This window comes from Salmo salar, chromosome 06, assembly GCF_965601325.2.
Source record: "Salmo salar chromosome 06, fSalSal1, whole genome shotgun sequence".
Classification (NCBI taxonomy): Eukaryota; Metazoa; Chordata; class Actinopteri; order Salmoniformes; family Salmonidae; genus Salmo; species Salmo salar.
This window is the reverse complement of record NC_138296.1, coordinates 85,020,849-85,092,937: the sequence shown is the minus strand read 5'-3', so window position 1 is coordinate 85,092,937 and position 72,089 is coordinate 85,020,849. Positions and strand designations below refer to the sequence as shown.

Sequence of the window (72,089 nt, the reverse complement as noted above, 5' to 3'; positions counted from 1 at the left end):
ATGGGGTAGAGAAGGGGAGAGGAGCTAGATGGGGTAGGGAAGAGTGAGGGAAGGGGAGAGGAGATGGATGGGGTAGGGGAGGGGAGGAGATGGATGGGGTAGGGAAGAGTGAGGGAAGGGGAGAGGAGCTGGATGGGGTAGGGAAGGAGGGAGATGGATGGGGTAGGGAAGAGTGAGGGAAGGGGAGAGGGGATGGATGGGGTAGGGGAGAGGAGATGGATGGGGTAGGGGAGAGGAGATGGATGGGGTAGGGGAGAGGAGATGGATGGGGTAGGGGAGAGGAGATGGATGGGGTAGGGAAGGGGAGGAGATGGATGGGGTAGGGAAGGGGAGGAGATGGATGGGGTAGGGAAGGGGAGGAGATGGATGGGGTAGGGAAGGGGAGGAGATGGATGGGGTAGGGAAGGGGAGGAGATGGATGGGGTAGGGAAGGCGAGAGGAGATGGTTGGGGTAGAGAAGAGTGTGGGAAGGCGAGAGGAGATGGATGGGCTGGGGAAGAGTGAGGGAAGGGGAGAGGAGATGGATGGATGGGGTAGGGAAGAGTGAGGGAAGGGGAGAGGAGATGGATGGATGGGGTAGGGAAGAGTGAGGGAAGGGAAGGGGAGAGGAGATGGATGGGGTAGGGAAGAGTGAGGGAAGGGGAGAGGAGATGGATGGGGTAGGGAAGAGTGAGGGAAGGGGAGAGGAGATGGATGGGGTAGGGAAGAGTGAGGGAAGGGGAGAGGAGATGGATGGGGTAGGGAAGAGTGAGGGAAGGGGAGAGGAGATGGATGGGGTAGGGAAGAGTGAGGGAAGGGGAGAGGAGATGGATGGGGTAGGGAAGAGTGAGGGAAGGGGAGAGGAGATGGATGGGGTAGGGAAGAGTGAGGGAAGGGGAGAAGGGCTAAATTAGATGTCTACTATCCACTGTAAAGACAGATGAAAGAGGATTGGTTTTCCTCCTCTGTTGCTGCAGATTACCAGGAAACCACTTTATTATGAATCACAACCTCAGTGCAATTCACAAAACTAAATGACTATGCCACAAAATCTGAGACACACAACCGCTGAACGATAACCATAATGCACTGCACCTCAAGCATACAGTACTCCCACTACCCAAAGTAACCCCCTCTAAGCCATCTCCTTTTTGACAACAGTCCTTCTCCTCCCCCTATGCATCCTGGGTAACGACGGTGTGCACTTCCAGGTGTCAGCAGAATGCACCGTGGGTTGTCACAGCGGATATTGTCATGGCGTGACGCAATGGCCGCCTCGACTGACCTCCAAACTCCTGTGTCAGCATGACGACCGGGGAACATGTCACACCGTGTGACATGTCCAGTGCCAAGACGAGGAGGACAGTGCTGGCCCAGCAAAGTTTTCCCGGAGCAAAACAGACGATAATAAACAGCACTTCGTCTTATGAAAAGTGTTTTGGGTTTGTGCTTTTGTTGTTTGTCCAACTTTAAGTTAAATTGTGTGAAACCTTGTCAAAACAGATCCTATCTGTGATAGGAAACCGTTAAGAGCCGTCAGCGAATCTTAGCACCGTGGTGGCGCGTTACTAGCGCTGACACAGCGTGTTTATGTATGCTGTGTTGTTTCCCTATGTGAAACAGTTTGCCTTAGTGCAATGGAGGTGGTTGGGATCCACACTCGAGTGATGATGAGTAACCTTGCCTGTGACCTGAAAACTTGCGTTAGCTCCCAAAGCGAATGCCTAGGCTTTAGCTCCTTGGGCTAACACAGTATTACAGCATGCAGGAGACCTGGGTTTCAAACCAGTAGTCTGTCACATTTTGAGCTTGTGACGTTCATTCTAACACCTGACCCAGGCCAGAACAGTATGAAGAGATCTCAGAGACACGGGAAAGCATCCTCCCTTCTCCCTCTAAGGTCCCTAGTGGTCTCTGATAGAGAGGGGGTCGAAAGATTTACCACCAGCCCGGTGGCGATCCAGGGCCCTTGACACGCCGATGTCCCAGCGGCCATCCGTCAGAGCAGGGACAGGGGACCGGTGACGGGCTGACTGGGTCGCTGGGCTGGCTCTGCCTCTACCGAGACTCATTGGCAGTGATGGATCACTGGCTGGCTGGGGCATTAAACTTTCCCTCCCTCCTTCCCTGTCTCCTTCGCTCTCTCTGCCAGCTGATCCAGTACTCATCTTCCACCCCCACTTCCTCCTCCACAGGGCCAGCCGCTCTGCACACCAAGCAATCCCCACAGATGCCTCCACAGACTTGGATTATTTCATCAGCTGCCTGGTCCCCTCCCCACATCTCCACAGCCACATAATCAGCAGCATTATATACGGATGTGGATGAGCTGGTGCGACAACCAGCCTGTTTGTCATGTGTGGCAAGCAGCTAGAGAGGGATGCTGAAATGCCAGGCAGGGGAACTTCATCAGTGGTTTTATGGTGTTGGATTGTAACAGTACTGTACTACATGTGGTCTTCAGGAACATGTAAAATATGTACTGTGTGGATTCTTCATATTTGTAGAATTTTTTTATCTGTTTTGTTCTTGTTTATTAAGCAGTATGAATGTAATATATTTCGGTCTTTTAGTGGTAAGCACTTACGTTACTGTCCAGGGTTAAATGAAACGAGCCAGGTCAAGAGAGCCCTGATGTCACACTTGTACTTGACAGGAGTTACGGTGCCTCAATAAATTCAGACCCTTCCCGCTGTTTCGTTCGCTATTATCTTATTGATTGCACATTCTTGTCAGGACCTCATGTGAAGGGGACCCTGGAAATCACCCATAAATTTGTCCAAGTGACCTCTAGGTAATAAGTCAATGCCTGGACAGGACCTCACCCCCTCCAGCCAAGCAGCTCCTACCCAGACTTCGGTTTTGGCAGAAAGCAGATAAAAGCAGCAGTACACACAACTCCACTCAAAACTCCTTCTGATTGCTTAGAATTTAGATGAAAGAATCTAATCGAATAACTTTATTGTCCACCCAAGGATGCGACAATGTTCCTTTGGCAAGGAAGCAAATCATTGAAATTGTTCATCGTTATAGTGCAATAGTCTATTTGAGTTTGTCCAATAAAGAAGCTTACTTTCAGTTTTAAGCCTTTCCAGGGTTTTAAGGGGAAAGTAGGGACAGATCACTGCAGGGGAGGGAGCAGGGACAGATCACTGCAGGGGAGGGAGCAAGGACAGATCACTGCAGGGAAAGGTAGGAATAGATCACTATAGGGGAGGGAGCAAGGACAGATCACTGCAGGGAAAGGTTGGAACAGATCACTGCAGGGGAGGTAGGGACAGATCACTATAGGGGAGGGAGCAAGGACAGATCACTGCAGGGGAGGGAGCAAGGACAGATCACTGCAGGGGAGGGAGCAAGGACCGATCACTGCAGGGGAGGTAGGGACAGATCACTGCAGGGGAGGGAGCAGGGACAGATCACTGCAGGGGAGGGAGCAGACGCAGATTACTGCAGGGGAAGGTAGACAGATCACTACAGGAGAAGGTAGACACAGATCACTACAGGAGAAGGTAGACAGATCACTGCAGGGGAGGTAGGGACAGATCACTACAGGAGAAGGTAGACAGATCACTGCAGGGGAGGTAGGGACAGATCACTACAGGAGAAGGTAGACAGATCACTGCAGGGGAAGGTAGACAGATCACTACAGGAGAAGGTAGACACATCACTGCAGGGGAGGTAGGGACAGATCACTACAGGAGAAGGTAGACACATCACTACAGGAGAAGGTAGACACATCACTGCAGGGGAGGTAGGGACAGATCACTACAGGAGAAGGTAGACAGATCACTGCAGGGGAGGTAGGGACAGATCACTGCAGGGGGGGTAAGGGCAGATCACTACAGGAGAAGGTAGACAGATCACTACACGAGAAGGTAGACAGATCACTGCAGGGGAGGTAGGGACAGATCACTACAGGAGAAGGTAGACAGATCACTACAGGAGAAGGTAGACAGATCACTGCAGGGGAGGTAGGGACAGATCACTACAGGAGAAGGTAGACTGATCACTACAGGAGAAGGTAGACAGATCACTGCAGGGGAAGGTAGACAGATCACTACAGGAGAAGGTAGACAGATCACTACAGGAGAAGGTAGACAGATCACTGCAGGGGAAGGTAGGGACAGATCACTACAGGAGAAGGTAGACAGATCACTGCAGGGGAAGGTAGACAGATCACTACAGGAGAAGGTAGACAGATCACTACAGGAGAAGGTAGACAGATCACTACAGGAGAAGGTAGACAGATCACTGCAGGGGAAGGTAGACAGATCACTACAGGAGAAGGTAGACAGATCACTGCAGGGGAAGGTAGACCGATTACTGCAGGGGAGGTAGGGACAGATCACTACAGGAGAAGGTAGACATATCACTGCAGGGGAAGGTAGACAGATCACTACAGGAGAAGGTAGACAGATCACTGCAGGGGAAGGTAGACAGATCACTACAGGAGAAGGTAGACAGATCACTGCAGGGGAAGGTAGACAGATCACTACAGGAGAAGGTAGACCGATTACTGCAGGGGAAGGTAGGGACAGATCACTATAGGGGAAGGTAGACACAGATCACTACAGGGGAGGTAAAGACAGATCACTGCAGGGGAGATAGGGACAGATCACTGCAGGGGAGATAGGGACAGATCACTACAGGGGAGATAGGGACAGATCACTACAGGGGAGGTAGGGACAGATCACTACAGGGGAGGTAGGGACAGATCACTACAGGGGAGGTAGACACAGATCACTGCAGGGGAGATAGGGACAGATCACTACAGGAGAAGGTAGACCGATTACTGCAGGGGAGGTAGGGACAGATCACTGCAGGGGAAGGTAGACAGATCACTACAGGGGAGGTAAAGACAGATCACTGCAGGGGAGATAGGGACAGATCACTACAGGAGAAGGTAGACCGATTACTGCAGGGGAGGTAGGGACAGATCACTATAGGGGAAGGTAGACACAGATCACTACAGGGGAGGTAAAGACAGATCACTGCAGGGGAGATAGGGACAGATCACTACAGGGGAGGTAAAGACAGATCACTGCAGGGGAGATAGGGACAGATCACTACAGGAGAAGGTAGACCGATTACTGCAGGGGAGGTAGGGACAGATCACTATAGGGGAGGTAGACAGATCACTACAGGGGAGGTAAAGACAGATCACTGCAGGGGAGATAGGGACAGATCACTACAGGGGAGGTAAAGACAGATCACTGCAGGGGAGATAGGGACAGATCACTACAGGGGAGGTAGACACAGATCACTACATGGGAGGTAAAGACAGATCACTGCAGGGGAGATAGGGACAGATCACTATAGGGGAAGGTAGACACAGATTACTGCAGGGGAGGTAGGGACAGATCACTATAGGGGAGGTAGACAGATCACTACAGGGGAGCAGTAAGTAATCAGACTTCAGCAAAGCATTCTGTAATATGATCAGGGTTATAATTCATAATGAGTCGTGTGCCTTTGATCTCTCTCCATCTGTCACACACACACACACACACACGGATTAGAGTGTTGGAGGAGCAGTGAGTGAATGCCTGCTCACACAAGAGTGGCAGTTGACATCCAGAGTTAAATCCAGAGTGACAGTTGACATCCAGAGTGACAGTTGACATCCGGAGTGAAATCCAGAGTGACAGTTGACATCCAGAGGGACAGTTGACATCCGGAGTGAAATCCAGAGTGACAGTTGACATCCGGAGTGAAATCCAGAGTGACAGTTGACATCCGGAGTGAAATCCAGAGTGACAGTTGACATCCAGAGTGACAGTTGACATCCAGAGTGACAGTTGACATCCGGAGTGAAATCCAGAGTGACAGTTGACGTCCAGAGTGACAGTTGACATCCAGAGTGACAGTTGACATCCAGAGTGACAGTTGACATCCGGAGTGACAGTTGACATCCAGAGGGACAGTTGACATCCAGAGTGACAGTTGACATCCAGAGTGACGTCCAGAGGGACAGTTGACATCCAGTATGACAGTTGACATTCAGAGGGACAGTTGACATCCAGAGTGACGTCCAGAGTGACAGTTGACATCCAGTGTGACGTCCAGTGTGACAGTTGACATCCAGTGTGACAGTTGACATCCAGTGTGACAGTTGACATCCAGTGTGACAGTTGACATCCGGAGTGATAGTTGACATCAAGTGACAGTTGACATCCAGAGGGACAGTTGACATCCAGAGGGACAGTTGACATCCAGAGGGACAGTTGACATCAAGTGACAGTTGACATCCAGAGGGACAGTTGACATCCAGAGGGACAGTTGACATCCAGAGTGACGTCCAGTGTGACAGTTGACATCCAGTGTGACAGTTGATATCCAGAGTGACGTCCAGAGTGACAGTTGACATCCAGTGTGACAGTTGACATCCAGTGTGGCAGTTGACATCCAGAGTGACGTCCAGTTTGACAGTTGACATCCAGTGTGACAGTTGACATCCAGTGTGACAGTTGATATCCAGAGGGACAGTTGACATCCGGAGTGACAGTTGACATCCAGAGTGACGTCCAGAGTGACAGTTGACATCCAGAGGGACAGTTGACATCCAGAGTGACATCCAGATTGACAGTTGACATCCAGTGTGACAGTTGACATCCAGAGGGACAGTTGACATCCAGAGGGACAGTTGACATCCAGAGTGATGTCCAGAGTGACAGTTGACATCCAGAGGGACAGTTGACATCCAGAGTGATGTCCAGAGTGACAGTTGACATCCAGTGTGACAGTTGACATCCAGAGTGATGTCCAGAGTGACAGTTGACATCCAGAGGGACAGTTGACATCCAGAGTGACGTCCAGAGTGAGAGTTGACATCCAGAGTGACGTCCAGAGTGAGAGTTGACATCCAGAGTGACGTCCAGAGTGAGAGTTGACATCCAGAGTGACGTCCAGAGTGAGAGTTGACATCCAGAGGGACAGTTGACATCCAGAGTGACGTCCAGAGTGACAGTTGACATCTAGTGTGACAGTTGACATCCAGTGGGACAGTTGACATCCAGGGTGATGTCCAGAGGGACAGTTGACATCCAGAGGGACAGTTGACATCCAGAGTGACGTCCAGAGGGACAGTTGACATCCAGAGGGACAGTTGACATCCAGAGTGACGTCCAGAGGGACAGTTGACATCCAGAGGGACAGTTGACATCCAGAGGGACAGTTGACATCCAGGGTGATGTCCAGAGGGACAGTTGACATCCAGAGGGACAGTTGACATCCAGAGGGACAGTTGACATCCAGAGTGATGTCCAGAGTGACAGTTGACATCCAGAGGGACAGTTGACATCCAGAGTGACGTCCAGAGTGACAGTTGACATCCAGAGGGACAGTTGACATCCAGAGGGACAGTTGACATCCAGAGGGACAGTTGACATCCAGAGGGACAGTTGACATCCAGAGTGGCAGTTGACATCCAGAGTGACTGGATCTTGTGTGTGTGTGCATGTATGAGAGTACAATATCATGAGGATCTTTAAATAGCCATCAGATTAAAAATAGAGCACCACTTCCTATAATTCCCCCAAAGTTCCACAGTACACAGGACGCAGTAGGGATCACACGGTCAGATCAGAGCTTTGAGGTCACAGAAGCACCAGTAACCAGACACCAGTGTGCATTCCCAGTGACTCTGTGGATACCGGACACCATCTTTGGATCTAGAGGACATGGCATGGAGGCCATCCTAACAGTGTATAGACTTTACTCTTCAGGCACGTACTGTAGATGTCCATTGTTTATCACTAGGGCCTGGAGTTCACCTGGTCAGGTCTTGTGGTTGACAAAATCTCCTGGTATTATCAAATACCCGCTGGATGGTACAGTATATGCAGCGGATTTCCAATCAAATGAACCAGTGATCGTATTCTTGAATGGACTCCACCCGTTCACCTCTGGAGTCTACCACCCGTGGGTCCTCTAATCTAAGATCATAGAAATCAGTGTAAAATCACAATGATTCATCTCAACTTCCGAATGGAAAAGGGTCATGTTATTTGGTGCATTATGCTGGTGTGTGTGGGGGGTTATGGGAAGGAAACCAATGTAAACTAGGGGACAAATGTGAACAGATGATATAAGGGGGAGGAAGGGGCCACCCGTTTTGGGACCTATCCTTCTCGCCAAAAACATAATAAAGATGAAATGACCTGTGTTTAATATCAAGGATGAGTATGATGATGAAATAGTGTCAGCATTTGGAGTTGTCGAGATAATGACCAAGCTAAAACTATCTCCAGAATAATCTCACTCCTCTACTGATTTTATGGAAACAGATACGCTAAGAAGTAGAAAAATGGATTTGCGACATTTGGTGGCAGCGGTGGGATACAGATTATATTGACAGTAGTCTAATGAATTTATTTTCAAGTGGGAAAGTTACAAAGTATCTATGCTAGGAGCCAGAGTGCAGATTGACTCCTACAGGCTCAGGTTGGCTCAGAGTGCAGATTGACTCCTACAGGCTCAGGTTGGCTCAGAGTGCAGATTGACTCCTACAGGCTCAGGTTGGCTCAGAGTGCAGATTGACTCCTACTGGCCCAGGTTGGCTCAGAGTGCAGATTGACTCCTACAGGCTCAGGTTGGCTCAGAGTGCAGATTGACTCCTACTGGCTCAGGTTGGCTCAGAGTGCAGATTGACTCCTACAGGCTCAGGTTGGCTCAGAGTGCAGATTGACTCCTACAGGCTCAGGTTGGCTCAGAGTGCAGATTGACTCCTACATGCTCAGGTTGGCTCAGAGTGCTGATTGACTCCTATAGGCTGTGTTGCATGCTGGGTGGTGCAGTAGATAAACTCAGCAAAAAAAGAAATGTCCTCTCACTGTCAACTGCGTTTATTTTCAGAAAACTTAAAATGTGTAAATATTTGTATGAACATAACAAGATTCAACAACTGAGACATGAACTGAACAAGTTCCACAGACATGTGACCAACAGAAATTGAATAATGTGTCCCTGAACAAAGGGGGGGTCAAAATCAAAAGTAACAGTCAGTATTTGGTGTGGCCACCAGCTGCATTAAGTACTGCAGTGAGTGCATCTCCTCCTTATGGACTGCACCAGATTTGCCAGTTCTTGCTGTGAGATGTTACCCCACTCTTCCACCAAGGCACCTGCAAGTTCCCGGACATTTCTGGGGGAGAATGGCTCTAGCCCTCACCCTCCGATCCAACAGGTCCCAGATGTGCTCAATGGGATTGAGATCCGGGCTCTTCGCTGGCCATGGCAGAACACAGACACACCTGTCTTGCAGGAAATCACGCACAGAACAAGCAGTATGGCTGGTGGCATTGTCATGCTGGAGGGTCATGTCAGGATGAGCCTGCAGGAGGGGTACCACATGAGGGAGGAGGATGTCTTCCCTGTAATGCACAGCGTTGAGATTGCCTGCAATGACAACAAGCTCAGTCCAATGATGCTGTGACACACCGCCCCAGACCATGACGGACCCTCCACCTCCAAATCGATCCCGCTCCAGAGTACAGGTCTCGGTGTAACGCTCATTCCTTCGACGATAAATGCAAATCCGACCATCACCCCTGGTGAGACAAATCCGTGATTCGTCAGAGAAGAGCACTTTTTGCCAGTCCTGTCTGGTCCAGCGATGGTGGGTTTGTGACCATAGGCGACGTTGTTGCCGGTGATGTCTGGTGAGGACATGCCTTACAACAGGCCTACAAGCCCACAGTCCAGCCTCTCACCAGCCTAAGGCACGTTCACGCAGATGAGCAGGGACCCTTCGCATCTTTCTTTTGGTGTTTTTCAGAGTCAGTAGAAAGGCCTCTTTAGTGTCCTAAGTTTTCATAACTGTGACCTTAATTGCCTACTGTCTGTAAGCTGTTAGTGTCTTAACGACTGTTCCACAGGTGCATGTTCATTAATTGTTCATGAGAAACAGTGTTTAACTTCTTTACAATGAAGATCTGTGAAGTTATTAGAATTTTTACGAATTATCTTTGAAAGACAGGGTCCTGAAAAAGGGACGTTTCTTTTTTTGCTGAGATTATATAGCAGCACTGATTTCTGCTCTATGAAAAATCTACCCTTGTGTTCATTAGCAACTCTTGGCCTGCTAAAATCACACCTGTTCATTTTCTCACCTGCGGTGGCGTGGCAACGCCTGACTATACAGCTTTAAAATGCTATAACTGCTCTGCAGAGCTAGCGAAATTGTGTGAGAAATGGTATTGTTTATTCAGTGTTTGATAAAGAGCTCTGAAGATAACTCTAGTGATAGTAATCGGGTTAGCTCTGTCAATCAGTGATGAGGTTCTACTGTAGCCGTGATTATCTAACCTCTCTTCCACTGTTTATCTTGCTGGTTTTAAATAATGAACTCATTTGATACAATAATCTCAGACTGGGAGTATCGATGTTGAAGTAGAGGTCCTCTTGTTGAGGTAATATCTCATCGATGTTGAAGTAGAGTTCCTCTTGTTGAGGTAATGTCTTATCGATGTTGGAATTAGAGGTCCTCTTGTTGAGGTAATGTCTTATCGATGTTGGAATTAGAGGTCCTCTTGTTGAAGTAATGTCTTATCGATGTTGGAATTAGAGGTCCTCTTGTTGAGGTAATGTCTTATCGATGTTGGAATTAGAGGTCCTCTTGTTGAGGTAATGTCTTATCGATGTTGGAATTAGAGGTCCTCTTGTTGAAGTAATGTCTATCGATGTTGGAATTAGAGGTCCTCTTGTTGAGGTAATGTCTTATCGATGTTGGAATTAGAGGTCCTCTTGTTGAGGTAATGTCTAATCGATGTTGAAGTAAAGGTCCTCTTGTTGAGGTAACGTTTTGCCAGCCCTTCCCCCACACACTGTCTCCATGGGAACTGTGAACCACACTAGGTTTCTTAGTCTCATTAGAAATCCATCATTACCATAAGGTTGACACCTCCACAGACACCTTAACACCCGACATACCAAGTACAGTACAGAACACACCTGACATTATTTCATTGCCACAACAAAACATGCACTGGGCACATATTCATAAAGCACCTTGGAGTAGGAGTGCTGATCTAGGATCAGTTTTGCCTGTTGGATAGTAATTAATAAGAGGGGGGACCTGATCCTAGATCCTCACTCCTACTATGAGATGCTTTATGAATACGGGCCCTTTACATCAATATTTCCCATCTCATATATTTTTGAAAGATGGTCTTAGAGGGGGAGCGATATTTAAGGAGAGAAAGAAAAACACTGCCTGAACAACAACCATCAAAGAGAATAGGAATAGCTGATTTTGGCAGCATTCCTCACAATTCCCATGGGGTGCTTCAGCTGTGACACGAAGGTCATCCTTGTGATTTATAATACAGAGGGAGAGGTCATGTGCTTGTAAATCTTCTCTTTGAGGATACTACTGTAGAAGCCCCCCCCCCCCCCCCCCACTGGCAATCAGAGAGTGAGGAGAGGAGATAGGAGGGAGCCCATGGAGGAGGCCACAGCTGGGAGACTCTAGTCCTTTCTGCCTGGCTGGCCTGGTAGTCTGTTGGGGTGGGTGTTGCCGGGCAGATCTGGCTGCCTTTGAAACCTCTCCATAACTCATGAAATCAGAAACGGATCCAAGTGATCCATTGCAATGGCTTTAGTGTTTTATGAGAAACTAACGCGTCGTGTTCTCTTTGACAATGTTTGGCATGAATACTGGTAAACAATCTAACAGAGGGAGCTTTGGTAATTCCTTAACTTTATTGCCATCACAGCATGTGCAGTACTGAGCTGGCCATCATAAAGCACTGAGCTGTCCATCGTAAAGCACTGAGCTGTCCATCATGTCATGTGATGTCTTCTTCTTGAGTGACACTAATGCCACAACACAGGACTCTAAAATGTATCTGACTGAAGTGAAAATGTTGACAACACAGAAATACCTATCTCTGCTTTGACAGCACTTCCTGTGGACGTAAAGGAAGTTAATGTCAGATTCCGATGAGCTGGCTGCTTATTCAAACAACTGAGCACTGCTAAAACTGTACACACACACAGTCTTGTACAGCTAACCTTGTGGGGACACACAATTCAGTCCCATTAAAAATCATGTTTTCCTTAACCCTAACCGGTACTCTTACCCTAACCTTAACCCTAACCCAAAAACCTAACCTTAACCCTAAACCTAACCCTAGCTCCTAGCCCTTACCCTAAACCTAACCCTAGCTCTTAACCCTTACCCTAAAACTAACCCTAGCTCCTAACCCTAAACCTAATTCTAACCCTAACACTAATTCTAACCTTAACCCTAAACCCTGTAGAAATAGCATTTGACCCGTTGGTCAAATTTTTGTTTGTTTATTATTCTTGTGGGGACTTCTGGTCCCCACAAGAATAGTTAAACATGTCCACACAAACACACACACACACTCTCTGCTAACACCCACTTGACTGTATTTGAAGTGTGGCCCCGCTGCCAGCCAGCCAGCCTAGGTGGTAGTGACGTGTTGGGTGGGCCGAGGTGACAGCATGACATTGCATTATCATTATTGTCTTTGCTGCTCCGCCTCGTTTGGGCTCTAACTCCGTCAACCCCTATGACCTCATAAATCCTTAATGTCCTGGGCACCGTGCCCAGGGCCGCGGTGATGACTCCAGTGGGCACCCTGCCCACACAGGGAGCTCCACGTCCTGGCAGCACCAGCAGAACCTCGCTCTCCTTTCTTCCCACTCCTTCCCTCTCCTTCCCTCTTACCTGGCCATCATCACCCCATGTTAGGTGTTCATTGATGTATATACTGATGAGCTGTCTGAGATGGACCTGCTTACTTCAAAAGAGTGTGTAAATTCACTCTAGATGTGGAAACAAATGCAGAAAGACAACCACTCTCTTTCAAGTCTTTGTGTTATTAGGAATTACACTCTAAACGTATACTGAAGCAGCTCTCTGTAGGAAATATAGTTACAAAATAAACAGAAGACCTTATGAATATGAAGTAAGAGCTGTTGTTCTCCTTTAGTGTTTATATTAGAGGAATAGCCCCTATTAGACAGTGAGGTGGAGTGCAGAAGTGAAACACACACACACACACACACACTCACACTCACTCACTCACTCACTCACTCACTCACTCACTCACTCACTCACTCACTCACTCACTCACTCACTCACTCACTCACTCACTCACACACACACACACACACACACACACACACACACACACACACACACACACACACACACACACACACACACACACACACACACACACACACACACACACACACACACACACACACACACCGTATTTATGCGTGTGACCAGCCTCAGGCACTTCAACATCAGATCTGTCTTCTATTCCCATGGTTGCTTTGATGTCTTAATTTGCTCCAAACCAGAGACAGACCCTCTCAGTGTTGGACATAGTGGCAGGTAGAATACTAGACACATGGAACACTCTTAGAGAGGAGGATCCATGTAGAATACTAGACACATGGAACACTCTTAGAGAGGAGGATCCATGTAGAATACTAGACACATGGAACACTCTTAGAGAGGAGGATCCATGTAGAATACTAGACACATGGAACACTCTTAGAGAGGAGGATCCATGTAGAATACTATACATATGGAACACTCTGAGAGACGAGAATCCATGTAGAATACTAGACACATGGAACACTCTTAGAGAGGAGGATCCATGTAGAATACTAGACACGTGGAACACTCTTAGAGAGGAGGATCCATGTACTATCTTTGATGTTTCTACTTACTCTTGGGGAAAAAGTGTTCCAAATGGGTTCTTCGGCTGTCCCTATTGGAGAACCCTTTTTGGTTCCAGGCAGAACCTTTTTTGGTTCCAGGTAGAACCCTCTGTAGAAAGGGTTCTACATGGACCGAAAAACAATTCTACCTGGAACCAAAAAGGTTTCTTCAAAGGGTTCACCTATTGAGACAGCCAAGAACCCTTTTAGGTTCTAGAGGGCACTTTTTTTTTCTAAGAGTGTAGGCAGCTTGGCTGGTTTTCTCATCTTGGAAGCTCTGAAGATGAGTGATGATTGTGTATGATCATAACACATATTGTCATGATTAAAAACTATTTTCAGAAATGACATAGTGATTTTTTACGGTTGTTGATGGTCAAAGGTTTATTTCGGAAGAATGACCTGATCAGATGATGATGCCTTTATTAAATATTTATTAGTCGCATTAATGTGATATTAACATACATCCTCACTATGCCTCTAGATAAACAGTTGGAAGCATAACATGAATCACCAAAATTAATGTTTATTGATTTTCCTTTTGTATTTGTCATGCATATCTGAATGAAAAGTGCACTGTTTAGAGTGTAAACAGGGGATATCTTTTTAGATATGTATGAAAAACATTAACACATTCCTATAAAGGCTGTAGATTGGAGATTCATATTTGCTGGATAGACAATCAGAAAATACAAGGACATCATGCAGTCAGTGTGTGATCAGACTGAGGTTCAGTGTAGCTATATTTAGCCGTAGCTAAGTACTTCCTGTTACCAGTCGGAGCCTGTCCTGTGTTCTCAGATAGCCTTTCATGAAGGTTACAAAGGGAAATGTTAGAAACCACTAATCCAATACACCAAGTGCTAAGCTGCATCTGTCTGACTGACAGACAGGCAGACAGACAGGAAGCAGGAATGGCCATTAGCCAGCCGATCCAACCGATCAGAGCTTGTTTCGTGTTGGAGAGTTGGTGGAGCATCTAAAGTCGCTGCTGAATTTGATATTGATCTGTCAGGGCCTTGGTGCTTCCATTTCTGCTCCTCAGAGTTGCCGAGTCATCTTGGCAGCCATACCTGTCCACCAACACTCCAGCCCCTCCCCATTCTTTCACCCCGCATCATGATTCGTTAGCTGGGGAGACTCCGACTCTCTGGGGAAACGGGTTTCAGTGTTCAGCACTTCTCTCCGTGACCTTGTGGGAGTGCAGAAGGCGACTTTTCGGCTTCCGACAGAGCTGAACCCGCTCATTCGCTACGGCAGATGTCCCCAACTGGCAGCCCGCGGGCGATTAGGCCTGGCTTGCATTCGGCATTCCAAAGGTGTTCGATGGGGTTGAGGTCAGGGTTCTGTGCAGGCTAGTTAAGTTCTGTCACATCGATCTTGACAAACATTTCTGTATGGATCTCTCTTTGTGCACGGGGGCATTGTCATGCTGAAACAGGAAAGGGCCTTCCCTAAGATGTTGCCACGAAGTTGGAAGCACAGAAGTGTCTAGAATATCATTGTATGCTGTAGCGTTAAGATTTCCCTTCACTGGATCTAAGGGGCCTAGCCCGAACCATGAAAAACAGCCCCAGACCATTATTCCTCCTTCACCAAACTTTACTGTTGGCACAATGCATTGGGGCAGGTAGAATTCTCCTGGCATCCACCAAACCCAGATTCATCAGACTGTGAAATGTGATTCCTCACTCCAGAGTCTAATGGTGGTGAACTTTACACCACTCCAACCGATGCTTGTCATCGTCCTTGTTGATCTTAGGCTTGTGTGCGGTTGCTCGGCCATGGACACCCATTTCTTGAAGCTCCCGACGAATAGTTATTGTGCTGACGTTGCTTCCAGAGGCAATTTGGATCTCTGTAGTGAGTGTTGCAACTGAGGACAGACGATTTTTATGCGCTATGTGCTTCAGCGCTCGGCGGTCTCGTTCTGTGAGCTTGTGTGACTTACCACTTCGTGGCTGAGCCGTTGTTGCTCCTAGATGTTTCCCCTTCACGATAACAGCACTTGCAGTTGACTGGGGCAGCTCTAGCAAGGTAGAAATTTGACGAACTGACTTGTTGGAACGGTTGCATCCTATGACCGTGCCACGTTGAAAGTTACTGAGCTTTTCAGAACGGGCCATTTTACTGTCAATGTTTGGCTATGGAGATTGCATGACTGTGTGCTCGATTTTATACACCTGTTTGCTACGGGTGTGGCTGAAATAGCCGAATCCACTAATTTGAAGGGGTGTCCACAAACTTTTTGCCATGTAGTGTACATTGATACTTTAAATCATTGCTTTGGAAAATGGTAGCATCAGGGGCCAACATCTATTGCCCTTTGTAATTGATTCCAACTTACTGTAGATGTGTGGTCTATTTGACTAATTGCTCATCAATACTTTTTGAATATGCAAAGGTTGTTTATTTTTGTATGTTGCAAATGAAACCAGAGATAATAATATAGTAGCATACCATTTACATAGAAACCACAGTGATTCAAATCAAAGATGACAACGGCCTTTACTGGAATTAAAGCTTTCACGATGAAGGGAAAACTTTATAGATATGGTCATGTTTATATTTATGTACATATATGGCACTTGATGACATGAAAATCAATTTCCCCACAAATAAAAGGAATGGGCGCTTGGGTGTAAATAAAAAGTAAAGAAAAAAGTCAGCATTTGCAGCACATTCCCCAATGGAGTGATCACATAGGTTAAGGTCAATGGTGCAAACTCAGGCAACCAAAACAACTTATAGTGCTGTCATTGATCTATCTGACAAATATGTGAAATGAGTGATCTAGCCCACTAGAAGAATGAATATGCATTTGTGTACATTTGACCCTAAAACTGCCAAACAATGTGTGTGTTTCGTGCCTATAATGGTATGTGGAGTTTAAAACCGGTAGAATGTCATTAAAAGACTTCACAGCACAAATCGGATATATTTTGCCTTATTATTCATATTTAGTGCAAGTATTTGCTCCATGTTCAACCGCTGAAGTGAACGACAGAGTGAATATGTGAAAACAAATTAAATGCTTTTAAGAAGCACTTTACAAAATATAGGATAAACCATAGTAAAAAGTTGCATCAGTGCCTTCTCGTATGTGTGTATATATATGACAAGCAAACGTTTTGGTCCGTTTGTTTTTTTACCTATCCATAAAATACAAATAAAATCCATATACCCGACCTACTTCGCAAACGAAGTCGGTGAGATAAAATATCTACCACATTATTATTAAATATATGTCAATTCTTTGTAGGCTACAATTGTTCCATTCAGTTGTATTGAAATAGACAGCTACACATAGGCAGAGTCACTTGATTGAGTGCGGCCGAAATTTGGCATGCTCATTCTAGGCAAGTCTTTGTTACGGATCTCGTAGATGGACTTCCTCCTGGCCTGCACGCCTTTGACAGCTACTTTGATCTTCTTCCATCCAAGATGATTGAGTTCAGCCAGGTTCAGGAGCACACAGACGCCACTGACCGCAAACATGAAGACCAGAAACACTGTCTTTTCCGTGGGCCTTGAAACGTAGCATTCTACATCTTTGATGCAGGGGTATCGATCACACTCATATACCGCGGGGACATTGAATCCATAGAGGAAATATTGACCCACCAGGAACCCTATCTCTAGAGCGTTTCGGAAAACCACTTGGATGATGTAGAATCTTGAGATTCCCTCCTGCCTCCTCATTTTAGACTTTCCACTAGTTCTCATGGCCGAATTTGGGATGTCCTTCACCTCCAAGCAGTCGGGCTCGGCTTCTTTGGTGGAGTTCTCCGTGTTCTGAAGTACTCCATTTACAATGGTGTTTTTGATCTTTTTGCTGTCGTCTCTTTTGATGGAATCGTGGCGCTTGTCCAAGGAGAGGAACACGGTGGAGTACCCCCGCTCCAAACGCTCCTTCTGCTTGGCGGACTGGTGTACGGAGTATGTGATGAAACAGAGACTGGGGGTGCACACCAGAATAATCTGAAACACCCAATATCTGATATGGGAAATGGGGAACGCCTTGTCGTAGCAGGCCTGGTTACAGCCGGGCTGCAGGGTGTTGCAAACAAACATGGACTGCTCGTCATCATAGACCGTCTCTCCAACGATCGCAACGATTAGAATCCGGAAGATCACCACCACAGTTAGGAGGATCCTACAAAACAAACAAGCACGAAAACAAACATGTCTCAGTTCAGATGTGCAGAGATGATAGGATTGATTGTTAAACAAACAAGATATAGAGACAATTAGCGATTGCAAAGTAAAGCTGGCTCTAGTGTAGGCTACTAAGCAGACGCTAAATGGGAGCTATCCAGTGCTGAAAGCCACCAGCCAGTTTTGTTATCGAAGGAAAGCGCCACAGTTTTTCATCTCAAGTGACAGCTCTGTTATCAAATGATTCCCTATTGGTTCACGTTTTTTGCATATTGTCATGAATCTTTGTTGGGTTTTTAGCGTTTTTTTTTTTGTACAGTTCTTTATACCCAATCACTTTCAGCACTTGATCAAACACACACTCCTGCTAACACTTTTACAAAGTATCCTCACTTTCCTTCTTACCTTCCGATCATAGTCGAGTGCTGTTGGACAGCCGCCTCCAAGAGACGCTCTAATATTGTCCACTCCCCCATGGTCATTCATTCGGAGACGATAGCACACCGTGCACTATGCAAAATTCCCGTGGAATCTATTGTTTCCCGTGTTTTACTCCGGATGCTCCAATATCTGGAGAATGCATTGGTAACCCACCGCTTCTGCGTTCGCTCATGCCTTCTACCTTCTGCGCCTCTGCTAAAAGCTCACTCCACAACCCAAGCACTTTTGCTCGCGCGAGCCTGAGTGCTGATTAGTAGAAAGCCCTCCTATTTTCGATCGTGCGCGCCGGACGGTATGTCGCGCGGTGCTTGAATGGAGGGCAGTTGAGTTTAATGTTGGTAGAGAGCTAATCCTGCTTTAAGTATACTCCCCTTGCGTCACGCGCGGACAGGTTGGTGGAGATAGGCAGAAAGAGACACCATGTTTTTGACTTTCATTGTTCTCCAAGTATAAGGCGGGAATGTAGCATATTAATATGTAATAAAAATGATTGGTCATAAGCTCAAATCACGAGGGATGTCTGTCGCCTGTAAGACCACATGACAGTGACAGAACGAGTAGTGGCCTAGAGAGAGACTATTGTCCTGGTCTGTATTCTCTGTAGGCCTATTCTGTATTCTGACTATGATTGTTGTCATGATGGAGGCTACAACGTCTAATCTGCTTGTCTGGAGAAACTATATTGAAACATGCCTGCATCAGTGCAGATCTACCATGACCTCCTACACTAGTGTCTGTATAAAAACAGATGTTACAGTCTGTCAAGCAAAGTAACAATATATTACCTTATAGTAGCCTAAGCATTTGTTTGTATTCAAAGCCGCAATAATTCCTTAGCCTATACAGTCCCAGCCAAGGTGATCTATCTGGGTTGAGTAATGGCTTTAAAGGGTTGCTTCAGAGGGTCTAAAGAAACAACTTAGTGGGCAGCCTCTAGTAGTTATTTTAACATAACACATTGTACTGTACTGTGTGCGTGACTGGACTTAACATGTAGAGTACTAATCTCACTAGCAGGAATTAGTTCAACCTGTATTGTGAATGGATAGCCTATGAGTAAACAGATACAGTATGTCATTTTCCTGAATTATAATACAACAAATACCAATATGCAGATGACTGACGAGATGACAAAGTGCGGTATTACACAAGATCCCAGTCTTTTTATAAAGCAAATAAATATCTACATATTGCACTTGGGTGTAAACAAACTGTACATCATTGACAAAACATAAAACAGAGGCCTGCCTGGATTTGTAACTTGCATATGGGTCATAAACAACATATCCATAGGCGGAGGTAATGTAAACAGATTTTTCATCCGTGGTCATCTGACTGTCTCTGGGGGGAGCGATGGGCAAGTGGGGAGCTTAGAAGCACTTCCTGTGGACGATGGAGGGGCCTGCCTCGTCGTACTCCTGCTTACTGATCCACATCTGCTGGAAGGTGGAGAGAGAGGCCAGGATGGAGCCGCCGATCCAGACCGAGTACTTACGCTCGGGGGGAGCGATGATCTAGAGAAGGGGGAAGAGGAAAACTGATAAGCAAAAGTCCTCTCAATATGTACTGCTTTATAATGCACCATACAGTTCATCATTTGTTCAAATTAGCATATAATGCATTATAAGGAGAATATAGGTGTTACTGTGATTAGTCATTAGTAGGCTGATTGGTCATTGGCAGGCTGATTAGTCATTGGCAGGCTGTGATTGGGATTGGTCATTGGCAGGCTGTGATTGGGATTGGTCATTGGCAGGCTGTGATTGTGATTGGTCATTGGCAGGCTGTGATTGTGATTGGTCATTGGCAGGCTGTGATTGGTCATTAGTAGGCTGTGATTGGTCATTAGTAGACTGATTGGTCATTAGTAGGCTGTGATTGGTCATTAGTAGACTGATTGGTCATTAGTAGACTGTGATTGGTCATTAGTAGACTGATTGGTCATTGGTCATTAGTAGACTGTGATTGGTCATTAGAAGATTGGGATTGGTCATTAGAAGGCTGTGATTGGTCATTAGAAGGCTGTGATTGGTCATTAGTAGGCTGTGATTGGTCATTAGAAGGCTGTGATTGGTCATTAGAAGGCTGTGATTGGTCATTAGTAGGCTCACACAGAGATTGTGGTCAGGTTGGTCTTAGATGTTGAGTTTGTGGACTTCAGTGAGAATAATATTGACCTTGATCTTCATAGTGCTGGGGGCCAGGGCGGTGATCTCCTTCTGCATACGGTCAGCAATACCAGGGTACATGGTGGTACCTCCTGACAGGACGTTGTTGGCGTACAGGTCCTTACGGATGTCAATGTCACACTTCATGATGCTGTTGTAGGTGGTCTCATGGATACCAGCGGACTCCATGCCTGGTGAGATAGAAGAGAACAAGTTGTAAGCGAATGCTCTGGATGAGAAGTCACCCGTGTAGGCCTAACTGGTGCTGAAATGGACAACTCCCTCATTGCTTCAATATAAACATACAGTATGTTTGGCAGTAGTTAGTATAATGGCTTATGTTGCTGTTATGAAGGCTATATAAGATCACACAGGGACTCTTTTCTTGTCTCTTAAAGAGGTAAAAAAAAATGGGTTTGATTGGACAGTGAGCTGCACAATGCTTCTAAGATACCTACCGATGAAGGAAGGCTGGAAGAGGGTCTCTGGGCAGCGGAAACGCTCGTTGCCGATGGTGATGACCTGACCGTCGGGCAGCTCGTAGCTCTTCTCCAGAGAGGAGGAGGAGGCAGCGGTGGCCATCTCATTCTCAAAGTCCAGGGCCACGTAGCACAGCTTCTCCTTGATGTCACGCACGATCTCACGCTCAGCTGTTAGAATAGAAGATTCAAAGTTTGGTTGAGAAGGTGGATAATGAATTATGACCGTACCATTCAATATCAAACATAGCAAATACGTTTATTCTCAGGAATGATGGTCTCACCAGTGGTAACGAAGGAGTAGCCACGCTCTGTCAGGATCTTCATCAGGTAGTCAGTGAGGTCGCGACCCGCCAGATCCAGACGCATGATGGCGTGGGGCAGAGCATAACCCTCATAGATGGGCACGTTGTGGGTCACACCATCACCAGAGTCCAGAACAATACCTAGAACATGAGGCAGAATACTATGTAAACCATGGAAATAGAATAGAACAGCTTTATGTTTATCTTAATGGTGTAAACTACGATTCATGTAATGAAAGGTTGCATGAGACTCAATAATGCACTGGATCTGAATTGTATGTTAATGTATGCAGCCTTTCTCCTCTGCTCGTTTCTCACCAGTGGTACGACCGGAGGCGTACAGGGACAGCACGGCCTGGATGGCCACGTACATGGCGGGGACGTTGAAGGTCTCGAACATGATCTGGGTCATCTTCTCCCTGTTGGCCTTGGGGTTGAGGGGGGCCTCAGTGAGCAGGGTGGGGTGCTCCTCAGGGGCCACACGCAGCTCGTTGTAGAAGGTGTGGTGCCAGATCTTCTCCATGTCGTCCCAGTTGGTGATGATGCCGTGCTCGATGGGGTACTTCAGGGTCAGGATACCTCTCTTGCTCTGGGCCTCGTCTCCCACGTAGGAGTCCTTCTGTCCCATGCCCACCATCACACCCTGCAGGGGAAGAAAGGAAACAAACTTAGTCAAAACACAATTCCTCAAACTCAAACACAGGGCCAGATAGTTGTAAGCTACAATAGCACAGGACATTCATTCATTCATTTATACATTCATTATTTTTCTTCCTTTGTGTCTTTCTTTCTCTCACAATTCAATGGTCTAGTGCCCTCAAACAGAACTCTGGACCTTGAAGCATGTTCCACTGTCTTTTTTCATTGTTCCCCTCTAATCAGGGAATGATTTAGACCTGGGACACCAGGTGGGTGCAATTCATTATCAGGTAGAACAGAAATCCGGACCTCTTAGGGTAAGAGTTGAATACCCCTGGTTAGGTAAAATAAAGTTGTGAGCAGATAATCAAGGGTAATGCATAATGTATAGACAATTAAGTCTGGAAAAACGCCCAGTTTGATGGATGTTTGATGTATCCTCATAAATGTTTCATTGATTTTCATGCTGTGAAGTTTACCTGGTGACGGGGGCGACCAACGATGGAGGGGAACACAGCGCGAGGTGCGTCATCTCCGGCAAATCCAGCCTTCACCAGACCCGACCCGTTATCGCACACAAGGGCGGTAGTCTCGTCGTCGTCACACATGATGTCAGCTGGGTTTCTGTTGTGATAAAACGCACATTAGGCTAAGAAGTATAGGCTACAGGTCATATACAACAGCGTTTCCCAACTCCGGTCCTCGAATAGCCCCAACAGTAGCCTACATATTTTTGTTGTGGCCCCGGGAAACACTGGCAGGCTAACGTTGTACAGTATAGGCTACAACACACAGGCCACACAAGTCTAACAAACTTGTTTTGAGTAATGATTTATCTCTTTGAAAACCCTATAGCGAGCACCGCAATGTCAAATAATGTATTATTAATCTAATAATAATAATGAACTGCAGATTAATATTCCATATGATTCATCATCAATTTCGCTGTTTCGTCTGAACCTGGTGGAAAACAGACTAGTAAATAGAACTCTCTGTTTCAGTTGTCAGATACTCACCAGATAAGTACCGAGTATCCTGTTCCTCTGAATGAGCAGCGGTGGTGTGGTGAGGGCAGAACCCAATTTATAGGTCTACTCTACAAGCACCACTACGCCCGGCGACCTCTTTCTCCTTATTTGGATGCCAGGCCCTATTATGAGTGGAGTGGAAGGGCGCTGAGGCTCGCGCGTTGACTCCTGAACGCCCATGTATGGAAGGGGACCCGCGCGGACAGACAGCTGCGAAGTATGAGGGTGTGAAGATGTCTGGAGGTATCCCCTCTATTTTATACACGGCACAGTGAGTAGACATGAAGAATAATGTTATTTGCTGGCTAAGGTTTCAGCAGCAGACGTCATTCCCTCTTATAGACTTGAGCATGCCACGGATTTTAACAGGCCTTACAGGGTCTATATTTTCAGGGGTTATGTGATGTGAGAGTTAACGTTTTAGCTCTTAGCAATGCCTTCTATTAAGAACAATGACTTTAGTGTTCAGTAAATGTAAGACTCCATCCCTTCTGATGTGTGTGTGTGTGTGTGTGTGTGTGTGTTTGTCACTACTGTATTATTGATTGTATGTTTGTTTATTCCATGTGTAACTCTGTGTTGTTGTTTGTGTCGAATTGCTTTGCTTTATCTTGGCCAGGTCGCAGTTGCAAATGAGAACTTGTTCTCAACTAGCCTACCTGGTTAAATAAAGGTTAAATAAATCAAATAAAAAAACATACGCTAACATTCCAAAGTTTGGGATCACTTAGAAATGTCCTTGTTTTCCATGAAAACATACATGACATGAGTTGCAAAATGAATAGGAAATATAGTCAAGACATTGACCGGGTTATAAATAATTATTTTCAATTGAAATAATAATTGTTTCCTTCAAACTTTGCTTTCATCAAAGAATCCTCAATTTGCAGCAATTACAGCCTTGCATACCTTTGGCATTCTAGTTGTCAATTTGTTGAGCTAATCTGAAGAGATTTCACCCCATGCTTCCTGAAGCACCTCCCACAAATTGGATTGGCTTGATGGGCACTTCTTACATACCATACAGTCAAGCTGCTCCCACAACAGCTCAATAGGGTTGAGATCCAGTGACTCTGCTGGCCACTCCATTGTAGACAGAATACCAGCTGACTGCTTCTTCCGTAAATAGTTCTTGCATAGTTTGGAGCTGTGCTTTGGGTCATCGTCCTGTTGTAGGAGGAAATTGGCTCCAATTAAGCGCCGTCCACAGGGTATGGCATGGCATTGCAAAATTAAGTGATAGCCTTCCTTCTTCAAGATCCCTTTAACCCTGTACAAATCTCCCACTTTACCACCACCAAAGCACCCCCAGATCATCACATTGCCTCCACCATGCTTGACAGATGGCGTCAAGCACTCCTCCAGCATCTTTTCATTTTTTCTGCGTCTCACGAATGTTCTTCTTTGTGATCCGAACTCCTCAAGATTTGTCTGTCCATAACACTTTTTTCCAATCTTCCTCTGTCCAGTGTCTGTGTTCTTTTGCCCGTCTTAATCTTTTCTTTTTATTGGCCAGTCTGAGATGAGGCTTTTTCTTTGCAACTCTGCGTAGAAGGCCAGCATCCCGGAGTCGCCACTTCATTGTTGACGTTGAGACTGGTGTTTTGCAGGTACTATTTAATAAAGCTGCCAGTTGAGTACTTGTGAGGCGTCTGTTTCTCAAACTAGACACTCTAATGTACTTGTCCTCTCACTCCTCTTTCTATTCTGGTTAGAGCCAGTTTGCGCTGTTCTGTGAAGGGAGTAGTACACAGCGTTGTATTAGATTTTCAGTTTCTTGGCAATTTCTTGCATGGAATAGCCATTTCTCAGAACAATAATAGACTGACGAGTTTCAGAAGAAGGTTCTTTGTTTCTGGCCATTTTGAGCCTGTAATGGAAACCACAAATGCTGATGCTCCAGATACTTAACTAGTCAAGTTTTATTTCTTCGTTAAATCAGGATAACAGTTTTCAGCTGTGCTAACATAATTGCAAAATTGTTTTCTAATGATCAATTAGTCTTTTTAAAATGATAAACTTGAATTTGCTAACAGAACGTGCCATTGTAACACAGGAGTCACGGTTGCTGATAATGTAGAGGAGTGATGGTTGCCTATGTAGATATTCCATAAAAAATCTGCCGTTTCCAGCTACAATAGTCATTTACAACATTAACAATGTCTACACTGTATTTCTGATCAATTTGATGTTTTTTTAATGGACCAAAAATGTGCTTTTCTTTCAAAAACAAAGACATTTCTATGTGACCCCAAACTTTTGAACGGTAGTGTAAGTATTCAGACCCTTTACTCAGTACCTTGTTGAAGCACCTTTTGCAGCAATTACAGCCTCAAGTCTTCTTGGGTATGACACTATAAGCTTGGCACACCTGTATTTGGGGAGTTTCTCACATTCTTCTCTGCAGATCCTCTTAAGCTCTGTCATGTTGGATGGGAAGCGTCGCTGCACAGCTATTCTCAGGTCTCTCCAGAAATCTTCGATCGGGTTCAAGGTTGGGCTCTGGCTGGACCACTCAAGGACATTCAGAGACTTGTCCCGAAGCCACTCCTGTGTTGTCTTGGCTGTGTGCTTAGGGTCATTGTCCTGTTGGAAGGTGAACCTCCGCCCCAGGAGCAGGTTTTCATCAAAGATCTCTCTGTAATTTGCTCCGTTCATCTTTCCCTCTATCCTGACTAGTCTCCTTGTCCCTGCCACTGAAAAACATCCCCACAGCATGCTGCTGCCACCACCATACTTCACCGTAGGGATGGTGCCAGGTTTCCTCCAGATGTGACGCTTGGCATTCAGGCCAAAGAGTTCAATCTTGCTTTCATCAGACCAGAGAATCTTGTTTCTCATGATCTGAGAATCTTTAACTGCCTTTTGCAAACTCCAAGTGGGCTGTCATGTACCTTTTACTGAGGCGTGGCCTCCGTCTGGCCACTCCACTTAAAAGGCCTGATTGGTAGAGTGCTGCAGAGAGGGTTGTCCTTCTGGAAGATTCTCCCATCTCCACAGAGGAACTCTGGAGCCATGTCAGAGTGACCATGGGGTTCTTGGTCACCTCCCTGACCAAGGCCCTTCTCCCCCGATTGCTCAGTTTGGCCAGGCGGCCAGCTCTACGAAGGGTCTTGGTGATTCCAAACTTATTCCATTTAAGAACAATGGAGGCCACTGTGTTCTTGGGGACCTTCAGTGCTATAGACATTTTTTGGTACCCTTCCCCAGATCTGTGCCTCAACACAATCCTGTCTCAGAGCTCTAAGGACAATTCCTTCGACCTCATGGCTTGGTTTTTGCTCTGACATGCACTGTCAATGGTGTGACCTAATATAGACAGGTGTGTACCTTTTCATAATCATGTCCAATCAATTTAATTTACCACAGGTGAACTCCAATCAAGTTGTAGGAACATCTCAAGGATGATCAATGGAAACAGGATGCACCTGAGCTCAATTTCGAGTCTCGTAGCAAAAAAAGCCTGTTTTCAGTTTGTCATTGTCATAGAATAGTTCTGAAGGAAGGGGTGAAGTCAGGCGCAGGAGACTCAGGTACGTGAAACACGTAGTAATTTAATGAAGGGAAAAATCAGTCCAAAAATATCAAGCCGAAAAGGCAGGGCAAATACCAAATAAGGAAGACTAACACAGTCTTCTAAAATAATTTGGGACGCAGCCCAGCAACCCTAACGCCTAAACGCTAAGACATAAAATGGACAGAAAAATACATTTCCCCAACTTACAACAGCAGACACGAAACAATCCCGCACAACCCCAAACAAGAAACTGACTAACTAAATACCCTCCCACTAATTACAAACAAGAAACAGGTGCGCACAAAACAAACATAACTAACAAACACATGAAACATGGATCGATGGCAGCTAGTAGGCCGGCGACGACGACCGCCGCCCGATCGGGGAGTGGCGCCACCTTCTGTGAACGTTGTGACAGTCATTATGGGGTATTGTGTGTAGATTGATGAGGGGGTAAATGATTTAATACATTTTAGAACAAGGCTATAATGTAACAAAATGTGGAAAAAGTCTGAATACTTTCCAAATGCACTGTAATGTCCTGTAATGTCACATATGTGCATACATGTCATTGTAAAGTAAAATTTACTTGAATTTCCATTATATGAAATTATTTTGATCTGTATTGGTTGTCCTTCATTTGTTTTGAGTTCAAAATGCTTTTTTCTGTAGAAAAAATGTAGAAATGATTTGACAAATTGGGGACAGTGGGGTAAGTTTATCCATTTTTGATATTCAGCATCACTCCATCAAGGGAAATATAGTATACTTCTAGCAAAGATATCTACATATAAAATTGAAGGACCCTGTCCTTCAAAGATAATTCATAAATATCCAAATAACTTCACCGATCTTCATTGTAAAGGGTTTATACACTGTTTCCCATGCTTGTTCAATGAACCATAAACAATTAATGAACATGCACCTGTGGAACGGTTGTTAAGACACTAACAGCTTACAGACGGTAGGCAATTAAGGTCACAGTTATGAAAACTTAGGACACTAAAGAGGCCTTTCTACTGACTCTGAAAAACACCAAAAGAAAGATGCCCAGGGTCCCTGCTCTTCTGCGTGAATGTGGCTTAGGCGTGCTGCAAGGACGCATGAGGACTGCAGATGTGGCCAGGGCAATAAATTGCAATGTCCGTACTGTGAGATGCCTAAGACAGCGCTATAGGGAGACAGGACAAACAGCTGATCTTCCTTGCAGTCGCAGACCACGTGTAACAACACCTGCACAGGATCGGTACATCTGAACATCACACCTGCGGGACAGGTACAAGATGGCAACAACAACTGCCCGAGTTACACCAGGAATGCACAATCCCTCCATCAGTGATCAGACTGTCCGCAATAGGCTGAGAGAGGCTGGACTGAGGACTTGTAGGCCTGTTGTAAGGCAGGTCCTCACCAGACATCACCGGCAACAACGTTGCCTATGGGCACAAACCCACCATCGCTGGACCAGATAGGACTGGCAAAAAGTGCTCTTCACTGACGAGTCGCGGTTTTGACTCACCAGCGGTGATTGTTGGATTCGTGTTTATCATTGAAGGAATGCGCGTTACACCGAGGCCTGTACTCTGGAGCGGGATCGATTTGTAGGTGGAGGGTCCGTCATGGTTTAGGGTGGTGTGTCCCAGCATCATCGGACTGAGCTTGTTGTCATTGCAGGCAATCTCAACACTATGCGTTACAGGGAAGACATCCTCCTCCCTCATGTTGTACCCTTCCTGCAGGCTCATCCTGACATGACCCTCCAGCATGACAATGCCATCAGCCATACTGCTTGTTCTGTGCGTGATTTCCTACAAGACAGGAATGTCAGTGTTCTGCCATGGCCAGCGAAGAGCCCGGATCTCAATCCCATTGAGCACATCTGGGACCTGTTGAATCGGAGGGTGAGGGCTAGGGCCATTCCCCCCAATAATGTCCGGGAATTTGTAGGTTCCTTGGTGGAATAGTGGAGTAACATCTCACAGCAAGAACTGGCAAATCTGGTGCAGTTCATGAGGAGGAGATGCACTGCAGAACTTAATGCAGCTGGTGGCCACACCAGATACTGACTGTTACTTTTGATTTTGACCCCCCCTTTGTTCACATGACCCCCCCTTTGACCCCCCCTTTGTCACATGTCTTTGGAACTTGTTCAGTTTATGTCTCAGTCGTTGAATCTTGTTATGTTCATACAAATATTTACACATGTTAAGTTTGCTGAAAATAAACGAAGTTGACAGTGAGAGGACGTTTCTTTTTTTGCTGAGTTTATAAATAAAAATGGAATTAGGAAATCCTAAACGTGGACGATTTATGATGCTGTTGTGACATCCAATTTAAATGTACACTGCTCAAAAAAATAAAGGGAACACTTAAACAACACAATGTAACTCCAAGTCAATCACACTTCTGTGAAATCAAACTGTCCACTTAGGAAGCAACACTGATTGACAATACATTTCACATGCTGTTGTGCAAATGGAATAGACAACAGGTGGAAATTATAGGCTATTAGCAAGACACCCCCAATAAAGGAGTGGTTCGGCAGGTGGTGACCACAGACCACTTCTCAGTTCTTATGCTTCCTGGCTGATGTTTTGGTCACTTTTGAATGCTGGCGGTGCTTTCACTCTAGTGGTAGCATGAGACGGAGTCTACAACCCACACAAGTGGCTCAGGTAGTGCAGCTCATCCAGGATGGCACATCAATGCGAGCTGTGGCAAGAAGGTTTGCTGTGTCTGTCAGCGTAGTGTCCAGAGCATGGAGGCGCTACCAGGAGACAGGCCAGTACATCAGGAGATGTGGAGGAGGCCGTAGGAGGGCAACAACCCAGCAGCAGGACCGCTACCTCCGCCTTTGTGCAAGGAGGAGCAGGAGGAGCACTGCCAGAGCCCTGCAAAATGACCTCCAGCAGGCCGCAAATGTGCATGTGTCTGCTCAAACGGTCAGAAACAGACTCCGTGAGGGTGGTATGAGGGCCCGACGTCCACAGGTGGGGGTTGTGCTTACAGCCCAACACCGTGCAGGACATTTGGCATTTGCCAGACAACACCAAGATTGGCAAATTCGCCACTGGCGCCCTGTGCTCTTCACAGATGAAGCAGGTTCACACTGAGCACATGTGACAGACGTGACAGAGTCTGGAGACGCCGTGGAGAACGCTCTGCTGCCTGCAACATCCTCCAGCATGACCGGTTTGGCGGTGGGTCAGTCATGGTGTGGTGTGGCATTTCTTTGGGGGGCCGCACAGCCCTCCATGTGCTCGCCAGAGGTAGTCTGACTGCCATTAGGTACCGAGATGAGATCCTCAGACCCCTTGTGAGACCATATGCTGGTGCGGTTGGCCCTGGGTTCCTCCTAATGCAAGACAATGCTAGACCTCATGTGGCTGGAGTGTGTCAGCAGTTCCTGCAAGAGGAAGGCATCGATGCTATGGACTGGCCCGCCCGTTCCCCAGACCTGAATCCAATTGGTGCTCAATTGGATTCAGGTCTGGGGAACGGGCGGGCCAGTCCATAGCATCAATGCCTTCCTCTTGCAGGAACTGCTGACACACATCTGGGACATCATGTCTCGCTCCATCCACCAACGCCACGTTGCACCACAGACTGTCCAGGAGTTGGCGGATGCTTTAGTCCAGGTCTGGGAGGAGATCCCTCAGGAGACCATCCGCCACCTCATCAGGAGCATGCCCAGGCGTTGTAGGGAGGTCATACAGGCACGTGGAGGCCACACACACTACTGAGCCTCATTTTGACTTGTTTTAAGGACATTACATCAAAGTTGGATCAGCCTGTAGTGTGGTTTTCCACTTTAATTTTGAGTGTGACTCCCAAATCCAGACCTCCATGGGTTGATAAATTGGATTTCCATTAATTATTTTTGTGTGATTTTGTTGTCAGCACATTCAACTATGTAAAGAAAAAAGTATTTAATAAGATTATTTCATTCATTCAGATCTAGGATGTGTTATTTTAGTGTTCCCTTTATTTTTTTGAGCAGTATATTTTGGAGAAATGGCGCCGGAGAAGATGGCTGCCGTTTTACAGGCTGCTAACCAATTGTGCTATTGTGTGTATTGTTTTGCATTATTTGTAACTTATTTTGTCCATAATGTTTCTGCCACCATCTCTTATGACCGAAAATAGGTTCTGGATATCAGAACAGCGATTACTTGCCTTGTTCTGGACAAAGATTTTTTATTTGAGTCGGACGCAAAGGATTTACTTCAGACACGGACAAGGCCCAAATCCATTTAATTTGCATGAAGAAGAGACAGAGATATAGGGGACATGTTGGGGTGCCTTGTAAGAATCCGACGGAGAGTGGGTAATCCCCCTCTACCATCCGTCCTATTAGCCAACGTGCAATCATTGGATAATAAACTGGATGAGCTCCGATCAAGATTATCCTACCAACAGGATAATAAAAACTGTAATATCTTATGTTTCACAGAGTCGTGGCTGAAAGAAGACATGGATAACATACAGCTGGCTGGGTTTTCTGTGCATCGGCAAGATAGAACAGCTGCCTCCGGTAAGACAAGGGGTGGGTGTCTGTGTCTATTTGTAAATAACAGCTGGTGCACGAAATCGAATATTTAGGAAGTCTCAAAATTTTGCTCGCCTGAGGTAGAGTATCTCATGATAAGCTGTTGAGCACACTATTTACCAAGATCATTTTCATCTATATTTTTCGTAGCTGTCTATTTCATACCGATGCTGGCACTAAGATCACACTCAATGAGCTGTATAAGGCCATAAGCAAACAAGAAAATGCTCATCCAGAGGCAGCGCTCCTAGTGGCTGGGGACTTTAATGCAGGGAAACTTACATCCATTTTATCTCATTTCTACCAGCATGTTACATGTGCAACCAGAGGGGAAAAAACTCCAGGCCACCTTTACTCCACACACAGAGGCGCATACAAAGCTCTACCTTACCCTTCATTTGGCAAATCTGACCATAACTCTATCCTCCTGATTCCTGCTTACAAGCAAAAACTAAAGCAGGAAGCACCAGTGACTCACTCAATACGGAAGTGGTCCGATGACGCAGATGCTAAGCTACAGGACTGTTTTGCTTGCACAGACTGGAATATGTTCCAGGATTCTTCAGATGGCATTGAGGAGTACAGCACATCAGTCACTGGCTTCATCAATAAGTGCATAAATGACATCGTCTCCACAGTGACTGTATGTACATATCCCAACCAGAAGCCATGGATTACAAGCAAAATCTGCACCAAGCTAAAGGATAGAGCTGCCACTTTCAAAGAGCGGGACTCTAACCTGGATGCTTATAAGTAATCCCGCTATGCCCTCTGACGAACCATCAAACAGTCAAAGTATCAATACAGGACTAAGATTGAATCCTACTACAGCGGTTCTGACGATTGTCGGATGTGGCAGGGCTTGCAAACTATTACGGACAACAAAGGGTAACACAGCCGCGAGCTGCCCAGTAACACAAGCCTACCAGACGAGCTAAATTACTGCTATGCACGCTTCGAGGCAAGCAACACTAAAGCATGCATGAGAGCACCACTTGTTCTGGACGACCAGCGTGTGATCACGCTCTCCGTAGCCGATGTGACCTTTCAACAGGTCAACATTCACAAGGCCGCTGGGCCAGACGAATTACCAGGATGTGTATTCCGAGCATGCGCTGACCAACTGGCAAGTGTCTTCACTGATATCTTCAACCTGTCCCTGACTGAGTCTGTAATACCAACATGTTTCAAGCAGACCACCATAGTCCCTGTGCCCAAGAACACCAAGGTAACCTGCCTAAATGAATAACGACCCATAGCACTCACGTCTGTAGCCATGAAATGCGTTGAAAGGCTGGTCATGGCTCACATCAACACCATTATCCCAGAAACCCTAGACCCACTCCGATTTGCATAATGCTCCAACAGATCCACAGATGATGCAATCTCTATTGCACTCCACACTGCCCTTTCCCACCTGGACAAAGGAACACATACATGAGAATGTTATTCATTGACTACAGCTCAGTGTTCAACACCAGAGAGCCCTCAAAGCTCTTCATTAAGCTAAGGACCCTGGGACTAAACACCTCCCTCTGCAACTGGATACTGGACTTCCTGACGGTCCGCCCCCAGGTGGTAAGGGTAGGTAACAACACATCTGCACATTGATCCTCAACACGGGGGCCCCTCAGTGGTGCATGCTCAGTCCTCTCCTGTACTCCCTGTTCACCCATGCCTGCATGGACAAGTACGACTCCAACACCATCATTAAGTTTGCCGACGACACAACAGTGGAAGGCCTTATCACCGACAACAATGCGACAGCCTATAGGGAGGAGGTCAGAGACCTGGGAGTGTGGTACCAGGATAACAACCTCTCCCTCAATGTGATCAAGACAAAGGAGATGATCGTGGATTACAGGAAAAGAAGGGCCGAGCACACCCTATTCTCATCGACAGGGCTGTAGTGGAGCAGGTTGAGAGCTTCAAGTTCCTTGTTGTCCACATCACCAACAAAGTATCATGGTCCAAACACACCAAGACAGTCGTGAAGAGGGAGCGACAACGCCTATTCAGGAGATTGAAAAGATTTTACATGGGTCCCCAGATCCTCAAAAAGTTCTACAGGTGCACCATTGAGAGTATCCTGACTGGATGCTTCACCGCCTGGTATGGCAACTGCTTGGCATCCGACCGCAAGGCACCACAGAGGGTAGTGCATACGGCCATGTACATCCCTGGGGCCAAGCTTCCTGCCATCCAGGACCTCTATACCGGGCGGTGTCAGAGGAAGGCCCTAAATATTGCCAAAGACTCCAGCCACCCTAGTCATAGACTGTTCTCTCTGCTACCGTACGGCAAGTGGTACCGTAGTGCAAAGTATATGTCCAAAAGGCTTCTAAACAGCTTCTACTCCAAGCTATAAGTCTCCTGAACAGCTAATCAAATGGCTACCTGGGCTATGTGGATTGACCCCCCCCCCCCCCTCCCATTTCTACGCTGTTGCTACTCCGTTTATTATCTATGCCTAGTCACTTTAACTCTACCTACATGTACATATTATCTCAATTAAGATGACTAACCTGTGCCTCCACACATTGACTCTGTACCGGTACCCCCTGTATATAGCCTTGTTACTGTTATTTTATTGTTGCTCTTTAATTATTTGTTATTTCTCTATTTTCTGCAGACAGAATCTTTCTTCACCCTACTCTCACTGTCCCATATATATTGAATAATTTCAACACTTTTACTGAGTTACAGTTTGTGTAAGCAAATCAGTCCATTTAAATACATTCATTAGGCCCTCATCTATGGATTTCCCATGACTCGGAAGACAGATATGCATCTGTTGTTCAGATACCTTTTTTTTTTAAATGCAGGGGCGTGGATCAGAAAACCAGTCAGTATCTGGTGTGACCTTCATTAGCCTCATGTAGCGCGACACATCTCCTTCACATATAGTTGATAAGGCTGTTGATGGTGGCCTGTGGAACGTTGTCCCACTCCTCTTCAATGGCTGTGCGAAGTTGCTGGATATTGGCAGGAACTAGAACACACTGTCGTACACGTTGATCCAGAGCCTCCCAAATATGCTCAATGGGTGACATGTCTGAGTATGCAGGCCATGGAAGAACTGGGACATTTTCAGCTTCCAGGAATGGTGTACAGATCTTTGCGACATTGGGCTGTGCATTATCATGATGAAACATGAGGTGATGGTGGCGGGTGATTGGCACGACTATGGACCTCAGGATTTCATCAAGGTATCTTTGTGCATTTAAATTGCCATTGATAAAATGCATTTGTGTTCGTTGTCCGTAGCTTATGCCTGCCCATACCATAACCCCACCATCACCATGGGGCACTCTCTTTACAATGTTGACATCAGCAAACCGCTCACCCACACGACGCCATACATGTGGTCTGGTTGGACGTACTGCCAAATTCTCTAAAGCGACGTTGGAGGCGGCTTATGGTAGAGAAATTTACATTCAATTATCTGGTAACTGCTCTGGTGGACATTCCTATAGTCAGCATGCCAATTGTACACTACCTCAAAATTTAAGACATCTGTGGCATTGTGTTGTGTGACAAAACTGCACATTTTAGAGTGGCCTTTTATTTTCCCCAGCACAAGGTGCACCTGTGTAATAATCATGCTGTTTAATCAGCTTCATGATATGCCACACCTGTCAGCTGGATGCATTATCTTGGCAAAGGAGAAATGCTCACTAACACAGATGTAAACAAATTTGTGCGCACAATTTGAGAGAAACAAGCTTTTTGTGCATATGGTACATTTCTGGGATCTTTTATTTCAGCTCATGAAACATGGGACCAACACTTTACATGTTGTGTTTATATTTTTGTTCAGTGTACATTACAAACACACCCACACACCAGATCTGCAAAAGATGCTGCCCGAGAGGCTATTAACATCAAAATGAACAGAGCTGTGACTTCCTATGGTGAGAGCAGCTGTCCAATACCCAGAATGGGATAGATAGTTACTTGGGTTTCTAGTCTGGTACGAGACTCTCCCTTCCTCACACATTACATTATAACTCTCTTACAGTGCTATTTTACTGCAGTAAGAACATGGCAACATTGAGCTATCCATTTGAGCTGTGTATGTTTTTTCCTGAGTCCCTGAACTCTGTATATGTCTTTTCTTTAGTTGTACATTTTGGTACTATGGCGATAGCAGCCAGATCAACCTCTTCCTATCCTCTGACACTGGGGGAAGTCATGTGACTAGATGATGTAACAGACAGCCACTAGTGCTTTACCCATAATCCCACCCACATTCTCTGTCTGAGCATCTGTCAGCTGGCCTCGGGTCTTCAGGGCTGGGATAAATGGTTCGGGGTTAGGAAGAGGGGGGTCGCGGTTAGAAATAACTGAGATGGTTTTTGCTATGTGGATAAAGTGTCAGATTTATGATGTTTGTTTTACTGTATTTTGGATGCACAATAACTAGCCTATGAAGTCTCAATTTCTAACATTTATTTTAAAAAGGATAAACCTTTAGTCCGCAAAAGCACGTGTATTAAGTATGGGCATGCTGAGGCTACCAATTTACTGTAATCTATGTCCTTAGTGGTTCTAGTCATTTGTAATGATTCCCTTGTGTGAACTTCTTAAACTGCATCAGCATTAAACTTAATTTCTTTAAAAGAAGATTTCATTCTGAATGATCCTATTAGTCTATGAAGTAAGGATTACGTTTTTTTATGTTTCTTAATCCTCTCCTATGTGCTAACTAAAAAAATTTTTTTAAATCATACTGTACGCTTGGTTTTAATCTCTTATGGGTTGCTTTATGTAAATTGTTCATATATTTGTAACTTCACTGTCTCCAAGCAGCTGTGTACAGAATGGTGTCATTTCCAAAGTTCCAACTCTTACTAGAATGACTTTAGGTTCTGGGTTTATGATACATGTTGAGGATGACTCAGCAGGAGATATCATAGTCTGCAAGTGTAAACTACAGCTTGAAACCAACGTTTTGTGATCAATAATGTTTATGCATATTAGTCATGTTAGAATAGACTTGAATAAGTAGTTCCAGAATAAACACCTTCTCTGCTTTGCATGCTGTGGTGAGATCTGCATAAATTAATGTATTAGCCTTTGATATTAATTTAGGCATATCCATATTCATAAAGCATTGATTATGCACAAGTGTAGGCTTTCCTTTGTTGCCTAAAAACACATATATCTAAGCCTATACCTGAACGGCAGGAAAGAGTTTGTTTGTTTTGACATCTCTTATATTGTATAAACACTCCTGTCTGTAGTCTGGTCTGTTCTCCTCCTGTCCTCAGTCTGGTCCGTCCTCCTCTCCTCAGTCTGGTCTGTCCTCCTCCTCTCCTCAGTCTGGTCTGTCCTCCTCCTCTCCTCAGTCTGGTCTGTCCTCCTCCTGTCCTCAGTCTAGTCTGTCTTCCTCCTCCGCATTCTGGTCCGTCCTCCTCCTCTCCGCAGTCTTGTCCGTCCTCCTCTCCTCAGTCTGATCCGTCCTCCACCTGCCTGCAGTCTGGTCTTTCCTCCTCCTGTCCTCTGTCTGGTCCGTCCTCCTCCTGTCCTCAGTCTGGTCCGTCCTCCTCCTGTCCTCAGTCTGGTCCGTCCTCCACCTGCCTGCAGTCTGGTCTGTCCTCCTCCTGTCCTCAGTCTGGTCCGTCCTCCTCCTGTCCTCAGTCTGGTCCGTCCTCCTCCTGTCCTCAGTCTGGTCCGTCCTCCTCCTGTCCTCAGTCTGGTCCGTCCTCCTCCTCTCCTCAGTCTGGTCCGTCCTCCACCTCCCTGCAGTCTGGTCCGTCCTCCTCCTGTCCTCAGTCTGGTCCGTCCTCCTCCTGTCCTCAGTCTGGTCCGTCCTCCTCCTGTCCTCAGTCTGGTCCGTCCTCCTCCTGTCCTCAGTCTGGTCCGTCCTCCTCCTCTCCTCAGTCTGGTCCGTCCTCCACCTCCCTGCAGTCTGGTCCGTCCTCCTCCTGTCCTCAGTCTGGTCCGTCCTCCTCCTGTCCTCAGTCTGGTCCGTCCTCCTCCTGTCCTCAGTCTGGTCCGTCCTCCTCCTGTCCTCAGTCTGGTCCGTCCTCCTCCTGTCCTCAGTCTGGTCCGTCCTCCTCCTGTCCTCAGTCTGGTCCGTCCTCCTCCTCTCCTCAGTCTGGTCCGTCCTCCACCTCCCTGCAGTCTGGTCCGTCCTCCTCCTGTCCTCAGTCTGGTCCGTCCTCCTCCTGTCCTCAGTCTGGTCCGTCCTCCTCCTGTCCTCAGTCTGGTCCGTCCTCCTCCTGTCCTCAGTCTGGTCCGTCCTCCTCCTCTCCTCAGTCTGGTCCGTCCTCCACCTCCCTGCAGTCTGGTCCGTCCTCCTCCTGTCCTCAGTCTGGTCCGTCCTCCTCCTGTCCTCAGTCTGGTCCGTCCTCCTCCTGTCCTCAGTCTGGTCCGTCCTCCTCCTGTCCTCTGTCTGGTCCGTCCTCCTCCTGTCCTCAGTCTGGTCCGTCCTCCTCCTCTCCTCAGTCTGGTCCGTCCTCCACCTCCCTGCAGTCTGGTCCGTCCTCCTCCTGTCCTCAGTCTGGTCCGTCCTCCTCCTGTCCTCTGTCTGGTCCGTCCTCCTCCTGTCTGCAGTCTGATCCATCCGACCCTCATGCACCTCTCACTGTATCCAGCTACATTTGGACATTTAGGGCTCGATTCAATCTGTATCGCGGAAGTTCAGCTCTATAGCTCGATTGGAATTTAATGGCAATGTTGCCTTCTTCGTGAAGATTGCATTCACGGTAAACACTACAGCTGCGAATCTAGCCCTTATTTAGACTCACCAACCATAAACAACCTGCAGATACTGTATTTAATATACTGTATTTAAAATACTGCACAGCTAGTGTTACTGTAAATGTATATATATATTTTAATCTGAAGAAAGTATGATTTTATTTAGATAGATACAGATCTGTAACTGTACCATGGTTTCAGGACATGGAAGGAGATCCGCTGGGAATCCTTAGGGAGGAAGATAACCTCTCCCTCTAGCCCTCTGCTGTCTTCCCTGCTCATATTAAACAGCTGAGATTGATCTGCTGCCATCATTAAGGATTCCATCAATGTCAATTTAATTCCACCCAACGCCTGGGCTCAGTAAACAAAGTTGGCATTGAGGACACTTCAGACCCTCACTGTGTTCAGTTACCCAACATTTCAATGTTGCTTAGTGGCAATCTTACCATGCAGTTTCACTGTCCATATTCTGCTTATCTTTGGATGACATATTAGGAACAACATGGGTCAGATCTTACTAGCCTGTTCCCAGATATGTTTGTGCTGTATAGCCATCTCCTTTGGTGGTTGTTATGCCAGACAGTATAAACAGATCTGGGATCAGGCTAATATAGCACAATTCATATCACAATCAAATCACAATTTATTTAAAGTGCATTTAACAAAGTCTCAACACACTTTGCAAATTAAAATAAAAAATATAAACAATTAATAGATAATAAGCTGCTTAATAAGCAACACTATGAGTTCCTCAATGTCCGAGTCTGAAATATAACCTGCTTATTCCTTTCTGGTTAGAAACACAATAGTTTCTCTATTGATGACCTGTCCGCCATTCAGAATGTGATACAAAAAGCCTAGAGTAGTGCAGAAAGGAGGAAGACGGACCACTTCCGAGTAGATTTCCTTACATTCAGCTCCCTGAAATAGATACAGTAGGTTGATCCAACCGTTTTCCTCAGAGGAACCTCAAAGAACAATACTTGCAGTATTCTAAATCCATACAGAAAGTCTGAGGATTTCATCAGACTGTTCTGGCTGTTAACAGCCGAAGATGCGAGACATAAACACATAAATATGAATAGTTGATGTTCTATTTTAGCTTGCACCAAAGTGCAAAATATATTGGGGCGTTATAGTCGGAGTTTAGCAATTCACAATGAAAGCATTTAGTCCCTCAACAGGATACACAAAGTAACCAACTGTGTTTGTTTCCTTTTTTAGAGAAATATTTTTGAGCGTATGGAGAGAATTAAGGTCAAGTACATGCATAGCAGAATTCTGTCTTCAAAGGCCTTCATTTGGACTGGAGAGACACAACAAGGATATTCCACAGTGCATGAACATTTTTAAAGCAACAAAACTACCTTTCATTTTGAAATTATTTCCAAATGATGGGCAAATGCATGGTTGGGCTATTGCTATTGATATCTATTCATAAGATAATAAGGTATCCTGACAAACAGTATGTAAGGAAAACATGTCAAACATGATTGGTTGGTGACTTCTTGTTGACACGGTGTAAAGGCTACTACAGTATATCCATCTATAAATACCCTCTTATTCCTAAGTGTGCTCTGTATAAAGTCCGCTCTGGCCCCAAGCGAGGCATGTCAGGGAGAGATGTAGAACATCATGCCAGTGCCAGATCTATAATCTTATATCTACGTTGGCGGGGCAGAGGGGTCATACCAGAGAAGATAGAGGTGCCGTGTCACCACACCATCTCTCTCGCTCTTTCTCTCTCTTTCTCTCTCTCCTCTCTCTCTCTTTCTCTCTCTCCCTCTTTCTCTCTCTCCCCTCTCGCTCTCTCTCTCACTCTCTTTCTCTCTCTCCTCTCTCGCTCTCTCTTTCTCCTCTCTTTCTCTCTCTCTCTCTCTCCTCTCTCGCTCTCTCTTTCTCTCCTCTCTCTCTCTCCTCTCTCGCTCTCACTTTCTCTCTCCTCTTGCTCTCTCTCTCGCTCTCTCTTTCTTTCTCTATCTCTCTCTCCCTATAACCCCTCTATTTATCTTTGCCCCCATCTGTCTCTCTCACTCGCCCATCTCTCTCTTCTCTCTCTCGCCTTCCCTCTCTTTTACTGAGACTCACCCCTCAAGCCTTACAGACACATAACGGGTGCATTTCCTCCTGATGAATGATCTTTCATGAAACGGATTGTGCGGTATTATGAGAAAAAATAACTTCTATATGCATGGGGTCTTCACCGACCCACAGGCTACTTTAAAGAAGAGTTATTTCTGCAACTGTGATTACGTGTTTGTTTGTTCAAATCAGAGTGTATGGTCCTGTGTGGAGGTTCTGAAAATAAACAGACCCTAGCAATGATCACCTGTCTTCCTATTGTTTTCTTCCTTCAGTGTCAGCTGCTCTCAACTGTGGCTGGGGGTCAGCGTGGTGGTGGTGTCTGTCTCTCTCTGTCTTTGTGGGAGGTGTTGGTGGGGGTACTCTGGGGCAGCTGCTGTATACTAGACTAGAGTGACAGAGACAGGAGAACCTGGGGGGTTATGGATCTCTCTACCAGCAGCTTCCAGCCCCTGTGCAGGCAGCCAGGCGGTAGGAATGATTCAGAAGGAGAGGGGCTCTGACACCGGACAGGCCTAGTTTGGTAAGTTAACTGCCAAAGACCGCAAAGTGGAAGGCAATTCCCAACTTGGACAGTAGGAAGCGGAGAACTTCTGACAGACAGAGGGGGAGGGACTTGGGAAGGAAGGTGTGTAGAGATGGGATAGTACAGTATGCTGAGAGGTAATTATTTATTTTATATCCTACTACACAATGCAAATAATTTCTGTCTAGGCATTGCAGGTCTCTTTAAATGCAAACTGAAACCTGAGATGGATTCATTTTGAGTGAAGACACATCATCCCATTATTTATGAAACATTCATACAGGGAGACACCATCACATTATTTAACAAACATTCATACAGGGAGACACCATCACATTATTTAACAAACATTCATACAGGGAGATACCATCACATTATTTAACAAACATTCATACAGGGAGACACCATCACATTATTTAACAAACATTCATACAGGGAGACACCATCACATTATTTATGAAACATTCATACAGGGAGACACCATCACATTATTTAACAAACATTCATACAGGGAGACACCATCACATTATTTATGAAACATTCATACAGGGAGACACCATCACATTATTTATGAAACATTCATACAGGGAGACACCATCACATTATTTAACGAACATTCATACAGGGAGACACCATCACATTATTTAACAAACATTCATACAGGGAGACACCATCACATTATTTATGAAACATTCATACAGGGAGACACCATCACATTATTTAACAAACATTCATACAGGGAGACACCATCACATTATTTATGAAACATTCATACAGGGAGACACCATCACATTATTTAACGAACATTCATACAGGGAGACACCATCACATTATTTATGAAACATTCATACAGGGAGACACCATCACATTATTTAACAAACATTCATACAGGGAGACACCATCACATTATTTAACAAACATTCATATAGGGAGACACATCACATTATTTATGAAACATTCATACAGGGAGACACCGTCACATTATTTAACATTCATCCAGGGAGACACATCACATTATTTAACAAACATTCATACAGGGAGACACCATCACATTATTTAACAAACATTCATATAGGGAGACACCATCACATTATTTATGAAACATTCATACAGGGAGACACCATCACATTATTTATGAAACATTCATACAGGGAGACACCATCACATTATTTAACAAACATTCATACAGGGAGATACCATCACATTATTTAACAAACATTCATACAGGGAGACACCATCACATTATTTAACAAACATTCATACAGGGAGACACCATCACATTATTTATGAAACATTCATACAGGGAGACACATCACATTATTTATGAAACATTCATACAGGGAGACACCATCACATTATTTAACAAACATTCATACAGGGAGATACCATCACATTATTTAACAAACATTCATACAGGGAGACACATCACATTATTTATGAAACATTCATACAGGGAGACACCATCACATTATTTAACAAACATTCATACAGGGAGATAGGTTTTGTAATCTTCCTTGATGTGTGTATTCAGGTTGACATGTTCACAGGAACGTAAGTCTTACATTCATCCCTTTTCTTTTTCTACAGTTTTACTGTAGATGGGAGATATGGAAAACATCATGATAGATAGATAAACATTTCTAAGGAGATATGATATTTGTTTTCAGAGTACATGTTTAAATCCAATTTGTATTGAAGTACACTGTAAAAACAAAATCCCGTTTCAACTGATTAATATTAAGCAACTGATTCCACAACTTTTTTTTTGTTGTTTACTCAACGTTTCGGTCAAAGTGTTACCTGAACTTAACATTTTTAGTTGGCCCAAACTTAGCTCCAACTTGAGAAAACGTAGCCAAATTTCAGTATACTTAAAATTATGTGTTTGTTAAAATTGTATGTTCATTCAACTAGAAATTGTGATTTGGGCATCTTACCTTTTAAAAAAGGAACTAGTTACACACACACAGAGGGCTTTTAACATGCAATGTTTTCAACTTCCATATTTGACACAGGATTACATTGTGCATGTTCATTTTTACAGTAATTCATATTCAACATGTGCATGTTCATTTTTACAGTAATTCATATTCAACATGTGCATGTTCATTTTTACAGTAATTCATATTCAACATGTGCATGTTCATTTTTACAGTAATTCATATTCAACATGTGCATGTTCATTTTTACAGTAAATCATATTCAACATGTGCATGTTCATTTTTACAGTAATTCATATTCAACATGTCCTCAGCTGGGATTTGAATTTACAAGCTCTTGGTTCACAGCATTCTGATCTTCCTGCTAGTAATATTCCTCACCAACATTAGACAACTACACAGAAAAAAACTACAATTGCTTAAATAAGTGAATCAAATCAATGATGAGAGACCAGTCAGATTGCCTGATAGTTGAAACAGACATGGTGGCGTAGCAGGAAGATCAGAAAGGACATTAACCAAGAGGTTGTGAGTTCAAATCCCAGGTGAGGACATGTTGAATAATAATGACTGTATAAATGAACATGCACAATGGAATAATGTGTGTCAAATATGTAGTTGAAAATCTTGTCTGTTAAAAGCACTGTGTGTAACCAGTTGCACAGCCTTTTTTAGTTAAGATGTCCAAATAATAATGTATATAGTTGAATGAACATACAGTATGAGACAAGTTAAACACATTTTAAAATGACAGAATATTTGCCAATCTTTTCTCAAGTTAGAGCTAAGTTTGGGCCTATGATTTTTGTTGTTGTTGTTCAGGTAACACAAAAACATAGCTTTGGAACTAAATAATAATTAGTTGAAACAACTAGATTTGTTGGTGTTTAATTATAATTTTCTATAGTGTAGACTTTTTGCCTTTAATTGATGGCATGCTGTATAGTAGGCTTATAAATGAGTTGCTCATGGTAATGAGCAACATGGCTAGCAAGCAGGAAGCCCTCCAAATATAACCCACTTTGGTGATGTTGGGGATAAGTTATGACTTGGCCACAGTCCATCCCAAACACAGTGTCACACTGGAACAATTCCTGTGGTCTAGCATTTCTCTACAAGGTGGCTCCAGAGGCCTTGAAACCAAAGACCCCAAAGCCCAAGCTCATGGCCCCCCAGGCCCTTTCCGAAATACCCTTAGAAATGCATCTCATTCCCATCCAGTTCCTGGGGATCAAGTTTCACAGAGACAAATATATACTACACAAATACACAAACAGAGGCCCCATGCTGGAGCTCCACTGTGGGAGAGAGGCTGTCAGGGCAGGCCCTGATGTTAGGACTGTCTGGGTGTGAAACTTCATCAATGGTTAGTGTTCAGGGACCGGGCACTGGGACAAGGTTAGTCGGTATGGGAGATACGTCAGACACTGATTTGTATTTGTATTTTTTAAGGATCCCCATTTGCTGTTGCCAAGGAAACAGCCACTCTTCCTGGGGTCCATTAGTTCCTGCCAAGGCAGCAGCTACTCTTCCTGGGGTTTATTATGGATCCCCATTAGTTCCTGCCAAGGCAGCAGCTACTCTTCCTGGGGTTTATTATGGATCCCCATTAGTTCCTGCCAAGGCAGCAGCTACTCTTCCTGGGGTTTATTATGGATCCCCATTAGTTCCTGCCAAGGCAGCAGCTACTCTTCCTGGGGTTTATTATGGATCCCCATTAGTTCCTGCCAAGGCAGCAGCTACTCTTTCTAGGGGTTTATTATGGATCCCCATTAGTTCCTGCCAAGGCAGCAGCTACTCTTCCTGGGGTTTATTATGGATCCCCATTAGTTCCTGCCAAGACAGCAGCTACTCTTCCTGGGGTCCATTAGTTCCTGCCAATGCAGCAGCTACTCTTCCTGGGGTCCATTAGTTCCTGCCAAGGCAGCAGCTACTCTTCCTGGGGTCCAGCAACATTAAGGCAGTTATATACAATTTCAAATAATACATGACATTACATTTCATAACACTTTTCACAACACATGAAATGTGTTCCCTCAGGCCACTACTCTACTATCACATATCTACAATACAAAGTCCATGTTTATGTGTGTCTAGAGTGCGTGTCTTATCATGTGTATGTGTGTCTGTGCCTGTGTGTGTGTTTCTTCACAGTCCCCACTGTTCCATAAGTGTGTATTTTTATGTTTTTAACAAAAAAAATCTGATTCTACTGCTTTCATCAGTTATCTGATGTGGAATAGAGTTCCATGTAGTCATGACTCTATGTAGTACTGTGTGCCTCCCATAGTCTGTTCTGGACTTGGGGATTGTGAAGAGACCTCTGGTGGCATGTCTTGTGGGGTATGCATGGGTGTCTGAGCTGTGTGCTAGTAGTTTAAACAGACACCTCAGTGCATTAAGCTTGTAAACACTTCGTCGTGACGTACAAGAACGCTTCTTACAGGCTATATAATGCTTGTGTGTACGTTGACTTAACTAGGAGTTTTGTTTGGAGACACACTGGGTAGATAGAGGACATGTTTCACAGAAACAATTATGTTCCTCGCAACACGCAATAGGTAGCTATTGAAAAGGTACTGTGTGTCAACTAGGAAAATGAGAAGCAAAACAAAATCATAGACTACATGGCGGTCCAAGGGAGTGGCGTAGGCAGTCAGTGTGTTGGTATGGGACACAGGCTCGCTTCCATTTCTCACCCTAGCCTAAACTCACCCTAGCCGCTTCTCCTAGTCACTGAAACACACATTTTGACTCTAACCCCGTCTTTAAAACTACGGATTCCAACTCTAGTTCTTAAAAGTACCTCTCTGACACACACGCACACATGCACACACGCACACACACACACACACACACACACACACACACACACACACACACACACACACACACACACACACACACACACACACACACACAAGCACACATGCACACACGCACACACACACAGCCCAGCATGAGACTATTTAACAGTTATATTTAACAGTTCCTCTAAGTAAAACAGTCACAGAGGCATGGCTTTCCTGTCTGCATATTTAATGGGTTGAGATTAGAGGGCCATGAGCACTGAACTTCACATCACTTCGCATGTTAACAAAAAAGGGATCAAGATTTATTAAGATTCCGCCACCCTGGGGGTTTTGACATCATCTGCACTGTTTAAACCCTGATGTGGTTTAGACCTGCTGAGCAGTGCACTTCCTCTGAGCCCACAGAGCCACCCGCCTGCCTACCGCTGATGCTGCCAGAGTGACTTTTTTATGGGCTCATAATAAATACATAAGTCCCCGTTTCACCGTCTTGTAGTCTCCTGCAACGCTGCTAGGCAAATGGCTAGCTGGAACAGAATGGAAGAACCTGAGATTGGATTGGTTGGTTGGTACTCCCGTCTTTATGTGAAGAATTTCAGACATGAACTGGCAACTGTGTAAACACAAAGGATGTATAAGGCTTTTAGGGCACTGAGGTGTCAGGCATACAGTACTCTCATGCCAAATGAGGTGTCAGGCATACAGTACTCTCATGCCAAATGAGGTGTCAGGCATACAGTACTCTCATGCCAAATGATGTGTCAGGCGTACAGTACTCTCATGACAAATGAGGTGTCAGGCATACAGTACTCTCATGCCAAATGAGGTGTCAGGCATACAGTACTCTAATGCCAAATGATGTGTCAGGCATACAGTACTCTCATGCCAAATGAGGTGTCAGGCGTACAGTACTCTCATGCCAAATGAGGTGTCAGGCATACAGTACTCTCATGCCAAATGATGTGTCAGGCGTACAGTACTCTCATGCCAAATGAGGTGTCAGGCGTACAGTACTCTCATGCCAAATGAGGTGTCAGGCATACAGTACTCTCATGCCAAATGATGTGTCAGGCGTACAGTACTCTCATGACAAATGAGGTGTCAGGCATACAGTACTCTCATGCCAAATGAGGTGTCAGGCATACAGTACTCTCATGCCAAATGATGTGTCAGGCATACAGTACTCTCATGCCAAATGAGGTGTCAGGCGTACAGTACTCTCATGCCAAATGAGGTGTCAGGCATACAGTACTCTCATGCCAAATGATGTGTCAGGCGTACAGTACTCTCATGCCAAATGAGGTGTCAGGCGTACAGTACTCTCATGCCAAATGAGGTGTCAGGCATACAGTACTCTCATGCCAAATGAGGTGTCAGGCGTACAGTACTCTCATGCCAAATGAGGTGTCAGGCATACAGTACTCTCATGCCAAATGAGGTGTCAGGCATACAGTTGTCGTGTCTTTGGGTACCATTAAACGGAAGACATGTTTATCAATTAGCTCCCTGTAATTATTATCACGCGATTAAACTGATTAATCGTTTAATTGTAATTAACTAGGAGATCGGGGCACCAAGGAGAATATTCAGATTACAAAGCTATAATTTTCCTAATATAACTTTCCTGTACTATAATATTATATTCTATTATAGTATAGGCCGATTATCTTCTAGTTTAAATGGTGTATTTTACCTCGAGTCCAGTCTCATTCCAAACGTCGTAAATTGTTGTATCTGCACGAACCCAGTCTTTACTAAAATCATCCATACATCAATTGTCTTTAAATCATTTATTTACTACACTAAGTAATTAACAGAAAACAATACAAACAGTAATTATCGTCACAAAGGATTGGTAGAGGAATGTGCCCTTGTGGGCTAAACAGGCAGGTCGGCCTGTTGAACAATGGGTCATAAACGTTCAGCTGAGAAGTTACACAGAGTTCATTAATATTAACAATTGACAATTGAAGGCTCACTCATTCGGGAACAATTGCAATCAATACATATTTACGCTCAGTGTGTCGTCGTTCTTTGTTGGAGAGTTCGGTTCTGTTGGAGAGTCTCTCTCTCGGTTAGAATGGATCTTTCAAAGCGACATTCATTAATGTCGTCATCGAATGGTTGTTTCGTTGGTCTTCGCGTTCAATTATATAATTTACTTAGCTGCAGACTAATAATTAATATCAAAGACTTGTTCTTATTCTGTCAGTATCAATAGTCTAAAAGTTAACCACGTGGTATGGTTCACTTTCAGTAGAGTACTTGGATGGTCAAACCTCTGGCCATAGAGTGTAGGCCTGGTCTGAAGAAATGTAAATCAGGGGGTGTTTTATAGTGCCCATAGAACAGCTTGTCAAATGACGCCTGGTCCTGTATGGGTCCCTGGGGGCGTGCCTATGACTGAGTTAGATTTGGTTACAGAAATACAATTCTATCACATTACATCAGTACATAGCATCTCAATGTCTTACAAAAGCTTTATCCTTATTAATACATTCTATACAACCATTATGATGCTATCCAGATGAAATCTCGCGTCTTGTGACGGCCGGCCGCCCAACAACCTGCCCACTTGACCCTATCCCCTCCTCTCTTCTCCAGACCATTTCCGGAGACCTTCTCCCCTACCTCACCTCGCTCATCAACTCATCCTTGACCGCTGGCTACGTCCCTTCCGTCTTCAAGAGAGCGAGAGTTGCACCCCTTCTGAAAAAACCTACACTCGATCCCTCCGATGTCAACAACTACAGACCAGTATCCCTTCTTTCCTTTCTCTCCAAAACTCTTGAACGTGCCGTCCTTGGCCAGCTCTCTTGCTATCTCTCTCAGAATGACCTTCTTGATCCTAATCAGTCAGGTTTCAAGACTGGGCATTCAACTGAGACTGCTCTTCTCTGTGTCACGGAGGCTCTCCGCACTGCTAAAGCTAACTCTCTCTCCTCTGCTCTCATCCTTCTAGACCTATCTGCTGCCTTTGATACCGTGAACCATCAGATCCTCCTCTCCACCCTCTCCGAGCTGGGCATCTCCGGCGCGGCCCACGCTTGGATTGCGTCCTACCTGACAGGTCGCTCCTACCAGGTGGCGTGGCAAGAATCTGTCTCCGCACCACGTGCTCTCACCACTGGTGTCCCCCAGGGCTCTGTTCTAGGCCCACTCCTATTCTCGCTATACACCAAGTCACTTGGCTCTGTCATATCCTCACATGGTCTCTCATATCATTGCTATGCAGATGACACACAATTAATCTTCTCCTTTCCCCCTTCTGACAACCAGGTGGCGAATCGCATCTCTGCATGTCTGGCAGACATATCAGTGTGGATGACGGATCACCACCTCAAGCTGAACCTCGGCAAGACGGAGCTGCTCTTCCTCCCGGGGAAGGACTGCCCGTTCCATGATCTCGCCATCACGGTTGACAACTCCCTTGTGTCCTCCTCCCAGAGTGCTAAGAGCCTCGGCGTGACCCTGGACAACACCCTGTCGTTCTCCACTAACATCAAGGCGGTGACCCGATCCTGTAGGTTCATGCTCTACAACATTCGCAGAGTACGACCCTGCCTCACACAGGAAGCGGCGCAGGTCCTAATCCAGGCACTTGTCATCTCCCGTCTGGATTACTGCAACTCGTTGTTGGCTGGGCTCCCTGCCTGTGCCATTAAACCCCTCCAACTCATCCAGAACGCCGCAGCCCGTCTGGTGTTCAACCTTCCCAAGTTCTCTCACGTCACCCCGCTCCTCCGCTCTCTCCACTGGCTTCCAGTCGAAGCTCGCATCCGCTACAAGACCATGGTGCTTGCCTACGGAGCTGTGAGGGGAACGGCACCTCCGTACCTTCAGGCTCTGATCAGGCCCTACACTCAAACAAGGGCACTGCGTTCATCCACCTCTGGCCTGCTCGCCTCCCTACCTCTGAGGAAGCACAGTTCCCGCTCAGCCCAGTCAAAACTGTTCGCTGCTCTGGCACCCCAATGGTGGAACAAGCTCCCTCACGACGCCAGGACAGCGGAGTCAATCACCACCTTCCGGAGACACCTGAAACCCCACCTCTTTAAGGAATACCTAGGATAAGATTTAGATGCACTATTGTAAAGTGGTTGTTCCACTGGATATTATAAGGTGAATGCACCAATTTGTAAGTCGCTCTGGATAAGAGCGTCTGCTAAATGACTTAAATGTAAATGTAAAATTATATAAACAGTTTTATGGTAATATGGCTATATTGTCTCTTCTGAGTATCACAAAATTGTACCAAGCGGATCAGTTCGTAGCTGGATTCTTCACCAATCTTCCATACCTTCTCCAGAACACAAAATGTCGCTTGGCTCTCCAATTCTATGAGTTGGAAGAATTTCCTGTGTCTCTCTATGGGCCATGTGGCCAGAGACTCTCCTGGAATTTTAGAGTTTTTACGACCCTTTACACACAGGGTGGATTGGGGCAAAAAGGAGAGGGTCAACTGTCCTCCCTGTACCAAAAGAGGCCAACGTCATGACACAGTACTCTCATGCCAAATGAGGTGTCAGGCATACAGTACTCTCATGCCAAATGAGGTGTCAGGCATACAGTACTCTCATACCAAATGAGGTGTCAGGCATACAGTACTCTCATGCCAAATGAGGTGTCAGGCATACAGTACTCTCATGCCAAATGAGGTGTCAGGCATACAGTACTCTCATGCCAAATGGTGACATGCATGAGACTGGATCTGCTGAATGTAATCAATATGACAGTACTGGACATGATCTGTATGTACCTGTTAAGTGTTTGAAAAACTCCTGACTCCACACATGTTTAAAACGATTAAAAGTGCACTAATGCCATCCACAAGCATGGAGCCAGAATCATTTTCCTGTAAAAAGAATTCACAAACTCAATTTGTATATATAATCTGGAACTATCTAGATATATCCAATACAGCGCTCCACTTAGTATACCATTCTCTCCATAAAGATCCGCCATGAACTTTTCGACCTTTAGTCTCTTGACGTCCATCTAGGCAGAGTCAAGCGCGTGTGTAACGCCCTGGCCATAGAGAGGGGTTTTTTGTTCTTTATTTTGGTTAGGCCAGGGTGTTACATTGGGTGGGCGTTCTATGTTCTTTTTCTAGGTTTTTTGTATTTCTTTGTTTTGGGCCGTGTGTGGCTCCCAATCAGGCACAGCTGAAGTTCGTTGTTGTTGATTGGGAGTCACACATAAGGAGCATGTTTTTCCTTTGGGTTTTGTGGGGGATTGTTTTCTGTCTCGTTCATTTTTGACCAGACAGGACTGTTAGCTATCGTTGCTGTTTGATGTTTTGTTTATAGTGGTTCATTTTATTAAATATTTATAATGAATCCACAACCTCCGCTGCATCTTGGTTTTCTTGCGACGACAGCCGTTACAGCGTGTAAATGGAAGTAATTCCCGTTTTATGCACTTTTCTCCCTATGCATATTCTGACCTTGAATTATGCATGATAATATCATGTTATTCACCTGCTATTTGTTCAGGGTGGAGATCAAAGAAACGAAGGAGGTGTGTCTACAGATACTCCATATTCTGACCTTGAATTTAAGCATGAGAATATAATGCTATTCATCAGCCATTCCTTTGGGGTGGAGATCAAATAAATGAAGGTGTGGTGGAGCTGTGTCTACAGATAGTCCATATTATGACCTTGACTTAATTCACTCATAATTCCACCTCCTTTACGCGGGAGGAAATCGTGAACAAGGTCTAGTGAACCTTCCAAATGGAAAAGGCATATACTTTCATTTTTCGATAGAAATATTCAGCATTCTCCATGCACTGTAATTTATAAATCGATAACAGCTAATGACCAGAGCTAGGTAAATGAGTAATACCTTTGGAGAAGGGGATTGTAAATACAAATAGCAATTGTTTTAGATGATTGCTCCTCATTATCCCTAGAGACAAATGTGAAACCAGTCATATGGAAGCAAACAAAAAACAATATCAACATGACATGTATTGGGCCCTTTTCCACAGTAAAGTAGGCTATAAATAGCTGTGACTTTATTGAAATGTCTAATTCTATGCCCTCATAATTTGCAGCGATGAAATATGGAGACCACAAGCTATAGGCTTCTGTAAGGCCGAACCTACCAAGTTGATTTATGCGGGTTTATAATGTTTTAATTATATGCCCAGGATTTTCTGTTTTATTTGACAATTTGTATCAAGTTAAATAGTAGCCACTATCGGGAGGCACGTCAGTAATACCCACATACATTTATAACCGTAACTCTAGTGTTCTATTTGTAGCCTACATTTTGCATCATTCCATTCCGTTTGCCTTTCTTTCTCTGTCACATCCATGTAGTTGTTCCTGAGGGTCGCTAGCAATACTGGATCATATTAGCCTAACGTTGAGCAATAATTTGGTACCTGTAGCCTATTAGAACATTATGGACCTCAGACCAAACATACTGTGGCAGTTTAAACCGCCTGGTGCACGGTTCACGACGACTGGACCGTAGTCATTCCAGTTCTATAATTAGTGATGATTTGGGTAGATTCATAGGACTAGCCTATTGTTCGACCCCTATTGTAACTTCTTTAACCTTCTAAAATGTCATGGTTTGACTTGAATATGGCAACTTTTAGGATGAATCAAACCACTGTATTTTTTATTCATCGATATATTTTGGGATGTATAACAAGTTTGGAAATATCTCCAAAATAGTTTTTTTATGAGTCAAACATACATTCCTAACCTTAAACAAATCTACTTTGAAACAAAAGTATACGTCTCACACACATGGTTAAGGGGTTAACAATAAGACATCTGTACCATGTCAGATACTATAGAGTTGAAATGTATTACATTTTCAGTTTGCGTCCCAATATTACACTTTAAATACTTCACAGAAGACTGAAATATAACAAAAGTGTTTGACATAGAAAGACCGAATTTTCAGCGTTATAAAAAAAAAGTTAATTATTTATGAAATTATTAAAAATGTTAATAACATTCCATCCATGAGCTCATTTGACTACAGGAAAGGGCTACACCAGTTGGTGCTGAAACGGAAACACTATGCATATATTTAGATAGCTTCCTTTCATTGATCCCTAATATTCTGAACCCGTTGTCTTGATGTATTCTAGTTAGTCTGTCCACACAATTATAATTAAAAGTACACCGTGTTTTAAAGGGATTGCTTAAGATAAATGTACTGAAAACTCTATATTGAACGAAAACTCCATGAGAAAATCTGTTGGCCAACAAGTGGGAGGATTTTCAGCGGCTGAAATGTATTCAGCCAGCGCAATGGAACCACACCTGCAAAGCCCGTTACACGCCTGCATAAGGTAAATCTGAATATCAACTACTGAGAAGTGTATGATGATTAGCCTAACTATGTTTTTTTTTATTGCTTGATTTTTGTTGTTGATGCTTTGCAACGCTTTGAGATTCTTTATGTAATGAATAGTGCTATAAATATGAATTATTATGATCTATCAAATCCTAACAGGTCTCTATTGGGTTGGAGGTCTAGGTCTACTGTAAAGCTACCTAATCCAATCAAATGGGGACATGAGGTAGCAACAGGGCAGGACTGGCTACTACTGCTAGGATTAGATCCCATGTCTGCACACCAGAGACATGTCAGAGATTATTACACTGGCCTGTAATCACAACCTGACCTATAAAATATGACGTTCTGTTGCCTCTGCTCTGAGCAGCAAGAAGACACACATAATGTCCAACTGTGTATTTCAGAAACTAAACCCATTCTGTCAGGGTGAGGGTAAGGCCATGGTTCAGGGTAGCATCGTCTATGTTTTCGGCTGTTGGTCAATTACACCTAGCCTACATATTCAGGCATTTTGAGATATTTTTACGTGGACAGGTAACTCCCAAAAATATCTGACCTGATCCATTAATAAAATTAGGATTTTGTTTTTTGTGGGGTGCCTCAGTAAAGACCAACATTTTTCATTTAGGGAGGAGACTTTCATTTAGATGTACAAAATGACAGAAATGAATCCCTCTCCCAATCCCTCCCCACATCCCCATTGCATGATGGCAGGGAGTGCAAACAATGAAGAAGATCCCTTACACTTTGTTTTACATTCAAAAACTCCCGCACAAGCAATATTGATTTATCCTTACATCAATGAACTGCTGTAACACATTTGGATAAAACTTCTATGATTTATTTGCATATACAGTAGAACTGCATACAATATAATATACTTAACATAATATAACATCTTGTGAAACTCTTAACCCTCCTGTTGTGTTCGTTTCATGTTAATTCATTCTGTGTTCCCGGTCCAAAATGACCGCCCCATTATAGCTGATTATAAATCCATAATAATACATATATTTTCACCTAATGTTGTGTTAGATCTTTTTATCAACATAGGTTCTTGTGAACATTACAAGTTTTGAACTTCTATTTGCTATGTATGGCCTGTAGGCCTCATTGACTTGAGCACATACAACTCGTTTTTGAGTTTAAAAAAAGCATAATGTATGGATTAATTTGACTATAACAAATACTCAGATGAAACATATTGTGCTATTTATCACAGACTACTTTGTGTCAAAGTTAAACAAGGACTCTCTCCTCCTCACCAGTGTCATGATCAAAGATATGATCAAGAGCCTCACATACAGTATATCGTTTGGTCATTGTGCTGCCACAGAATGAATTGTGAGCAAGGCCTCAAAAAAGCTTTATATACCAGAGCTGCTAGAAAAGTTCTATATATTATGGAAACAATGTAGCGATTGTTTGTGAGAATGCCAACAGGTGTGGTTCCCGTGGTGGAAAGATTCTATTGGGGAAAGGTTCCCGTGGGGGTTGCCATGGAAGCCAAGAATAGGGAGTGAGGTGTGTGTGTGTGTGCTCAAACACACATGCATGTGGGGGTCTGGGAGAGGAAGTGTATCCATCTGATGAATGGGCATGTGACTGAGCTCAGTTTTATACACTAATTGTAGTGTCATACATTCATTTCTAATGACCGGTCAATGACTGGTAACATCACAGGTGTACAAAAGGTAAATAAAACACCCAAAATGTAATGAAAATCATCAAAATGTATTTTGTGTGTTCAGATGCCCTGTGTGGACAAAGTCATGGAACCTTATATGACAAACAGATTAAATGAGCTACATTTTTCAGAGAAAACTTGTAAATCGGTCCAATTCGACCAGAACACAGCAGGAGGGTTAAAGAAGAAACAGCTTGAATCTTGAATGGTTTTAGGGGGAAATCATCCCCGTAATCCGTACTCCACAAATCCCTAACAGGTCAATGAGCTTTTTATCTTGTCATGGCCTGCCAGCTTAGGTAGTCTACTCTTTAAGATCCTCAACATTTTTCAGAACCTTTACATCAGGATTAAAGACAGTTCGAACACTTCAAATGAGTACACATTCATAAATCAGTATGATTTTCTATCTAAATGTCAAACAGAAAATGTACCATGTAAAAAAAGAGTTTATTTCACACTGAAGTGTCCCCCCAACCGCATCTCAACCAACCAAAACACATAGACATGATGCCATCTTGTGTGAACAGGTGGTACTGCAAGCCACAATGAAACGACTTCCCAAGTTATCTGATGGCGTTGATCCTACCATCTCAAAATAAATAATGCCTATCTCAGTTCCAATAACAAGACCTACCCAAAATGTATATTGTTTTAGCTATAACCAACTAGCACCATAATGCCATGGCCAGCCAGAGTGTTGCAATAAAGACACATTTGCATTAGTGTATACTTTGTGTGTGAAACAGAAGTACCGACTGCTGTCATATTTACATATTCATAATGCAGGCAACACAAACATGCAATATCACACTGTAAATAGGCAGATTGTTGAAACCAATTAATACACCACACGTACATTACTGTATAGTACAAAGTCATTAAACCATATAACACCATCTATAAAAGCCACTTCAAGAAAATAAGACAGAATAGAAAGGCAGAAAAATATACATAATAAAAAGGTATATTCTGCAGTTCAAAAAGCTAATGTTGGAGAGTAGAGGAGAATGGTAAATATAAGTAAGATACGAGTGTGTGGAGAACTGTGATTAGAGTCGTTATACCGTAAGTAGGTGAATGTCCCAAGTCTTTTACCTGTGGGTTTGCAGGTGTGTCTTCAAATGGCCTGCCTGGGTGAAAGACTTTCCACACACGGTACACTGAAACGGCCTCTGGCCTGTGTGGATAACATAGTGTCTTTTCAATTTCGAGGGAGCCTCGAAGCTTTTGAAGCAGATAGCACACCGATATGAGCTCGCCTGCCTCTCTTCAGCTGAATGTCTTGGAGAACACCTGTGATGATTCAGTTTCCCCTTGGTGGTAAAACACTGACTACAGTCTGGGCAGCCGTGAAGGTCGTTGGGAGGTTCCGACTTGTATGTAACATTAAACTCTGACCTAAGCCCAACCTCCAACCTTTCCTCCTCTTTAGCTCCATATTGTGAATTAGTGCTAGGAGATTCTAAAGGGCATTGATACAGATTTAACTTGTGATTCACATCAACTGGTATTTCCGGTTGGTCACTGTGGCTGGGTCCTGGTTCCTCCAGGTAAGGAAGACGGTGGGTAGCAATTGGATATGTCTGTTTGTTATTTGCGGTTTCTTGGTGATATGGATAGGGGTTTAACCAGTTGGGAATCAGGGGGTGGTTTTGCTGTCCATAATATTCATCCGAGGGAAACTTGTCCACATGTTTCTCTTCAGCAATATTCCAAGTGCTCTTTGTCAGTTGAGGAGGCGAGATACATTTCTGCTCCACTAGGCAGTTATTTTCTGACTTCATGCTTTTTATGTCTTCTGACTGTTCAGGGGTTGGGGTTGTTTCATTCTTTCTGATGATTTCTGTTGATTGGTTCGTGCTTTCTGTTGAACAGTAGTGAGATAAGGATTCACCACCATTACTATTTTGTATGTTATTTCCAAAAGTTTGACTTGGGCCTGGTTCATCTGGATGAAGACTTGCTGCAAAGATGTGTCCCTCCGAAACAACCCCAGCCTCAGGGGGAATGTTGTCCAGTTGAGCCAAGTTAATGTTCCTCTGTTGACCATCCTCATGCAGTGTGGTCTTACTATTGTGGACCTTCATGTGAGACTGTAGGTGGCAGAGCTGTCTGAAGGACTTACTACAGACGGCACATCTGAAAGGCTTGATGCCCATGTGGACCAATAGATGTCGGGAGAGTTTAGAAGGATAGTCAAACTTCTTTAGACAGGCCATGCACTGGTACCCCCCCAATTTCCTAGGTGCAACAGAAGGCGGTGGTGGGCTGTTGTCGTTGTTTGTCAGGGGGCAGTCGGATTGAGTTGGAAGGACAGCAGAGACATCACTGTCACGTGTTGTCTTCTGACTCCTATTACAGAAGACTATGTCCTTTTCATTTGAAGATGGGGTCCTTTTTGGTCTTGAGAAAGACTTGGTCTCTCGGTCTTCACTATGACTAGTAGAGGGTTTAGCCTCTTTCCTTTGTTCATGAACAGACTGGTGCACCTTCAGATGAGCTTTTTGTCTAAATGTCTTGAGACAAGTGGGGCACTGATAGGACCTCTGTCCTGTATGGATCAGGGAATGCCGCTGTAGCTTGGATGGAGCATCAAAGCGCTTTGAACAAATTGGGCAACAATAACGCCCTCTGCCATGGATTGTGGGTTTGTTTTGAAAGATGCAACTCCTTTGTTTAGATATGCCTACCAGTGATTGGTGTGTTGGTGTGCTTTCAAACACATCACTGGTATTTGTGTAGTCTGTGTTATGTCCTTGTCTGAGAGACACAGGCTCCGCTGCAGACTTCCTGTTTACTGTATCACAGTCCAATCCAGGTAGCAGCTTCCTACTGGGGTTCCATGTAGGTTGTTGAGCACCATAGTTGTAGAGACTGTCAGTGGAGCAATGACTTAAGGTAGGTCTGACAGGTAGAACATACTGGCTTAGAAAACAACCAACATCACTGATGTCTCTGCTGCCTTCCTGAGGTTGAGAAACTTGGTCTAAATGTTCACTTTGATTTCTCCTCATCTCAGAAACAGACTCGTCCTTTAATAGAATAACCCCTGGTTGGTCGGGAGCATCTTCTACACTTTTCAAAACATTGTCGCTTTTTACGTGGTGAGCCTTCATGTGATTCTGTAAGTGGCAGAGCTGTCTGAAAGACTTACTACAGACGGTGCATCCGAATGGCTTGATGTCCATGTGGACCAATAGATGTCGGGAGAGTTTGGAGGGATAGTCAAACTTCTTTAGGCACAGCATGCACTGATTTTCCCTTACCTTACCTGTGTTTGTACGGTCAGTGCGATTAGACACAGATGGCTTATTGTTTCTGTCTGAGGAGCGAGTGAGGTCAATGTCCTGTGACGCATGCTTTGCACTGTTATGCCATTCTTCAGATAAGCTGTCTAAACCTTCAACAACATGTATTTGACTCTTTTCATTCAGCTCTGTATTGTACACTATAGCATTTTCAGAGTTTGAGAAATCTACTTGGGATGCATGGTCAGTGTGAGTTGGAAGGCAGGCCTTACTCGTATTATCTAACTTATCAGGGTGCACAGCAGTATCTGGATCTTGATGAGTTCGCTGGTGGACTATCAAATGTCTCTTCTGTTTAAATCTCCTGCCACAAATGTTACATGGATAGTTCCTTGGCCAGGGTTTTGACCTCTGGGGTTGAGAGAAAGATTTGAGACTTCTAGACTTGGCGACCCCTGAGTGAATGCTGTAGTGTACCTTAAGATGGGCCAGCTGCCTAAAAGCACGACGGCATAGGTAGCACTGAAATGGTTTCTGGCCTGTGTGAATCAGGCAGTGCCTCTTTAATTTGGACGGTGCGCTGAAGCACTTAAAACACTCAGGGCATTTATGAGAGTTTGAATTCTCAATTATTTTTGTATGTTTGTCCACTGTTTCATCTCTGGAGGATCTATCCTCATCCAGTGTCTGTTTCTCAGGTTCACTCCAGTCATCGTGGTCCCTGATTGGCTCCTCTTCTGTGTGCTGCTTCTCAAACCTTTCGACCTCGGAGTGTGGGGGATATAGTTCAGCGATACAGCGAGAGGAACAGAGAGAGTTTTCCTCAATTATGTGGACAGGTGCAGTAGGCCTGATGTCTACCTCCAATGTGTCCTCTGCACCGACTGGGTCCAAGGAGCCTGTCTGCAAACATGCTTTTGAGTTGTCTAGCTTTAATGGAGGGGTATTTTCATATCCACTTGGATGCAAGCTAGACTTTACATTCATCTTCTTCTGTTCAGTTCGTTTTGGATAAAGATGTGTGTTAAGATGGAGTTTCAGGTGTGCTAGTTGCCGAAATGCCTTTTCACAGAGGTGACACCCAAATGGTCGTTGTCCTGTGTGTGAAAGGATGTGCCTCTGTAGCTTGGATGGGGCGGAAAAACATTTCAAGCATGTGACACACTGATAATTCCTGCCCTGTGGCGTCTTCTCCATAACACCAAAGGCCTCCTGTGGTCCATGTTGCCTGGATAGCATTGTGTCTACTAACATCATTCTAGTTCCGCCGTGGCACATCCCAGCTGCCAATACGGGAGGACAACATCTGTAGTGAACAAATCATTTAGTCATTTACAAATATTGTTATGTATTATAGAGTATGTAAACTAAGGGGTCCTTATTACAGTGTAATTACATATGTCATTACACTGTAACAAGTAATGTAATTAATTGTAATAATTCATAGTTACACTGTAACAAAAACATGTAACTGGTGGTAACTGCAGTCTGTAATTACAGGGGTGTAAAAACAAATGAGTGTTACCATGCTTGTTACCAATGTTCAAGTTTCCGATAGCATCCCAACGCACCATATTTCAGCCTGTACAAACCACATGATAAGGGTTAGCCAATTGAAAACCGACCACCTCATTGACACAACTCTACAATAAAGGGCTCTGGATTCTGATGCCCAGGCGCAATGGCAAAAACGGGTTCACAAAAGAAATATCTGACATGCTACAGGCATCTTCTTTTTTTAAAGCCCATAACCATGTGTGTGAGCTGAATACTTTTGTTTCACAGTACGTTTAAGACTATGAAGAAACACTCTATGTGACCCTGATTTAGCCCACTGCGGTAAAAGGTTATTAACCATCAATTAAACATTTTTAGACACATTAATAAAAAGTGAAGTTTAAAGTTGTTACATAGTCATTTGTGCTTGCCAAATTGTAAGCCTTTTAAGCTTAGTTGAATAATAGTTTATGAATGAACTTAAAATGGTCATAACGCAAAATCTTATTCTGTCATGTAACCTTGCAAGGGTTTCACTGTTGAGGAACATTCTCACTTTTGGATGGGATGCATTGGAGCAATTATTTATTTATCCCAGGAATTAAGGCATCATGTCAAGACCGCAATGATTTATACATACTGCATCATTGCAAGATCTGTCCATCTGCGCAACACGCTCGACATAACAACGACCTCGAACATGCCCACATGTGCTGATACAGTGCGCATAGAACAGGGTCAAGAAGAATGTCAGTGTGCAAAATACAGACATGAAAGATTGCCGCAAAAGATACAAGTGTTGTAGGTTAAAAAACGTCAATACAGAAGAGAGAAAGTACGTTTTCCATGCAATTTGTTCTAGCTTTTTGGAATACATGAATTCGGCTGGACAATTTAACATAGGTAGTTCGCTAGCATTTTCTAGCTAGCCTATTGTTGTAGGTACACAATAATTACAAGTACACCAAGATGAACTTCATTTTAACTAGCTAGATCCTGTGTAACACCTAGTAATTTCATTGTACTTCTACAGATATTACATGTACTCTGTGGTGTACCAGTGTGTTTATCCTCCCACTTGGATGGCACTTCCAGAAGCCTTAAAATAAGGGCCAGGTTGTCAGGAACATTAGGAACAGCTTCCTAATATTGAGTTGCACTCCCTTTTGCCCTCAGAACAGCCTCAATACTCATACCCCATTCAAAGGCACTTAAATATTTTGTCTTCCCCATTCACCCTCTGAATGGCACACATACACAATGCATGTTGTCTCAAGGCTTAAAAATCCTTCTTTAACCTGTCTCCTCCCCTTGATCTACACTAATTGAAGTGGATTTAACAAGTGACATAAATAACTTTACCCTGGACTGACCTGGTCACTCATGAAAAGCGCAGGTGTTCCTAATGTTTTGTACACTCAGTGTATAATTACACGTTAATTACAAGTGCCCCTCAAGATACACTTCATGTTTACAAGCAAAATCCTGTGTAGCACCTTGTAAATACATTGTACTTATGCAGATATATCATGTACTCTGTATGGTACTTATGGGTTTATCATAATGGGTAACATATGCATTCATTATGAGTTCTTTTTTTTATTATAATTTTAAATAATATTGCGTGACTTACAGGGTTAAGTGCCTTGCTCAAAGGCACATTGATACATTTTTCACATAGTCTGTTCGGGGATTCGAACCAGCAAACGTTAAGTTACTGGCTAACCACTAGGCTACCTGCCGCCATCTGGGATGACACCCGTATGGTAGACCCCAGTCAGTGAGGTTGACCTATCTATATTTGATCTGTTTTTGTAAACTCAACCATGTTAATTAACCCAGATGGTACACTTTTTGGGGGCAAGTGCTAGCAAAAACATTGAGTGGTGATTTTAAAGAGTGCGCATTCACGGGTAGGTAATTATAGCCTATTGAGCCTCCAATTGTTTAAATCTCGCAACACGCAGCGCATCTGTCCACAAGCAATTACGACCTTATGACGGTTATTATTGAACCGGATGCAGCTGAGAAGAAAATAAACCCTTATTTGATGTTAAACCACTGTAATTACAGACTGCAATTACCAACAGTTACATGATGTTATTACAGTGTACCTATGAGTTATTACAATCAACTAACGTTACAATGCTTGTTACAGTAGTAGTTACACTGTAATAAGGACCCCTTAAAATGAAGTGTTACCAAATAATATCCAATAGAATAACATTTTTACAAACATTTGCTAGCTAGCTAGCCAACAAGGGAGGCTGGTTACTTTTGAAACAGAGCTAGCTAGCTAACGTTAGCTACCCACAAATGTATCTATGAAACAAAATTCATTCGATTAATTTCTGCCAACTCACCTTATGGCAACCTTTAGAAATGGCTAAATCACGCCCCACAAGCTATTAAGTAACAAATACTGTTATTATTTGACAAAATAAGCATTTAGCTTGCTATCTAGCTAACGTTATGCTAAAACGTTCACTTTCTCCAAAACAAGCCTTCAACTGACGTCTATTATAAGTGCACGGGCGGAAACGTTATCGCAATTCTAGGTTCCTAGGTTTATAATCCACTGCGGAATGCATGGTGAATTGCTCAGAAAATGTAAATATGATCAGATTCGCGGATAAATCTGATTGTGTGCAATAATCGTGGTGAGCTATGGGTCCGATTTGATGGTAGGTATTTGTATATATTTTTAAGCATAATATTAACATAATATGTAAGATAATATTATATTCTTCTACTCTAAATATTCTATAGAATATAACATAAAAGGTTAGCATGTGTCACGTCCTGACCAGTGGCAGGGGGTGTTTGTTTAGGGTGTTTCGGGGTTGTTTGGGTTATGTTCTATGTTAGTGTATTTCTATGTTATTTCTAGTTGGTCTATTTCTATGTGGTGTTTATTGGGTTGTCCTTCAATTGGAGGCAGCTGCTTCTCGTTGCCTCTGATTGAAGGTCCTATTTATAGGGGTGTTTGTTCTATGGGGGTTTGTGGGTAGTTATTTCCTTGTTTAGTGTTTGTTGCACCTGACGGGACTGTTTGGAGGCATTTGTTTTTGTATACGTGTTTATTTTGTTTTTCCTTCTTCAAATAAAAAAAGATGAGTATACATTTTCCCGCTGCGTTTTGGTCCACTCCTTATGACAATCGTGACAGCATGGAATATAATATAAAAACAAGAAAAGCAATCTAACAGGGAGGCTCAACTTTTTAGTCTTATATCTCATAAATTATAGAAATGCAGAGCAAGGCTGTCCCCAAGTCCTGCCGTTGTTGTTGAGACATCAATATAAAATATTCAGTAGCCTAATCTGATTTACTCCTGAAAGTTCACACTGACAATAGAATATAATATCTTAGAAGCATGCCTTGGGTGATGCATGCACCATTTTCCTAGCCTGGTCCCAGATCTGTGCTTTTGCCTACGACATTGTCAAGCTAAATGTTTGGCATGATAGCGAAGACAGGTCGGCATCCAGGCTACCATTTTCCTATAATTTTCCGAAGAATAGATATGTATTACCATCCAAAACAGTAGCATTGAAATGTAGCCAATTCCTTTCAGTTCTTCTGTTGAGATACCATTTATCCCATTGACAGTTAAAGGGGTCAAAGCCATACTATTAACCACTGTGGAACACTTGCAATGAGCTGGAAGTCAAATCAGTCATAACAGTTGCATAAACAGTGACAGAGAAAGAACATCATGTGTGCGTGGTCAAAAGCCTCCGGAGTCCTCAGGGCATTTAACAGTAGAGGGGAGGTGAGATGTGTGTGTTTTAATAGATTTTATTTATTTGTGCAATTTTGTATTTGAATAGCCTCAACCCCCATGGCTAATGAGGGGTCTAATTACCTCTGATTAGCATTCTGGGGAAATAAAAACACAGAACGTTTCTGGAATTGCCATTTAAACGTCACATCTCCATATTTTTTTTATGAGCGATCATTTTACCACTTAGATTTACAATTTTGCTTTCAGCCTGACATATGAGCGGTCTACAGTAAGTATATTCAAAGATGTAACGGCTGTCGGGAGAGAGAGTAGACCAAGGCGCAGCGGAGTTAGTGTTCATCATGATTTTAATTAACGTAAGAACACTATACAAAACTGAACAAAAACACCACAGCAAAACAGTCCTGTTAGGAAATAATCTAACAGAAACAATTACCCACCAAACCCCAACGGAAAAACAGGCACTTATCAGCTGTGCCTGATTGGAAGCCACACGGCCAAAATCAATGAAACAGACAACATAGAAAATGAACATAGAACGCCCACCCAATGTAACACCCTGGCCTAACCAAAATAAAGAACAAAAAACCCCTCTCTATGGCCAGGGCGTTACAAAACAGTAGGACATTAACAATACATTATTTTTGTTGTTGTTGACAAATTCAAAGTGGGATTTTGATTTCCAGTGAAAAAGATCTCCCTGCTCCGCTCCCTCTGCAACCTGCCCATGGGACATGACAAGCCTGGACCCATCGCTTTCCCCGCTCAGTCCGTATCTCTGTGGAATGATGCAAATGATGACAAATTCCTTCATTCCTCATCATGCATGTGCAGCTAATCTGCGTAACACACAGGGATGGGCAGATCTTGGCACTTGGCTGAGGGCCAGGCTGACTGATTGATTGAATCCCAGAGGGTTGGCTCCGTCCCCTGGACTGTAACATGCTGCACCATCTCCTCAAGCAGGGTTCTATTGACTCTGATGCCGAACCCAAAGCTCCTCTGGTACGGAGTGATGAAAACACATTATTCCCATTAGCCACAGAATACGTCTGTCGATTCCATTCATATTACATTATTGTGTGGTTGGTTGTACATGGTGATTGACATGGCTGGTGATGTAAATCAAATTTATTTATAAAGCCCTTCTTTCATCAGCTGATGTCACAAGGTGCTGTACAGAAACCCAGCCTAAAACTCCAAACAGCAAGCAATTCAGGTGTAGAAGCACGGTGGCTAGGAAAAACTCCCTAGAAAGACTAGAACCTAGGAAGAAACCTAGAGAGGAACCAGGCTATGAGGGTTGGCCAGTCCTCTTCTGGCTGTGCCGAGTGGAGATTGTAACAGAAAATGGCCAAGATTTTCAAATGTTCATAGATGACCAGCAGGGTCAAATAATAATAATCACAGTGGTTGTCGAGGGTGCAACAGGTCAGCACCTCAGGACTAAATGTCAGGTGGCTTTTCATAGCCATTCAGAGTATCTCTACCACTCCTGCTGTCTCTAGAGAGTTAAAAACAGCAGGTATGGGACAGGTAGCACGTCTGGTGAACAGGTTAGGAATCCATAGCCGCAGGCAGAACAGTTGAAACTGGAGCAGCAGCACGGCCAGGTGGACTGGTGACAGCAAGGAGTCATCAGGAGTCATCATATTGTCTGTGTTTGTGTGTTTATATATATATTTTTATTTTTTATAATTTTTTATTTTTATTGAACCTTAATTTAACTAGGCAAATCAGTTAAGAACAAATTCTTATTTACAATGACGGCCTACCCCGGCCAAACCGGACGACGCTGGACCAATTGTGCGCCGCCCCATGGGACTCCCAATCACGGCCGGATGTGATACAGCATGGATGTGTGTGTGTATGTGTGTGTGTCTGTGTGTGTGTTACTTCATTTAATGTCACATTTTAGCTCATTGAAGTAAACACATGAGACGTATATCTCTTGCCTCAAAGCTTAACCAGGGATGTACAACATGTTTTTTAACAGGCTTTTTAATCCACAGATGAGGACACATATTCATCACCAGGTGGCAGTAGTAAGTCACAGAGCAGTTTGTGCCACATAAATTACAGACAAAGGCATTGCCTCATTCAGAATACTGGAGAGAGGCAATACAATTTTGCACAGAAAGTAACCATCACTTTAGATGCTATTACTGTTACTAACTGTTCAGTTTTGTAGTATTTGATCACTGTCATAGCCAGGGACCATTCTGTAATTGGAAACACAATCACTAATTCAAAATGTATCACGAATACAATTCTACCAAGACAGTAGACAGCTTCACTAGGGACATTTGTTTTGTCCAGGTGCTACCTAGCCTACATTTATCCAGACAGTATCAACTTGTGCTTGTCCCTCCAATTAATTCCTGTCCACGACCGGTCTAATTTCTCCCGACATGGCAGGACAGGGCTTGGCCTGTGATGAATGTGACATTAACAGGAGATGAAGCCGAGGAGATGCGACGCCTCCAGTCCAATAGTGGCATTTGTCCATGGTATGACCATCTTGAAACAATCAAGGCTTATACTTTTAGGGGTTAAGGAACCTTCTGTCTTATGTAACCATACCAAGCATAACATATCGTTCTAATTACGCTGTCACTGATTTACTTTTACTATGTTACCTCTAGTCCTTGAGGCCAGGCTGGCCAGCGGCAGAGTTGGGGCCACTGACTAAAATGAATGACAACGTTGGCCCCGTCTTTGTTTCTCTGTGTGACTGCCCTGTGCCAAACACAGTCCCCAAACATGACCCATCTCACGTCAATTCAACGTCTGTTCCATGTTGATTCAACATCATTTAATTGAAATGACGTGGAAAATGTTTTGATTTAACCAGTGTGTGCCCAGTGGGACATTAACCCCGACAAATCTGTTCACATTATGCACAATGACATGTGATTATTGGACACAGAGGCCTCATATACCTTGGATTGTTGTTAAGTTCAATGCTAAGGTCATAAAGGCAAAACTGAGGGTGGCTATAATTCTATACCATTTAAAAAGAGAAAATGATTGGATGTGTAGGCTAGGCTATATATTGCTGCTCTAACGGCTAGCTATAGTTTGATTATGTGAGGTAAATTACACACAACATTTGGTCAAGGTTTTGCTATCCTCCCCTACACCAAATGTCTTCCTTTGTTTCCTCACAAACCTTTATGAAACCACACTGGCTACACCAAGGTTACAATAACTGTGATCTGTATACCTCTCTCTCTCTCTGTGTGTGTGTGTGTGTGTGTGTGTGTGTGTGTGTGTGTGTGTGTGTGTGTGTGTGTGTGTGTGTGTGTGTGTGTGTATAGCTTAGCCTAGCCTAGAATTTTAGGATCACCACAGTTTGTAATGAAGAAATGAAATAACCTTAAGCTCAATGCACTGCTGCACAGAAAATGGTTTCTATCTGACAAATGAGTTGGCTGTGGCTGGGGCAGGCTCAGATGGGGGGGGGGGGGGGGTTAGGCTGCTTGTATCAGGCTGCTGGGATGCAGCTCATTCCCGGGTCATACATCATCCTGCTGACACATCCACTTAAATCAGAACCATTCACATACAGATGGAATCCTCTGTTTGATCATGGATCAGCCTATTGTTATACAATATATGCTCAGTGGAAGAAAGAGTGTGTGTGTGTGTTTGTGTGTGTGTGTGTTTTACATTTCCGCATTCCAGCCTGTGTGTGTGTGTGTGTGTGTGTGTGTGTGTGTGTGTGTGTGTGTGTGTGTGTGTGTGTGTGTGTGTGTGTGTGTGTGTGTGTGTGTGTGTGTGTGTGTGTGTGTGTGTGGTGCGTGTGTGTGTGTGCGTGCGTGTGTGTGTGCGTGCGTGTATGTGTTTTAAAATGAATCCATTCCAGAGTGTTTGTTTGTGTGTGTGTGTGTGCGTGCGTTTGTTTGGTTTAACTATCCTTGTGAAGACCAGAAGTCCTCATAGGATAGTTAAACAAGGAAAATACGGACAGGTGGGGACATTTCGCCGGTCCCAACAAGGAAAAAGGTTATTTTAAGCTCAGGGGTTAGGTTTAGGTTTAGGTTTAGGGATTAAGGTTACTACAAGCTTCACTCCGTTGATTTATGTGTGTCCATGCGTTCATGCAGTGGTGGTAAAAGTTCCCAATTGTCATACTTGAGTAAAAGTAAAAAATATGTTAATAGAAAATGACTCAAGTAAAAGGGGAAGTCACCCAGTAAAATACTACTTGAGTAAAAGTCTAAAAGTGTTTGGTTTTAAATATACTTGAGTATTAAAAGTAAAAGTATAAATAATATCAAATTCCTTATATTATAAGTTAAGAATCATAAATTACCAAACCCGTTCTCAGGAATGGATAACATTAGAGATCCCTTCAGTCTACACAGATTTGGGAAAATCTGCATTTAGATTTTTTGCCACTAATTTCTGGAACAATCTGCAGAGTTCACTGCAGTTAGATGTGCTGGTGCCATTATTTTACATTATTGATTGAGGACCTCTATGTAGTTGAATGTGATTGCTTTTCTTAAATATGTTTATTTTGGTTTATTTTGTGCTGAATTATATTGTTTTATACACATATATGTGTGTTGTTTTATAGTTCTGTTTTTATTGTAATGTATACAGGGCTCTCTTGTAAAATAGATTTTTAATCTCTATGTGACTCCCTGTTTAAATAAAGGTGAAATAAATATTAAGCAAACCAGAAGGTACCGTTTTCAAGATTAAAAAAAAATATATATGGATAGTCAAGGGCACACTCCAACACTCCGACATCATTTACAAGCGAAGCATGTGTGTTTGGATGGTCTGTCAGATCAGAGGCAGTAGAGATGAGGGATGTTCTCTTGATAAATGTGTGAATTGGACCGTTTTCCTGGCATGCTAAGCTTTCAAAATGTAACAAATACTTTTACATGTCAGGGTTAATGTATGGAGTAAAAAGTACATTATTTGCTTTAGGAATGTAGTGAAGTAAAAGTAAAAGTTGTCAAAAGTATAAATAGGAAAGTAAAGTACAGATACCCTAAAAAATGATTTAAATAGGACTTTGAAGTATTTTCACTTAAGTACTTTACACCACTGTGTGTGCTTGAGTTGGGTGGAATTTTTGGAGCAGCAGACACCTTTTGGTAACATGATATCGTCTCCGGTCCCACTCCCATGCACAAGGGGGAGGTAGCAGAGTTCATTTGTTATTTCACTTTGTGAAAGCAAGGAAGACCTTCCCTTGTAGTACTAGCTAGCTGGCAGCCTGGCTAAAAACATAGCAAACTAGTGTATTCACTCTATCAGCTAAAAATAGAATGTCATCATGTTTTGGTCATGGAGAAAATAGCACATGGCTAGCAGGTTACACTATTTCACAATAGCCTATAATCACTAGTTATTACTTCTAAACCAAATTCCTTTTTGGGTGGATTCTTGTTGTTTGGTTTACTGTTTGAACAGTTGCTGAGATTATATTTAGTTATCAATGCAAAATAGGCTACTTTGATGAATAGCCTATATAGCCTATAGATTAGATCAAGGAACCAAGCGACAACACGGCTGCGAAAGTAATGATATGGCACGTCTCCATTTTCAGGTAGTATAAAACTATGTAAAATTCTGGAGAGTATTACAAGGAGCCGTCCCTTTTGTGACAAAAAAACGCCATTGCGACACTGCGCTATGCTCCGTACCTTCTGTCTCTCTAACGTGTTCCATCTCTGTAGGGAAATAGGATTTTGAATGGGAATCAATTGTTTGTTTGCCACAAGGATAGTGAAACAAACATGTGTGTGTGCAGGTTTAAAACAGATTCCATAAAATCTATGGTGGTCCTCTGTAGCTCAGTTGGTAGAGCATGGCGCTTGCATTGCCTGGATAGGGGGTCGATTCCTGGGACCACCCATACATAAAAATGATATGCACGCATGACTGTAAGTCGATTTGGATAAAAGTGTCTGTTAAATGGCATATACTGTATTTCTTAAGAAAAATCATCCAATATCCCGACGACTCTGGTTTAGTGTCAATACTAACTCAGAGCACAGAGCTCATTACCATCGGTGTATATTTGTAAGTCTCTCATGCATTGAGCCAGCATATCCCAGATGCTGTGGAGTCATCTGTCCTCCATGCCTCCCATGCCCCCCCCTGTGGTGAGGGGAAATCAGCCTTCCCACTGCTGTCACTTCTCTGATCTCTCCTCTCTCCCCAGCCATGTCCAGTCTCCTCCCTAGCCCTCTCCCCAGCCATGTCCAGTCTCCTCCCTAGCCCTCTCCCCAGCCATGTCCAGTCTCCTCCCTAGCCCTCTCCCCAGCCATGTCCAGTCTCCTCCCTAGCCCTCTCTCCAGCCTGCTCCCTAGCCCTCTCTCCAGCCTGTTCCCCAGCCATGTCCAGCCTGCTCCCTAGCCCTCTCTCCAGCCTGTTCCCCAGCCCATTACCCAGCCATGTCCAGCCTGCTCCCTAGCCCTCTCTCCAGCCTGTTCCCTAGCCCATTACCCAGCCATGTCCAGCCTGCTCCCTAGCCCTCTCTCCAGCCTGTTCCCTAGCCCATTACCCAGCCATGTCCAGCCTGCTCCCTAGCCCTCTCTCCAGCCTGTTCCCCAGCCCATTACCCAGCCATGTCCAGCCTGCTCCCTAGCCCTCTCTCCAGCCTGTTCCCCAGCCCATTATCATGTTTGACCCTACTGTAATAGATGGATGGATGGATAACCCTAAACCTAAACCTACCTCCAGATTTGATTTGAACTCCCATGCGGTTGATTTGGCTGGGTGACTTTAAGTTGACCGTGTCTCCAGTGTGTTTGGATGAGGGGTGTCTCCAGTGTGTTTGGATGAGGGGTGTCTCCAGTGTGTTTGGATGAGGGGTGTCTCCAGTGTGTTTGGATGAGGGGTGTCTCCAGTGTGTTTGGATGAGGGGTGTCTCCAGTGTGTTTGGATGAGGGGTGTCTCCAGTGTGTTTGGATGAGGGGTGTCTCCAGTGTGTTTGGATGAGGGGTGTCTCCAGTGTGTTTGGATGAGGGGTGTCTCCAGTGTGTTTGGATGAGGGGTGTCTCCAAGGTGTTTGGATGAGGGGTGTCTCCAGTGTGTTTGGATGAGGGGTGTCTCCAGTGTGTTTGGATGAGGGGTGTCTCCAGTGTGTTTGGATGAGGGGTGTCTCCAGTGTGTTTGGATGAGGGGTGTCTCCAAGGTGTTTGGATGAGGGGTGTCTCCAGTGTGTTTGGATGAGGGGTGTCTCCAGTGTGTTTGGATGAGGGGTGTCTCCAGTGTGTTTGGATGAGGGGTGTCTCCAGTGTGTTTGGATGAGGGGTGTCTCCAAGGTGTTTGGATGAGGGGTGTCTCCAAGGTGTTTGGATGAGGGGTGTCTCCAGTGTGTTTGGATGAGGGGTGTCTCCAGTGTGTTTGGATGAGGGGTGTCTCCAGTGTGTTTGGATGAGGGGTGTCTCCAGTGTGTTTGGATGAGGGGTGTCTCCAGTGTGTTTGGATGAGGGGTGTCTCCAAGGTGTTTGGATGAGGGGTGTCTCCAGTGTGTTTGGATGAGGGGTGTCTCCAAGGTGTTTGGATGAGGGGTGTCTCCAGTGTGTTTGGATGAGGGGTGTCTCCAGTGTGTTTGGATGAGGGGTGTCTCCAGTGTGTTTGGATGAGGGGTGTCTCCAAGGTGTTTGGATGAGGGGTGTCTCCAGTGTGTTTGGATGAGGGGTGTCTCCAGTGTGTTTGGATGAGGGGTGTCTCCAAGGTGTTTGGATGAGGGGTGTCTCCAGTGTGTTTGGATGAGGGGTGTCTCCAAGGTGTTTGGATGAGGGGTGTCTCCAGTGTGTTTGGATGAGGGGTGTCTCCAGTGTGTTTGGATGAGGGGTGTCTCCAGTGTGTTTGGATGAGGGGTGTCTCCAGTGTGTTTGGATGAGGGGTGTCTCCAGTGTGTTTGGATGAGGGTAAACAGTGGAGCCTGCTTGCCGTAGTAGTAGTGGCCCAGGGGAAGGGGCCTAATGTGGCCTGGGTGGTGATGCAGAGAGCTGCCTCTGGATCCCTGAGGGATATGAATGTTGATTCAACATGTGCTCAGCCTTGGATATTAAGTAATTGGACGTGGAGCAAATGTCAAGCGTTTGTTAATTTCGGTGTCATGCAGCTCCGGGTTTATGGGCTGTGATCAGACAGAGGGGTGAGTGGAGGGAGTGGAGGGAGCGATGGCTAAGGGGCTGATGAGGCGTGACCTTACGGCGGGGTGCTGAGGAGGAGTTGCTGCACACTACGCGGATACACCCCGGATCTTAGAGCAAATCAAGGTCTGCCGTAGTAGTTACAGCTGTATGTACCTGTTTCACACTGTTGTGTCAATCTGAACTGTGCTGACTCGGATTCTGTTTTCACATTGTCCTGTACAGCACTGTTCCAGCAACTATGGTGGATGTGTAACCAGACCAGCGCAGTACAGCTCTACTCGGTTCAGCTCGGCTCAACTCATTAGTGTGAAAATTATATTTTCAGTATACAGTACATCATACAAGGAGAATCTATAGCCAAAAGCCAATTCCACAGCCAATACCACAGCCCCTGATCCATCCATCCATCCATGCCAGGCGAAAGACAAGCTTTACCCTTCTCTATGTACCTTCAGATTATGGAACTGCATGCTTCTCCAGGTTTCTACCTCCATCTTCTCTGTTCAGTGTACTTTGAATGTGAACCTTGGTCTTCCTTTATTTCCCCCAGTTCAGTCTAATGAGTATCATCTCAGTCCCTGGATGCACCCTCTCTCTCTTTCTTTCTTTCTTTCTTTCTTTCTCTCTTTCTTTCTTTCTTTCTTTCTTTCTTTCTTTCTTTTTTCCCACCCCCTCTCGCTCTCTTTCTCTCTCTTTTCTTTCTTTCTTTCTATTCTTTCTCTCACTCTCCCTCTCGCTCTCTTATTCTCTCATTCTCTCTCTCTCTTTCTTTCTTTCTTTCTTTCTTTCTTTCTTTCTTCTTTCTTTCTTTCTTTCTTTCTTTTCTTTATTTCGCTCACTCTCATTCTCTCTCTCTTTCTTTTCTTTCTTTCTTTCTTTCACTCTCATTCTCTCTCTCTCTCTCTGTCTCTCTCTTCCTCTCTATCTCTCCTTTGTGCTGGCTGGACAGGTGTCTAACTGAATGATGAATGTCCCTGTTTCTCCCCATATAATTGGCTCCTGGCTGTTTGGCCCGAGTCTGGCTCAATGTCTGCCGGGGCGGCCACCTCCATCTGTCAATCACCAACCTGCTGCAGCCTGGCTGGACCTCTGATAGCTATGCTAATAACCAGCCTAACAGACGATTGGTTGGGACCTGCGACGGACCAAACAACCAAGCTAATCCATTACAGCTCTGACAGTAATAATCTCCCCCCAAACACAGGGTCCCGTGTGCTAAATGTTATTTGACCGTTCCTGTCACGTCTGCGCTGTCTGGGGAACCGGGCTGGATGATGGATGACCCGGACCAGAACCCCCTCTCATTCATTAACTGCTGTCTGACGCTGGGGCTCGTCTCGTTTTTGAAATTTGATGTTTCGTTGTGATCTTTAGATTACTTTAATTAAGATGTGTAC

The 72,089-nt window shown here is 44.4% G+C and overlaps 2 protein-coding genes and 1 non-coding gene across 3 annotated transcripts; all 3 read right to left on the bottom strand.

Moving 5' to 3' along the window:
- Nucleotides 1–16,073: 16,073 nt before the first annotated feature.
- On the bottom strand, nt 16,074–19,301 carry LOC106608171 (gap junction delta-2 protein). Its single transcript, XM_014205953.3, has 2 exons — nt 18,250–19,301; nt 16,074–17,842 (listed from the first exon to the last, which is right to left on the bottom strand). Exons 1-2 carry the CDS (start codon nt 18,324–18,326, stop codon nt 16,987–16,989), a joined length of 933 nt encoding a protein of 310 aa, XP_014061428.1. The 5' UTR covers nt 18,327–19,301; the 3' UTR covers nt 16,074–16,986.
- Nucleotides 19,302–19,424: 123 nt separating this feature from the next.
- LOC106608170 (actin, alpha cardiac muscle 1) lies at nt 19,425–23,046 on the bottom strand. The gene is made up of 7 exons (XM_014205952.3): nt 22,893–23,046; nt 22,356–22,500; nt 21,556–21,880; nt 21,217–21,378; nt 20,912–21,103; nt 20,463–20,644; nt 19,425–19,799 (listed from the first exon to the last, which is right to left on the bottom strand). Exons 2-7 carry the CDS (start codon nt 22,482–22,484, stop codon nt 19,656–19,658), a joined length of 1,134 nt encoding a protein of 377 aa, XP_014061427.1. The 5' UTR covers nt 22,485–22,500; nt 22,893–23,046; the 3' UTR covers nt 19,425–19,655.
- A 30,143-nt stretch (nt 23,047–53,189) lies between these two features.
- On the bottom strand, nt 53,190–61,330 carry LOC106608172 (uncharacterized). The gene is made up of 2 exons (XR_014392742.1): nt 61,169–61,330; nt 53,190–58,614 (listed from the first exon to the last, which is right to left on the bottom strand). It is a non-coding gene; the product is annotated as an uncharacterized LOC106608172 (transcript).
- Between the last annotated feature and the right edge of the window lie 10,759 nt (nt 61,331–72,089).

Bases quoted from the DNA above. Each gene is read 5' to 3' on its own strand.
- LOC106608171 (XM_014205953.3), bottom strand. From the start codon at position 18,326: ATGACCATGGGGGAGTGGACAATATTAGAGCGTCTCTTGGAGGCGGCT. The intron at 17,843-18,249 runs GTAAGAAGGAAA...TTTGTTTTGTAG, and splicing joins CACTCGACTATGATCGGAAG to GATCCTCCTAACTGTGGTGG.
- LOC106608170 (XM_014205952.3), bottom strand. From the start codon at position 22,484: ATGTGTGACGACGACGAGACTACCGCCCTTGTGTGCGATAACGGGTCG. The intron at 21,379-21,555 runs GTGAGAAACGAG...CTCATGTTCTAG, and splicing joins CGCCTCCGGTCGTACCACTG to GTATTGTTCTGGACTCTGGT. The intron at 20,645-20,911 runs GTAGGTATCTTA...CTATCTCACCAG, and splicing joins CTTCCAGCCTTCCTTCATCG to GCATGGAGTCCGCTGGTATC.